The 72,089-nt window shown below is 39.7% G+C and overlaps 1 protein-coding gene and 2 long non-coding RNA genes across 4 annotated transcripts; 1 reads left to right on the forward strand and 2 right to left on the reverse strand.

The window, feature by feature from the left end:
• Nucleotides 1–8,341: 8,341 nt before the first annotated feature.
• Nucleotides 8,342–38,235, reverse strand: LOC108945820 (protein DETOXIFICATION 14-like). 2 transcript variants are annotated; one of them, XM_070195196.1, is made up of 5 exons: nucleotides 38,054–38,235; nucleotides 37,880–37,967; nucleotides 37,733–37,789; nucleotides 8,725–9,363; nucleotides 8,342–8,629 (listed from the first exon to the last, which is right to left on the reverse strand). In XM_070195196.1, exons 1-4 carry the CDS (start codon nucleotides 38,212–38,214, stop codon nucleotides 9,316–9,318), a joined length of 354 nt encoding a protein of 117 aa, XP_070051297.1. In that variant the 5' UTR covers nucleotides 38,215–38,235; the 3' UTR covers nucleotides 8,342–8,629; nucleotides 8,725–9,315. The 2 variants fall into 2 exon arrangements, 1 of the variants encoding a protein (XP_070051297.1); XR_011413800.1 differs by lacking the exons at nucleotides 37,733–37,789; nucleotides 37,880–37,967; nucleotides 38,054–38,235 and adding an exon at nucleotides 9,452–10,394.
• Nucleotides 13,422–37,636, reverse strand: LOC138906430 (uncharacterized). Its single transcript, XR_011413802.1, has 3 exons — nucleotides 37,412–37,636; nucleotides 13,906–14,035; nucleotides 13,422–13,515 (listed from the first exon to the last, which is right to left on the reverse strand). It is a non-coding gene; the product is annotated as an uncharacterized lncRNA (long non-coding RNA).
• Nucleotides 38,236–38,307: 72 nt separating the features above from the next.
• LOC104116658 (uncharacterized) lies at nucleotides 38,308–53,395 on the forward strand. Its single transcript, XR_011413801.1, has 2 exons — nucleotides 38,308–38,396; nucleotides 51,075–53,395. It is a non-coding gene; the product is annotated as an uncharacterized lncRNA (long non-coding RNA).
• The last annotated feature ends 18,694 nt before the right edge of the window (nucleotides 53,396–72,089 follow it).

Below are 72,089 nucleotides of genomic sequence, written 5' to 3' on the forward strand. Positions count from 1 at the left end.
TGACTATATCATTTCTAGCCCTTTTTGTGAACAAAGAGTGATCATAGGAACTTTGACTATAGCCTATATCTATTAAGGGATCAGTAAGTTTGATGTTCCATTGTCGTGAAGCTTGCTTCAAACCACATAGTGATTTGAGAAGTTTATACACCTTGTACTCCCAATATCTATGAAAATCCTGTGGTAGATCCATGTACACTTCTTCAAATAGATCTCCTTGCAAAAAGGCATCATTGACATCCATTTGTGATAATTCCCAATTTTTTGAGGCTGCAAGTGCTATCACTATCCTCACAGTTATCATTTTGGTAACTAGGAGAATGTTTTATGATAGTCCAAGCCCTCTTGTTGTGTATATCCCTTTGCCACCAACATGGCCTTGTATTTATCTACCTCTCCATTGGCTTTGTACTTAATCTTGTACACCCACTTAGAACCCACTGTTTGTCTGCCCACTGGGAGATCAACAACCTCCCAAGTATGGTTGTCTTCCAATGCGTTGATTTCCTGCTTCATGGCTTCTATCCACTTCTCATCTTGAGCTACTTCTTTGAAGCTTCTTGGTTTGGTGGAGGTTGTAACAAGTCCAACATATGTCTGGTAAGTTGTATAAAGGTGGTTATAGGACACATAGTTAGTAATAGGATATTTGCAAAATACGGAAGATATTTTTCTAGTGACATAATGTTTTAGCCATGTTAGAGGTTTTGTCTCCCTACTAGGTTTGGTTCAATCCATCTTTTGACCATCAGGATGTTCCCCTACAGTTTGGGCATCTGTGAAGGTTCCATGTTAAGTATGATCATATGAGTATTCAGGCTCTGAGTTGACATCACTTGTGTTGGAATTCTGTCCATTAGGCATTTCAGGCTCTGACTCTGAGATGATATCGTCTTCCTCTAAATGTGTTGCTTTTGAGGGAATCTCAATAGTTGTCTCTTGCTCAGCAACTGGGTTAACAGTTGTCTCCTGCTAAGTAACTGGCTATGTCGAAACTCCTTTTCTGGATTGGCTAATTGCATATCTTTATGTGCTATAGGATCTACCAGGAACATGCCATCTTCTCCAATAACTTCATGTCTCTTTTCTATCAAAGAAAAAATATCCTCACTAAAAGACACATCTCTGCTTACAAAAAAGATCTGTGACTCCAAATTATACAGCCTATACCCCTTTTGTGTTTGTGAGTATCCTATGAACACTGTCTTCTTTGTTCGTGTATCAAACTTATCTTCCCTTGGTAAGACACTAGCATAATACAAACAACCAAATACTCTTAGGTGCTCTATTTTAGGTGCCTTCCCATGAAGCATTTCATAGGGTGATTTTCCATTTAGTACTACAGTAGTAAGTTTGTTAATCAAATGGACTTCAGTTCTAATGCATTCACCTAGAATCTAATTGGGACAACACTTTGAAGTTTTAGAGCCCTTGCAACTTCCAGAATATGCATGTATTTTCTCTTTACAATCCTATTTTGTTGTGGCGTATATGGACAATTACTTTGATGAGTTACTCCAAGAGCAGAAAGTAAATCATTGCATTTAGAATTAAAAAACTCTGTGCCATTTTTTTTATCTCAATATCTTAACTGTCATAGCAAACTGATTTTTTATCATTGAGAAGAAATTTGCCAATACAACCAATACCTCACACTTAGACTGTATTAGGAAAACTTGAGTGTATCTACTAAAGTAATCAACAATTGCGACAAAGTAATGCTTCGTATCATGTGTATGCCTCTTATAGGGATCCCAAATATCTAAATGTATAAGCTGAAAAATACAACCTGATTTACTGCTACTAACAGGGAAGATTGATCTATGTTGTGTTGCTATTGGACATACTTGACACTTCTGTTGGACACACTCATTTGCTAAATTTCTCAAAACAGATATGTGTTGCATTACCTTCACGGAAGGATGTCCTAGTCTTGAGTGCCACAATTTTGTGTCATGTCTCCCTTTTATTACTGCTGCTCCTACTATTGGTTTTATATCTTCTTGGAGAATGTAGAGACCATCATATTCTCTATCAATCCGCATCACTTTACCACTGTAAAGACCCTAAAGAAGACAAAAACCAGGAAAGAATTTAACAGTACAAACAAGGTCCCTGGTTAGCTTGGCTACTAAAAGTAGATTAAACTTGAAATCTGGTACATGTAGGACATTTCTGATCCTTTGACCTCCTAAAATTGTTGCATCTCCTATATCAGTTATCTGTGACTTGTTCCCATTTGGTACCTGTATTTTTCTACCTTCTTAATTCCTTAATTTCCTAATGTTAACTAGTTCTGCTTTACAGGAAGTAATATGATGAGATGCTCTTGAATCTATAATCCATTCAATACCATATATTTTGGATAGCAGGGAGACAATACCTGCTATATTGGTTCTGCAGTCATCAGACGATGCTGATTTGTTTAACAAATTCACCAGCTGCTTATACTCCTCTTATGTAAAAAAATGTCCTTGTGATTGACCTTCAGCAGAGTTAGTTCCCTCAACTGTTGTGTTGTTCACATAGATTTTGAAACCAGTACCCTGCATTGGCTTCTTTTTGCTTTTAAAATCAGGTGGATACCCCACAATTTTGTAACAGTTTTCCTTTTGATATCCCTTATACCAACTGGGTTCGCAAATCACACCAGGCTTCTTTCCTTTCATCATTTGTCCTCTTCCAGCTAGCATGGTTAATGGTTCCTTGTTCAAGTCCATTACACCAAGAGCTCGTTGAGTCTCTTCCTATATTATTAAGGCATATGCTTGGTTTACTGTTAGTACAGGAGTTTTCAACAGAATCTGACTACGAACATGAGCATAAGTCTCATTTAATCCAACTAGAAATTGCACTAGTCGTTGTTGATAGAATATTTCAAAGAATGGTTCTGATTCTTTGCAATTATACCCACGACCCGGTATCAAGGTGTCATGTTCATCCCAAAGGTCCTTGATTCTTGTGAAATATGTAGTAAAATAATCCGTACCTTAAGTTAGGGTTCCAATTTGAGTCCAAAGATTATAGAATCTAGTCAAATTCTATTTTCCAAACCTTTACTTGAACTCAACCCACATCTTTGAAACATTTGATACATACACTATGCTCGACAGTAATTCCTGCAAAACACTCCTTCTAATCCACAAAAGTACCGCATCATTATATTGCTCCCACTGATCTTCTAATTCATCTTTATACAAGCTCTTCACACACGTTCCTTCTATGAAACCTAACTTGTTCTTCCCAATAAAGCCAAACGCATCAACCTACTCTACAATCCGTAATTCTCTAGACCTGTGAGTTTGATATCTATCAAAATTGCTCCAGGTATATTATAAGGTAGAGAAGATGACGATGGTCAATTTGAGGTGTCGAGGTATCTCCTATGGCGGATTTTTCTAGAACTTATAACTGTGAATCAGCTGAGTGAAGAAGAAGCAGTATCAATTTAGTATCAATTTCTCTAATCGTTGCTATGATACCATGTTAGAATAAGAAACCTCCATTGGAGGTCATCACACATTCTAGAAGATAGTAGAGAGAAGAGATAAGAGAGAAGGAAGAAGAGATGATGCGAAATGAAGATCTAATTCATTTCATTCAGTAATGAAACAATACATATATACACTCATCACTCAACTCACACGTGCACGTAACTAATTAACCAACTGGACATGTGACTCCTAATAGGGAGAACCCTAATTGATGAGGGAAAGCCCCTAAAATCTAAATTAACATCATTTTATTCCCATAAGAAATAATATACGTTGATCTACACTTCTTAATTATTAGTAATGTATTTTTGTATCATTGATTCCTAATTTAGCTGAAGATTTAATTTGTCTGAGGGGTTTGTTGGAGTGATTATGATATGATTAATTACTTTTACGCTTAGGCACTATGTACTAAACTTTAATGACTTTATTTGAATTTTTTATTCGTTAACACAGAGATTCTCGTGAAAAAGTCTTTTATCATATCATGCCATCCGTGTCTAAAAAAGGTTAAATGACGAGAAAAATATGGTGAAATATAATCCGTTTGTTAGATACTCCTCCCATCCCATTTTAACGGTCTCTTTAGCTCAAAAAGATTGTTCCAAAATAAGTTTCGCTTTAGGAATTCAATACTAAATTTACAAATAGTTTCCAGCTATACCTTTAATACTAAAGAAATAGTATTTCTTTTTAATACTAGCTCAATGCTCAAAAGTATTTACTAGGGAAAACTAAGTAAATTATGTCTTGTATTTATTATTTTTCTTAATATGCGTAAAAAGATCTAAAACGACAATTAGAGGGAGTACACTGGTAATTGAAGTGTTCATTAAATCTTAATGGATTGACATGATTTTGTGTTATATTTATTTTATCTATCTTATTAAGTATTCATAAAATTTTGCCGGATTAACATGAATTTAATTATTTACAAAATCCCTTGAGATTGGCATGACTTCAATTATTTATACAATCTCACAAGATTGGTATGCCTTTGTGTTATATACGTTCTACCTATCCTGTTCAATTATTCACAAATTCTATCATATTGGTATGACTTTGTATTTATTTAATTGTTCACCAAACCCTATCAAATTGGCAATGATTTTGTGTTATATGCATTCGACCTATTTGTTAAATTATTTACAAACTCTACCCGATTGACATAATTTTGTGAATGTTTAATTGTTCATCAAACTCTACCATATTGGCATGACTTTTGTGTTAACTGCATTCGACCTATTTGTTAAATTGTTCACAAGTTATATCTGATTGGCATGACTTTGTATTATACCAAACGCTATCATATTAGTATGACTTTATGTTTTCTGCATTCGACCTAATTGTTAAATTGGCATGACTTTTATGTTATCATATTGGCATGACTTTGTGATTATTCAATTGTTCATCAAACTCTACCATATTGACATGACTTTGCTCTATCAACATTTGACTTATTTGTTAAATTGTTCACAAGTTCTACCTGATTATCATGATTGCTCAAGGAAGTTGTGAACTTTAAGGAACGTATAAGCTGAAAAATACAACCTGATTTACTGCTACTAACAGGGAAGATTGATCTATGTTGTGTTGCCATTGGACATACTTGACACTTCTGTTGGACACACTCATTTGCTAAATTTCTCAAAACAGATATGTGTTGTATTACCTTCACGGAAGGATGTCCTAGTCTTGAGTGCCACAATTTTGTGTCATGTCTCCCTTTTATTACTGCTGCTCCTACTATTGGTTTTATATCTTCTTAGAGAATGTAGAGACCATCATATTCTCTATCAATCCGCATCACTTTACCACTGTAAAGACCCTGAAGAAGACAAAAACCAGGAAAGAATTTAACAGTACAAACAAGGTCCCTGGTTAGCTTGGCTACTAAAAGTAGATTAAACTTGAAATCTGGTACATGTAGGACATTTCTGATCCTTTGACCTCCTAAAATTGTTGCATCTCCTATATCAGTTATCTGTGACTTGTTCCCATTTGGTACCTATATTTTTCTACCTTCTTAATTCCTTAATTTCCTAATATTAACTAGTTCTGCTTTACAGGAAGTAATATGATGAGATGCTCCTGAATCTATAATCCATTCAATACCATATATTTTGGATAGCAGGGAGACAATACCTGCTATATTGGTTCTGCAGTCATCAGATGATGCTGATTTGTTTAACAAATTCACCAGCTGCTTATACTCCTCTTATGTAAAGAAATGTCCTTGTGATTGACCTTCAGCAGAGTTAGTTCCCTCAACTGTTGTGTTGTCACATAGGTTTTGAAATCAGTACCCTGCATTGGCTTCTTTTTACTTTTAAAATCAGGTGGATACCCCACAATTTTGTAACAGTTTTCCTTTTGATGTCCCTTATACCAACTGGGTTCGCAAATCACACCAGGCTTCTTTCCTTTCATCATTTGTCCTCTTCCAGCTAGCATGGTTAATGGTTCCTTGTTCAAGTCCATTACACCAAGAGCTCGTTGAGTCTCTTCCTATATTATTAAGGCATATGCTTGGTTTACTGTTAGTACAGGAGTTTTCAACAGAATCTGACTACGAACATGAGCATAAGTCTCATTTAATCCAACTAGAAATTGCACTAGTCGTTGTTGATAGAATATTTCAAAGAATGGTTCTGATTCTTTGCAATTATACCCATGACCCGGTATCAAGGTGTCATGTTCATCCCAAAGGTCCTTCATTCTTGTGAAATATGTAGTAAAATAATCCGTACCTTAAGTTAGGGTTCCAATTTGAGTCCAAAGATTATAGAATCTAGTCAAATTCTATTTTCCAAACCTTTACTTGAACTCAACCCACATCTTTGAAGCATTTGATGCATACACTATGCTCGACAGTAATTCCTGCAAAACACTCCTTCTAATCCACGAAAGTACCACATCATTACATTGCTCCGACTGATCTTCTAATTCATCTTTATACAAGCTCTTCACACACGTTCCTTCTATGAAACCTAACTTGTTCTTCCCAATAAAGCCAAACGCATCGACCTACTCTACAATCCGTAATTCTCTGGACCTGTGAGTTTGATATCTATCAAAATTGCTCCAGGTATATCATAAGGTAGAGAAGATGACGATGGTCAATTTGAGGTGTCGAGGTATCTCCTATGGCGGATTTTTCTAGAACTTGTAACTGTGAATCAGCTGAGTGAAGAAGAAGCAGTATCAATTTAGTATCAATTTCCCTAATCGTTGCTATGATACCATGTTAGAATAAGAAACCTCCATTGGAGGTCATCACACATTCTAGAAGATAGTAGAGAGAAGAGATAAGAGAGAAGGAAGAAGAGATGATGCGAAATGAAGATCTAATTCATTTCATTCAGTGATGAAACAATACATATATACACTCATCACTCAACTCACACGTGCACGTAACTAATTAACCAACTGGACATGTGACTCCTAATAGGGAGAACCCTAATTGATGAGGGAAAGCCCCTAAAATCTAAATTAACATCATTTTATTCCCATAAGAAATAATACACGTTGATCTACACTTCTTAATTATTAGTAATGTATTTTTGTATCATTGATTCCTAATTTAGCTGAAGATTTAATTTGTCTGAGGGGTTTGTTGGAGTGATTATGATATGATTAATTACTTTTATGCTTACGTACTATGTACTAAACTTTAATGACTTTATTTGAATTTTTTATTCGTTAACACAGAGATTCTCGTGAAAAAGTCTTTTATCATATCATGCCATCTGTGTCTAAAAAAGGTTAAATGACGAGAAAAATATGGTGAAATATAATCCGTTTGTTAGATACTCCTCCCATCCCATTTTAACGGTCTCTTTAGCTCAAAAAGATTGTTCCAAAATAAGTTTCGCTTTAGGAATTCAAGACTAAATTTACAAATAGTTTCCAGCTATACCTTTAATACTAAAGAAATAGTATTTCTTTTTAATACTAGCTCAATGCTCAAAAGTATTTACTAGGGAAAACTAAGTAAATTATGCCTTGTATTTATTATTTTTCTTAATATGCGTAAAAAGAGCTAAAACGACAATTAGAGGGAGTACACTGGTAATTGAAGTGTTCATTAAATCTTAATGGATTGACATGATTTTGTGTTATATTTATTTTATCTATCTTATTAAGTATTCACAAAATTTTGCCGGATTAACATGAATTTAATTATTTACAAAATCCCTTGAGATTGGCATGACTTCAATTATTTATACAATCTCACAAGATTGGTATGCCTTTGTGTTATATACGTTCTACCTATCCTGTTCAATTACTCACAAATTCTACCATATTGGTATGACTTTGTACTTATTTAATTGTTCACCAAACCCTATCAAATTGGCAATGATTTTGTGTTATATGCATTCGACCTATTTGTTAAATTATTTACAAACTCTACCCGATTGACATAATTTTGTGAATGTTTAATTGTTCATCAAACTCTACCATATTGACATGACTTTTGTGTTAACTGCATTCGACCTATTTGTTAAATTGTTCACAAGTTATATCTGATTGGCATGACTTTGTATTATACCAAACGCTATCATATTAGTATGACTTTATGTTTTCTGCATTCGACCTATTTGTTAAATTGGCATGACTTTTATGTTATCATATTGGCATGACTTTGTGATTATTCAATTGTTCATCAAACTCTACCATATTGACATGACTTTGCTCTATCAACATTTGACTTATTTGTTAAATTGTTCACAAGTTCTACCTGATTATCATGATTGCTCAAGGAAGTTGTGAACTTTAAGGAACGTAAATGGAAACATGATTCACAAAAAAATGATACAATAGTATTCTTAAATATTCGAACGAGCTGCAGAATGCAATCAAGCCTAATCCTACGAATAAACATACATTTTATAACAAAATTAGATCCTAAAAATAGAATCAAACATTCGAAAACAAGAAACTGGGTATATTAAACATTCGCTTCCAGATTGCTACTCGTTGTATTTGTGTGTTTATAATTTGTGAAGTGACTATAACTGATCAGTCAAGCCAAAACTAAGTATACGCTTATGGTTCCCGACGGAGAGATCGATTTCAGTCATTTATTCTGGGGGAATTTTCTTATCAAGTAACCTTTCTCTTGCTTCCTTGGCCTGCAAGTGTTAAGAAATTTTTAATATATAGATTTTTCCTAAAAGACAAGTCAAACTGCAAGTATCCATCAACTAAAGAAAGTTTGTATAGCTACCTGTTTTTCCCAATCAGAGAGACAAGTGACAATAGAAAGCAGAATTGTTTGCACAATTGACCCCATGATTATTCCACTCCACATGCCCTTTGCTCTCCAATTCAAAACGAATCCCATAAGTAAAGAGGCAGGAATTCCAACCAAGTAATATGCTCCTGAATTTACATACACCCCAATATGTTGCCAACCACTTCCTCTAGCAACTCCTGATGTAGGGAGAGGAACGCGTATTAATAACTCTTGATTTCTTAAAAGCAACCCTTATTTTGGACGGGAGGGAGTAACTAGTTAGGCAAACATTTATCTTCATACAGATGAAAAATTGAACGTTTGACATCGTTCATCTTTGGCGTTTAAAATGAGAGCTGTTTATTACCCTATCGATGAAAAGAGTGGTGAAGAACAATGACCTGATACTATGCTATTTAGGATGATGGAGAGGCAGAGAAGAGGAGTAAGTTCTTCGATAAGATTGACCACTTCTTCTTCATGTGTGAAGCCAATCCCCATACATTACGCAACCAAAAAATAATCGCACTTGCCAGAAGGAACTCTACAGTTGCTAGAGCGAAGACTACATAAATAGAAATTCTAACTGCTTTTGGATTCCCAGCTCCCAACTCGTTTGAAATCCGAGTGCTACAAAATGGTAATTACGAGGTAATTATTATATATAAGAATGTCATTCGTACAATACTAATACAAAATCCGTTGTTAGGAAGTAAACCTTGCAGCAGCACCAAAAGAATAGGATAGCTGGAAGTGTATTTGAGAGGTTGTAAGGCTGCATATCCAAAGAAATTTTAAACAATGTTATTTAAGGGTTCTGAATTTTTCTACACACAATCAAAATGGGAAGTTTAAAGATTGTAGAGTTGCACAGCAAATAGATAGAACAGAAGTCCCTAGTTGTGGATTTGGTAGCAATCCACACGTCAACGTAATTAGCTCAACTGCCCACCATCTCAAACTACAAAGAAGATATGAAAGTAGTAATATAATTTAGGCCTTACATAAAGTTTCAAACAACAGAAAGACAAGATTTCTACGGAGTAAGAAAGTTAATAATTAAATTACCAAACCATTCCTGCAGATGGGATGGCAAATTGGAAGAACTGCGGCATAATAATAAAAACATCCTTTGAGAAAAAGGGACGCGTCTTTTGACAGGTTAATGAAGACTTCAGATAAAGCACAAGCAAGATCACGTTCAACGAATATGACAAACCAATTGCCATAGCTGCACCACTGGTCCCTAACTTAAATTTGAATATCAAAGCCCAACTGAGAGGTAAATTAAAGCATAGCGACACTACTGAGCTCCATAGCATCGGAAGGATTAAACTTTGGGTCTGGAAATAGCAATTAAGCGACTGCAGAATTGCATAGGGAAAAAGAGATGAAATGAGCCAAATCGAGTATTTCCCAGCCTCAACAGAGATCGAAGGATCTTGTCCAATCCATATAAGTAATTTGTCAGTGAAGATCCATAGAAGAGAGACTGGTAAACAAAAGAATAAAAGAAATATGACTGCGGCATAAGTAATAGTGCCAACTTTTTGAAATTGCCTTGCTCCATAGGCCTGCCCACATAAAGTTTCTAATCCACTTGCCATTCCGTACTGTATTCAAAATCAAACAATTTTAGTTTAGGCATTGGTAAATTAAAAGAAAAAGACATTCACATTTGGGTAAGTAAACATTACAATTTCAAACAAAAAAGAGCTTACAAGAAGAGAGAAGCCAGTGACATTGCAAAAAGATGAGGCAATGGAGGCACTGGAAAGGGAGAGTTCACTTAATTGACCCAACATAACCATAGGTGCATAGCGCAACAGGAATTGCAAAAGCATCACTACTATCATTGGAAACGCTATGCGACTAACCTCTTTCACTTTTTTTATAAAGATCGCCCTTTTGCTCAAGTCTTTGTTCAATGGCAATTGGCAGCAAAGCCTCTTCCATTTTCTTGAACTTCGATCTTCTCGTAGATTGTTCAGGCCTCATCGACCAATCCTTAATGGTTCATAGACATGATGGTTATCACGAAAATTATTATAAGCTTGCGGAAAAGACACAGAATTAATGAAAGGGAGGACTGAATAGGCTAAAAATCTGCCTTTGGAATATTTAGCATAAAATGGCGCTAAAGAACGTCATCGGCCGTGCTCACCCAAGACAGCGAGATTAATGGCCGAGGTGTCGATATGAGCCGTGGTCGTGACATCAATAGAGATCGTGGTCAAGATGTCAACAAGGATCGAGGCCGAGATCGATTACTAGTGATAAGACTTGTAATGGCTAATTGTCAGAACAGGGTAATATTCTAGTGAATATTACTAATGCTTATACTATTATGGCTTCCTAAGAATTGAAACGAAGACTTTCTCTCTTGCAAAAAAAAAACAAAGACTACATTTTGATAAAGATTCTGGGCCATATCATTCTCTCACCCTTTATAATTTCCACCGGATCCGAAGATTGTTCATACAAATCTTGGACTTATCTGTCATTTATCATTGTTAAGAAAAATATTCGTTCAACCCACTCATTATTGGGTCAATCTTTTTCTTTATTTACTTAACTGCCATTTATTATTAGTTATACCTCCATTAATGTTCAGGCTTGAAGGATATTTTGCATTCATTGTCATCAATCATTTATGGGATATGTCTTCTCTACTATACGTTTTCAAGATTAGTATCTAGAGTTATTATCCTTAACTAGATTTAACCCCCTTGTTATATAAATTTAATAGTTTAACCGGAAGTTATATTTTTTGGTCAAATAAGGACAACGGGAAAGATTTAAAATTTGCGAAAAGATTAAGCCACGGTTGCAGAGTACTTCATAGAATTTTATAAAGTTCTGCTAATTTTTAAACACATGCAGATTCTAGCTGACTTCTGGAAAATTTAATGTGATCTCGTGGAATGGATCACAGGATACAATATTTTACTTTCACTTGAAATATATTAATTAAGCCTCATAACCTATCGCAATACACATCATGAGCAAAACTACGCTTCACCAGTTTCACACTCGCTTCTATACACAACCACGTTTCAAATTAACTATCCCATTAATGTTCCACGAAGAAGAAGAATATTGATACTTCTATTAATTAATTTTGTGGACCTTCCAAGTTTCTCTACAATATTGAAATTTGGACAGAGGAAAATAATGTATATCCGACGTAGAATAGTTTCCTTAATCCTTGATACAATAAACTTTTGGTATTTAGTTACATGGAATTGTTGAAAATATATTCTAAGTGAAGGGTGATTAAAGAATCCTTTAATTATCTATCATCTTTGAGACTACTAGCTTAGACAGACTGCCAACGCTAGTATTACTGCAATATTAATTAACGTCACATGCAAATAATGTTTCACTACTTACTGCTGCTATATTACGAAGTATAAAGTGTCGATTTAATTTATATATTATATTCGAATTAACAATTACAAATAAGTTCAATTAAAAAAAAACATCAGTAAAGTTTAAATTTGAGAGTTTAAGTGAAATTAACTTTTTTGAAAATTATGTATATATATTTTCCTGTATGTACTATAGCGGTGAGGCTCATGAGAGCCTCCATGTTGTTTTGTTTGAAAACCGTATGTTTTGCCCTCTACAAGTGACATGAATTATATAATGTTGAAAATCAAGTCAAAATATATAAATAGAGGTTCACTAACTGTCAAGTTAGGGTGTACATAGATCGGGTTGGTTAAGATTTTTCAATTACTAAACCAAATCGACGGTGTCGGATTTTTAAATCTATAAACCAAATCAAAACCAATAAAGTCGGATTTTTCAATCTCGGGTTTTCTCGTAGTTTTAGGTTTTTTCGGATTTTTTCCGGTAAAGTCTTCATAGCACAAAATATGTAACTTGTGCTCCAAATATTTCTTTAGTCCTAGTAAGATACAACTATATAATGTATTTTCCAAGAAAATAACATAATAATATGAGATAAGTCATAACATTATACCAAAATATTCAATAACAAAAATAATAAAATTACATAAAGCTAATATTGCTAATTAATAAGCCATAATAAAAATTAACATAATCTAAAAATACTATATAAGTCATGCTAAAATAAGTATAGCTAATAAGTACTATTTAATTACATAACTAAGCACTATAAAAAAGATAAACTAAGTTATGCATTTTCATTATAAACTAATGTAAAACTAAAAAATAGATATCCAACACTATCGTCATTCCTAGTGTTGAATTGAATTTATGTTGTTAGCATTAGTATTGGTTTGAACTTTGTTTGAGTTACTACATTTATGGATTATAAAATTTATTTACAATTCAAAAATGCTATGTCCAAATTTAAAATAATATGCTAAAAGATAAAACTATAAAAAAAATTAAGAAATATTTATAAATTACAATACAATAAATATTTATATGTTTCAACTATAAACGACCTACCCGATCATTATTTGAAGGAAGATTCTAGAAACCTCTTTACAGATTTATTTTTGTTAAACTAACCACCTCTCTTATGGTTTGAAATACTCTTTACATCCTTTCTTTTGATGGCTATCTTTCTGCAAGTCCATTTCTATTTAATTAAAAAGTTCATTCTCTTGGTCTTTATGAACGTCAAATTCTCAAGAACACAAAATACTACGCTTCACTCAAGCCAAATTAAGCTACATCTTATTGTTCCGTTGGAAATATCATGCGTGTGTTCTCGTGCATTGTTTGAGTCATTCAATATTCTGCTGGAAGTTTTCCATCAAACAACCTTTCTCTTACTTCCTTAGCCTGTAATGTTAACACGCACACAAATTCAGAACTGTCGTAAATTCTTGATAAAAAAGACTACATCTCCAGAACAACATCAAATAATTTGTTCAATCACTAAAGCCAAAAAGGGTTCTTTTCTTTTTAACTACAGGGATAAACATAGATGATAGACATAACAAACCAAACGAATAACATTTTTTTATTTTTTATTTTATTTTTTGACAGTTTTCATACATGTATTTTGGGTTACATAGGTTTGCCAAATTGATCCAAGCTATTGCATAGTTCAATTTAGCCACAATCCAGGTTGACCTGTATCCATTAAATAAATTCTTAACACAACCCGTCCAGATCTGGACCATATACTTTTTTTGGGCATCGCCAATAAAACGAAGTTGTAATAGCTACCTGTTTTTCCCAATCTGTGAAAGCAGTGATAAATGAAAGCAGAATTGTTTGCACTGTGGAACCTATGAGTAATATGATCCTAAATTCACATAGGCTCCTATATGTTACCATCCACCTCCTGTTGCTACTCCTGCAGGGAATTTAAAGCATACTGTATAGGGGTAAAACTGAGCTCAATATTCGATCTAGCTTCCGAAATGGTAGGCCAGGATCAATAAATCTGTAATTGGGTAAAAGTCGATGTTCGAAGCTCGATCTGACGTTCCACACGGTCAGCCAAGATCGGAATATGATATTTAAGATCGGACCCAAAGCATTATCAAAACTAGTAATCGAAACCATCAGATTGACCCTCGAGTTTATCGAAGGCATAACTGGTCCTATTTCTAACGATCTCGAAGAAACCTTTGCCAACTCATCCGACAGAGATCCTTAATTCTCGCAATTAACCGGTCATTATGGAAGAAATCACGGAACAAGTCAAAAAAGGAACTAACGGTCACCAAAATCAAGGACTTTTGCCTTTTATGGAACAATAAAATAATGCCTTAAAAGGTAGGCCTCTCTTAATATATAAAGGGGACTTGACAATTCATAAAACAGATTGTAGCATATACTGATAAGCAATACATTCTCTAAGTTCTTACTCTTTGATATTTTGGTGTCAAATAAAGTGCATTCATTTCAAGGGTGGCCTACTTTCCTAAGCCGAAATCATCCAACTCACGTGGTTTACGGTTAATCTATCATTATTTATTTCAATTGCAATCTAATTTATCGCTTTGTATCAAGTTAATCCACATGTCCTTATAACTACTAACAAATTCAATTGTTATCCGATTTTGAGGGTAAACAGTTTGATGCTCACCGTGGAGCTAAGGATAATAGTGGTTATTTGATACAAATCTTCATAACATACACTATTTTACACTTGCTCTTTGAAGTATCTTTGATTTCAGGCTAAAAATGTCAAACTCTCAATTAGCACCCTTACATATTGACAACGAATCCGGTCATCATGGTGAGAATAACAACATAGCGCCCGGTAACATAGGGCCACTCGCTGGTCCTATAGGAATTTCGTTCGCAGATTCGATTGATGTTAATTCACATATGGCTAACAACGCCAACTTGCCTACCGACCCCGAAAATAACATTCGTGGTGGGGGCCGATCGGTAGCTCGAAACACACAAAATAATGAAGAATACGGGATCAACCTACTGATGATCTTCGAAATACTGCAAGCTCAACAGGTGGCGATAACTCAGTTGCAGAGCCAAAGCCATATGCCGAGAAGGGTTGAACTTGATCCGCCCCGTGATGTCACCCGCAGAAATGAACCGGTCGTAGTAAGGTCAAATGAACAAGAATCGAGTATTAACCCCGAGATTATAAAGATGCTCTAGGAGCTGACAAAGCGGATAGAATCAGGGAAAAACAAAATTGAAGTGAATGACAAAAAGGTGGAAACCTACAATTACAGGGTAGATCAAATCCGAGGAGCACCTCCGATATTGAAAGGACTAGATTCCAGGAAGTTCATGCAAAAACCTTTTCCTCCAAGCGCGGCTCCAAAGCAAATCCCCAAGAAATTCCGTATGCCCGAAATACCTAAGTATAACAGAACGACCGATCCAAACGACCATGTAACCTCTTACACGTGTGCCATCAAAGGGAACGACTTGGAAGACGACGAGATCGAGTCTGTTCTACTGAAAATATTTGGGGAGACCCTGTCAAAGGGAGCTATGACATGGTATCACAACTTACCTCCTAATTCTATTGATTCATTTTCTATGCTTGCAGACTCCTTCGTGAAAGCACATGCTGGTGCCATCAAGGTCGAAACTAGGAAATCGGACCTTTTCAAAGTTAAACGGAAGGACAACGAGATGCTCAGAGAATTCGTGTCCCGTTTCCAAATGGAACGAATGGATCTACCGCCAGTCGCTGATGATTGGGTTGTTCAAGATTTCACTCAGGGACTCAATATTTGGAGCTCAGTGGCTTTACACCAACTGAAGCAGAATCTGATAGAATACCCTGCCGTTACCCGGGAAAATATACATAACCGGTATCAATCAAAAATCAGAGTCGAAGATGACCAACTCGGCCCCCCCTCGGAGTCTGTTTATCCTGTCAGAACCCTCGACATAGTCAAGAGAGACATCAATGGTGAACCACGATCAAACAGGGATCGATATCTACCATATAATAGAGATCAGAGGAGCAGTGAGTACAGGCGGAACCCCGTAAGAAACGAAAGGAGAAATGATCAAGGTCGAAGCAACCGGGGGCTCATGACCAAACAGCTTCGACAGGTCTATCGGGCCTAAAGAAGTGCCGAGGCTATCAGAATACAACTTTAATGTCGATGTTGCCGCCATCGTATCAGCTATCGGGCACATCAATGATACCAAATGGCCTCGACCTCTACAATCCGACCCATCTCAAAGGGACCCTAACCAGATGTGCAAATATCATGTCACTCACGGTCATAGAACGGAAGATTGTCGACAGCTGAGAGAAGAAGTAGCCCGTTTATTCAACAATGGGCACTTTCGAGAATTCTTGAGCGATCGAGCCAAGAACCACTTTAGGAACAGGGATTCTAACAAACAGACATAACAAGAAGATATCGAACCTCAACATGTCATAAATATGATCATTGGTGGAGTCGATATCCCACAAGGGCCGATGTTGAAAAGCACCAAAGTATCCATCACTAGGGAGAAACGAACTCGAGACTACGTACCGGAAGGAATTTTATCTTTTAGCGATGAGGATGCGGAAGGGATCATACAGCCTCACAATGATAGCACTAGTAATATCTGTACTCATAAATAAAACTCGAATTAAACATGTGTTGATTGATCCAGGTAGCTCAGCCAATGTCATTCGGTCGAGGGTCGTGAAACAGCTCGGTCTACGAGACAAAATCATGCCTACAACCCGAATTCTAAACGGGTTTAACATGGCATGTGAAACCACTAAGGGGGAGATAATGTTACCGGTTAATATCACCAGAACCGTACGAGAGGACAAGTTTTATGTGATCGAAGGAGACATGAGGTACAACGCCTTTCTCGGAAGGCCATGGATCCACAACATGAGGGCAGTGCCCTCAACTCTTCACCAAGTGTTAAAATTCCCAACTCCGGAGGGGATTAAGACAATCTACAGGGAACAACCGACCGCAAACGAGATGTTTGCAGTCGAAGAAGTGGTTCCAATATCAATACTCGCAACATCAAAGGAACTGAATTCGGCCACAAACCAAGGGGCCAAATAGCAGTAACCGACACCGGCCACGACCCAATCGGATAAGCAGGGGACTTATGAAGATGATGATTACGGGGTTCCGCGATCTTTTGTAATCCCCGATGACTTCGACGCAACCAAATCAACGGTCGAAGAGCTGGAACAAGTTATATTGGTCGAGCATCTGCCCGATCGAAAGGTATACTTGGGCACGTGGTTAACTCCCGAGCACAGGAAAAAACTAGTTCAATTTTTTGTAGCTAACATAGATTGTTTCTCTTGGTCCCATCTCGATATGACAGGGGTCCCACCGGGGATAACCACTCACAAGCTAAGCCTGGACCCAAAAATCAATCCGGTCAAGCAGAGGAGGAGGCCCCAGTCCGAGGTTAAACATGCTTTCATCAAGGACGAGGTATCTAAACTCCTTAAAATAGGGTCCATTCGGGAGGTTAAATACCCGGATTGGTTAGCAAACGTAGTGGTATTCCCTAAAAAGGGAATAAACTAAGAATGTGTGTAGATTACAAAAATTTGAATAAGGCATGCCCCAAAGACTCTTTTTCTTTGCCCGACATCGACCGTATGATCGATGCCACGGCTGGCCACAAGATCCTCAATTTTCTCGACGCCTATTTCAGGTACATCCAAATACGGATGGATCCGAGTGATCAGGAAAAAACCTCCTTCATCACTAAATACGCCACATACTATTATAATGTGATGCCATTCGGATTAAAAATGCCGGTGCCACCTATCAATGCCTAGTAAACCAGATGTTTAAGGAAAAAATAGGAAAATCGATGGAGGTTTACATTGACGATATGTTGGTGAAGTCCCTGCGAGCAGAAGACCATTTAAAACATTTGCAGGAAACCTTCAGCATATTGAAGAAGTATAATATGAAGCTGAACCCGGAAAAGTGCGCGTTCGGAGTTGGATCAGGTAAATTTCTCGGGTTCATGGTATCCAACCGAGGAATCGAGATCAACCCCGATAAGATCAAAGCCATCGAAGATATTACGGTCGTGGACAATGTAAAGGACGTGCAAAAGCTAACCGGGCACATAGCCACCCTCAGGTGATTTATTTCGAGATCATCTCATAAAAGCCACTGATTCTACACACTATTGAAAAAGATGAATAACTTTTCATGGACTCCGGAATGCCAACGAGCTTTGGAGGAGCTAAAAAGGTACGTATCGAGCCCGCCACTGCTTCACACACCAAAGACAGACGAACAATTGTACTTGTACTTGGAGGTATCGAAGATAGAGGTAAGTGGAGTACTAGTTCGGGAGGAACGAGGTATGCAATTTCCGATTTATTATGATAATAGGACCTTAGGTGAGGCCGAAACTAGGTACCCTCACCTAGAAAAACTGGCGCTCGCCGTGCTAAGTGCCTCCAGGAAACTAAAACCATACTTCTAATGTCACCCCATATGTATTGTAACAACTTACCCATTAAGGAACGTGATACATAAGCCCGAACTCTCGGGCCGATTGGCCAAATGGGTCGTGGAAGTAAGTGGTTACGATATTGAGTACCGACCCCAGACCGCCATTAAGTTCTAAATTTTGGCAGACTTCGTGGCCGACTTTATGCCGAACTTAATACCCGAGGCCGAAAGAGAGTTATTGATTAACTCGGGGACTTCCTCGGGAATCTGGACCCTCTTTACGGACAACACTTTAAATGCAAAAGGGTCCGGTCTTGGCATCGTACTAAAGCCACCAACAGGTAAAATAATTAGGCAATCTATTAAGACTGTGAAATTGATTAACAATGAGGCCGAATATGAGGCCTTTATTACAGGCTTTGAATTAGCCAAAAGCTTGGGGGCAGATGTGATCGAAGCCAAGTGCGACTCACTTCTAGTGGTAAACGTAGTTAATGGGACATTCGAGGTCAGAGAAGAACGAATGCATAGATACTTGGACAAGTTACAGGTGACATTACATCGGTTCAAAGAATGGACTTTGAACCATGTACCTCGGGATCAAAACCGCGAAGCTGATGCCCTCGCTAACTTGAGATCGTCGATCGAAGACAACGAGATCAACTCGAAAGACATTGTACAACATATAACATCGGTGGTGGAACAAGGCCACGCCGAGATCAACTCAAAGAGCCTAACTTGGGACTGGAGGAATAAGTACGTGGAATATCTCAAGACCGAAAAACTGTCCTTGGACCCAAAAGAATCGAGGGCCCCACGAACGAAGGCATCACGGTTTAATTTCTCTGAGGATGGAACCTTAGTCAGAAGAACGTTCGATGGCCCGATCGCGATATGTTTGGGACCGGGAGATACCAAATACGTTTAGAGGGATATCCACGAAGGTACCTGTGGAAATCATTCGGGCGTCGAACCACTAGTTCAAAAAATAATCAGAGTCGGTTACTACTGGATCGATATGGAAAAATATGCAAAGGCGTTCATTCGAAAATGCGATGGATTCCAAAGGCATGCTCCGATGATTCATCGAGAAGGAGAGTCGTTACATTCGGTCTTGTCACCATGGCCGTTTATGAAATGGGAGATGGACATCGTTGGCCCCCTTCCAAGGGCACCCGGTAAGGCTCAATTTATTTTATTTATGACTGACTATTTTTCTAAATTGGTGGAAGCACAAGCATATGAAAAGTTCAGAGAAAAAGAAGTCATTGATTTTATCTGGGACAATATTATATGTCGATCCGGAATATCGGCCGAGATTGTGAGCGACAATAGAAAACAGTTTATTGGTAGCAAAGTAAGCAAGTTTCTCGAAGATCATAAGATCAAAAGGATCTTATCCACTCCTTACCACCCTAGTGGGAACGGATAAGCAGAATCCACCAATAAAACCATAATCTAAAACCTCAGAAAGAGGTTGATGGATGCCAAAGGAAAATGGGAAAAAATGCTACCTGAGGTCCTAAGGGCGTACCGTACAACCTCGTAGTCCAGTACTGGGTCCACACCATTTTCTTTGGTTTATGGCACCGAAGATTTAATACCGGTCGAGGTCAGAGAATCGAGCATCAGATTTCGACATGCAACAAAGGAATCGAACGATGAGGCTATGAGTACGAACCTGGAACAATAAGATAAAAGGCGCGAATCCGCCCTTGTCCGATTGGCCGCCCAAAAATAGCGGATCGAGAAATATTATAATCGAAGGGCCAACCTTTGATATTTCAATATTGGGGACTTAGCACTAAGAAAAGTTACACTGAACACCCGAAACCCGAATGAAGGTGATTTCATTTAAGGGTCCACCAAACTATGGAGAACCAAGTTCTCTATAAGTTCTCACAGAAACCACGCACACTGCAGTAAGTAAATAACAGAAGGAATTTTACGTGAAAAATTCCCAGCTCAACGGGATTAAAAACCACAACCTACCCTTGTAGGATTTCAACTTCACTACTGAGCAACTTTCAGATTACAACCTAAGTAACCTAGGAATTAACCTCTTAATCCCTCACTAACTTGTAACACTCTATTACAAGCCACTTTGTAATAACTCAATTACAAAGACTTTACAACTCGACTAGTTCTAGCCAAGACACAAACACAAGGGTTAATAATTTACAAAGGGTTTCCTACACAATGCTTCTAAATAAGCTAAGTAGGAATTACAATTGAGAACTTTAACAAAGTTACAACTCAACTAAGGACATACAATCACTTGATATAGGAACTGGTCTGTAGCCATGTTATTCTTTTTTCTTGATGCACTTGAGATTTGTTGACTGGAGACTTGATCACAGTTGAAGTGCTTGAGTGAATTCTCTAAGTGTTCAAGTAATGTTTTGTCTTTGGTTTAATATTGATATAACATTGATGACATCACTTGAATGATGTAAGCAACTTTGGTGCAAGGTCCTTCCCAATGGAGGTGAATGCTGCACTGCGTTGTACTGTTGCGTGTGCAGTGAGTTACTTTCCAGCTGTGGAGAGTTGACTTGGTACAATCACCAGGGGAACTGAAGACCATATGTTCCCCTTGTTGATTCTTTAACTTCTGAGGTACTGGCGAACATCTCCAGCTTAAGTCCGGTTATTTTCATGCGCTTGGGAATGTGGACCACTGTGGATCAGGTTCCTTATCTGGTTCTTGACATTAAGTTTGTTAGATAATCAAAACATAAAATAAAGGTACTTATAACCTATCAATTTTCCCCTTTTTGATGATGACAAACTTATAATTGAAAATCCTACGAAGAGCCACAAAAACCAGAAACAGGATGGCCATTTAGTTCCCCATGAATCTGTATTCCCCCTTAATCAGAAAACACATCATTATTCAATTATGCAAAAATCTTCCCCCTTTTGGCATCATAAAAAGAAGAACACTAAGTAAGTAGCAAAAATAAGTCTAGTGTAATTAACTCATGCCACTTGTGAGCATACAAACATGATAGAAAACAGAGACAAAGAAACAATATCATGCATGGAAAAAGGGGAAAAGTTTCCATAAAACAATTTGGATTTTACAAACAGGAGCAGATTCAATGTTACCATCCACAATTCCAAAACAAAAACAAAAACAAGTACCAACAACAAAAAGGCATCATCAGAGACATTCATAAGAGACGGACACTGGAAACTAGACACTGAAGGTGACACTGCTTAGAGAGCACTGGAGGAAGAGGGCTTCGAGGAAGGGGAAAGGGTTTTAAGGAAAAGATCCATGCGAGCATTCGCGGACATTTGCTTATTGAGCAGTCTTTCTTTTAGGTTCTCCACCTGTTTTCTGAGCTCAGCATTCTCCTGCGTCAGGCGGGCAACTTGTGAGTTGGGAGAACTACCGGAACCTGGTGCCTTTTGTAGTTAACTGAGCTAAATCTCAAGAATCGTGTTCCTTGCCTTCAACTTTCGGATCTCCTCTGTGGCACTATTCTGAGCAGTTATCAGTTGAGAGATGTTAGAGGTACTTCCAACTCCTCCGTCCTTGTCAATACACTCACACTCCTCAAGAGTGGTCTTGTAGAAAGTTTGCTTTTTAGTGCCCACTTTGGCCTGTCCCAGAGGCACTTTGAAGAACTCGAAGACCTTTGTGAGAAGAAACCCATAATGTAGCCCATGGTTGCTATCCTTAAAGTCTGCCACTTTTTGCATATGCTCAATCATTATCCCAGGCAGATTGATAGTGGTAAAACCATCCAAGGCTTCCATAAGGACCAGGTCAGCTTTGGACGTAATAGATCTCCTCTCAGCGTGGGAAAGCAGCACTTTGTTAACCATATAAAAAAGCAACTGATATACTAGAAGAAGTGTCTTCTTATGCACATGTTCCCCCTGCTGGATTGCCTTGTCCTTGACAATGGCATTTCTGAAATTGGACGAGCAGGCACCCTGAACACACGACAACCCCTCAACAGGAACACCCAAAATTGACCCTAACACGGCAGATTCCATCACTATATCCACCCCATTTACCAACACACAGATGTGATCATCTTCAACTGTGAAGAGGTCGGCATAAAAACTCCGCACCTCCTCCTCATATACTTTTGGAACATCATTTGTAAACAGATGAGTCAACTGTTAGAAATCACAAATCTCTACTAACTGTCTCATCCCAGCAAGCTCCACAATGTCAGGGGCAAATGTGCGGCCCCACAACACCTTCTGATTTCTCAATTTCTCTTTCCCAAAACTCAGACACTTACCAACTTTTGGTTTCTTAGAGGAACCGGGTTCCTCATCATCATCCACTTTTCTTTTCACTGACTTGCGAATAGACTTTCCCTTCTCCATTGACTTTTCATGCATATTTTCACTAGAATTTTCCACCTCTTCACCATCAGACTTTCCACCACTCTCTTTCACTGTCTTATTACTAGATTTCTGCACAAAATTTTCACTAAGAACATCATCAACACTCTTGACTGGACTCTCAACACTTGTAGAAGTGTTTCTTTTGGATTGAGAGAGAGAGAGAGAGTGCTTCTGCCTCGAGGGCTTGAGGCTCAAGGAACTAGGTTCCTCTTCTGCTTCCTCATCTACATTAATAACAGGAACGGCCTTTTCATGTACAGCTTTTCTATGCTTTACCAACTTTCTCCTTTTTTGACTCCTTTGACTTTTCTTGAGAGTAGACTCTAGAGCCTCCTTTTTCTTCAACCGTGTAGTGGGTCGCTTAGGAGTTGGATATGGAGTTACAACTGTCTTACTCCTAGCCCTAAAAAAACTAGCAATCACCATATCATGCAAATCTTCTTCACTATCAGACCACATCTCAGGCACCACCATAGACAGGGGTTCAGCATAGAAATGGGGAGAAGGAGCAAGATCAATACTGACCTGGGGAGATGACCCCTGACCTCGATCCTCCATGGAGGGATCAGGTCCATCATTAGGGACCCCAGTAGTATCATCCTGTGCCAAAGTTTAAAACGGCACAAGCTCTCTCCCATCTATTTTGGCCTGAGGCTCTTCCCTCTGAGGCTCAGACCCCTCTACATCTTCCTCAACAAAAACCCCTTCACCAGCTATGGAGAGCATATTTTCTATTGCCTCATTTTCTTGTGGTTCCATGGAAATCTCAACAGAAGGAGGAGTGTTACTTGTAGACTCACGACCTGTCATGGTTGAGTCAGCATTGTCATGACTAGCCTCTTGGTTTGCACTTGAGTTTTCTTCCATAGTGAGATTCGATGTTTCCTGATTTTCCTCTTGGACTAGGTTACCGTGTTCACCCTGTTCACTCTGTTTTACCGACGAGATTGGAGGAGAGCTGGTAGCCACAAATATTTTTCAGAGTCGAAGTTTTGCGACTCCGATGAGAACTAGAACCTGAGTGTGTAGGTGAGGAGACTAAGTATGGGGGAGACTCCACTCTAGGGTTTGGACTGGTGGTGGTGTTTGTTGAGGAGTCTACTATTAGAGTTTCAACTGGTGTGGACTCGATGGGGTATTGTTGAGAGCATCAGAGTTTTCTTGATTCTCAGTCATCATGGAGTTTACTGGAGAGATTAGTGGTTTGAGAAGAGAGAAGGGGAAGTGAAGAGTTTGTAGTTTGATGTGAGGAGTTGTGACCTTGATAGATGCATTTATGAGAGATGAGGGACCGGTTAAGAAAAGGCGGCAGTTTTATTTGGGGAGTCGGCTCGTTCAATAACAGGTGAGGCATTTTGGTTCAAAAGATGCAAAGTAAAGGGACTGACACACTGATGATGTGGCATTATTTTTATTCGTTCTAAATTGTGTATGAGAAAATAAAGAAGCTACTAACCTGTTGTCAGGTGAACCAGGTTCCCTGACAGGTCTTGCAAATGGAAGCTTAACCCCTTTTACCAGCATGCACTGCATCAGTTGCTCTGTAATCATCATGCGTGTCTACCTGTAACGGTATAGAAATGAGTTAGACTTTTCTAGAAAACACTTTTAGCTAATTTTACATGTACATTTCTTTCATAACCAGTCATTGGGGAACCAGGTTCATCAGTTAGGTTTATCAACCACAGTGCCAGGCGATTTCTTTCAAAATATTCTCTGCTCAAGGCTTTGGTGAAGATGTCTGCAATCTGATCCTAAGTGCTGCAAAGCTTCATACAGATGAGCCCTTTTTCAACATTGTCTCTGAGGAAGTGATGTCGTACATCAATGTGCTTGGTCCTCTTATGTTGGGCTGGATTTTTGGCCATGTTAAGTGCACTTGTATTGTCACACAAGAGAGGTACACAATCTGAGTACACTCCAAAGTCCTCCAACTGCTGCTTGATCCACAGCAATTGAGCACAGCAAGAAGCAGCTGCTACATATTCTGCTTCAGCAGTTGAGATTGCCACTGAGTTTTGCTTCCTCGTACCCCATGAGATGAGACAGGAACCTAGAAAATGTGCCATTCCAGGCGTGTTTTTCCTGTCCACCATATATCCTGCATAATCAGCATTAGCATACCCAATGAGATCAAAGTTGTCACCTGAGGGATAGTAGAGAACCAGGTCCTGTGTTCCTTTAAGATATCTCAATATTCTTTTAGCAGCCTTCAGGTGAGACTCCTTTGGATTTGATTGGAACCTTGCACAGAGACCCACGCTGAACACAATGTCTGGTCTGCTTGCAGTGAGATACATGAGTGATCCTATGATGCCTCTATACATGGTCTGATTTACAAGGGAACCAGGTTTATCCATGTCTAGACGCATAGCTATGGCAATGGGAGTGTCAATAACTTTAGATGCTTCCATGTCAAACCTTTTCAGCAGCTCCATGATGTACTTCTGCTGACTTATTAATGTTCCCCTTTCAGATTACTTCACTTGAAGTCCCAGGAAGAAATTTAATTCTCCCATCATACTCATCTCGAACTCGCTCCCTATGAGTTTTGCAAACTCTTCACAAAGAGAGTCAGTTGTGGCTCCAAAAATGATATCATCAATATATACTTGAACAATGAGGAGGCTCCTCCCTCGTTTCTTCAGAAAAAGAGTGTTGTCAATTTTCCCTCTTGTGAAGCCATTTTCTAGAAGGAACTTTGATAACCTTTCATACCAAGTACGGGGATCCTACTTTAGTCCATACAATGCCTTGTCCAGCTTATACACATGCTCAGGATGCTCATGACACTCAAATCCAGGAGGCTGCTTGACATAAACTTCTTCTTTCGAAAAACCATTCAAAAATGCACTTTTGACATCCATTTGGAACAATGTGAATTCCATATGAGATGCAAAGGCAATAAGAATTCTAATAGTTTCCATTCGAACAACTAGAGTAAATGTTTCATCATAATCAAACCCTTCTTCCTGATTGTAGCTTTGAACTACAACCCTTGCCTTGTTTCTTGTTGTATTTCCAAACTCATCAAGTTTGTTCCTAAATACCCATCTGGTCCCTATGATAGTTCGATTTGCGGGCCGAGGAACAAGGTGTCATATCTTGTTTCTTTCAAATTGATGAAGCTCCTCTTGGATGGTTGTGATCCAGTACGCATCCTTCAATGCTTCCTTGATGTTTTTGGGCTCTATTTGGGAAATAAAGGCTGGAAAGGCAAGTGAATTTCTAGCTTTTGATCTGGTTTGAACAACTGAGTCAAGAGGGGTAATTATTTTGTCAAGAGGATGTGAGCTTTTGTGTTTCCAATTTGGTACTTGAATCTCATTTGTAGAGGACCCAAATATATTTGACTGAGGTTCTTGGCCGCTTCTTACTTCAGCAAGTGGAGTACCTTGGACTGAAACAGCAACTCTATTTTCAGCTTCAGTTGTTGTGATCGTGGGACCAGATTCCTCTCCAATGGATGGAGATGTATTTGCATCATCTTCACTAGATTCCTTGACATGACTCATCATGTCTGCCTTTCCATTTTCCATGTCAATAACTTCACCTGGAACAGATAAAGGTTCTCCATCTTGGTCAACATGTTTGTCCTTCTCACAGGAGAGGTGAGATTCATCAAAGATCACATGTATACTCTTTTCAACACATTGAGTCTTTTTGTTGTATACTTTGTAAGCTTTGCTTTGGGATGAGTATCCCAGAAAGATTCCTTCATCACTTTTGGCATCGAATTTTCCAAAAGTCCTTAAATGGTAAGCTTGGGCTTCCTTCATTCAGCAGTTCATATGGAGTCTTGTTCAGAAGGGACCTGATCATGCACCTGTTCACCAAGTAGCAAGCAATATTGATAGCTTCTGCCCAGAAATTCTTTGCGATCCCACTGTCAATCAACATTGTCCTTTCCATGTCTTCAAGAGTTCTATTCTTCCTCTCCACAACACCATTTTGTTGAGGTGTTCTTGGAGCTAAAAAATTGTGAGTGATGCCATTTTCAGTACAGAACTCATCAAATTTGGCATTGTCGAACTCTGTCCCATGATCAGACCTAATGCAAGCTACATTATTACCCATATTCACTTAAATCCTTTTGACGAAGGCAACAAACACTTCAAAGGTTTCATCCTTGGTTCTGAGAAACAGAGTCCAGGTGAATCTGGAGTAATCGCCAACAACAACGAAGATATATTTCTTTCCTCCCCTGCTTGCCACCCTCATGGGTTTGCATAGATCCATGTGAAGAAGATCAAGTGGCCTTGAGGTACTGACTTCCTTTTTGGGCTTGAATGAGGATCTGACTTGATTGCCTTTTACATATGCATCACACACTTTGTTATCCTTGAAACTTGACTTGGGCAGACCATGAACCAGGTCCTTCCTGACCAATTTATTCAGCAACGTGAAGCTTGCATGACCCAGCCTCCTATGCCGTAATTCAGCATCATCATCAATAGCACTTAGACAGTTGAGATCACCATTATGCAGAGACTCAAAATCAGCAACATAGATATTTTTGTATCTTTTTGCTACTAGCACCACCTCACCAGTCACTAGATTTGTGACTGTACATATTTTTGACACAAATTCCACCTTGTTTCCCTTGTCACAGATCTTGGAAACACTTAGCAAGCTGTACTTCAACTCGTTCATGTAGTACATATTTTTTTTATTGAGTGTGAGAGAGACTTCCCAATCCTTCCAACTCCCAGAATGTATCCTTTCTTGCCATTTCCAAATGATACACTCCCTCCTTGCAGGGATTTAAGTGAGAGGAAATCATTTGTACTTCCAGTCATATGCTTTGCGTAGCCACTATCCATGTACCATTGTAGGCTGCTTCCTTTCACTGTTCCTTGCACAAGAAAATCAGGAGTTAGACTTAGGAACCCAAATAAGTTAGGGTCCCTTGTAATGAGGAAAGGGGTGAATGAGGGATCTTCTGGTCCAAGCAGGCATCATGCATTTTTTATATGAGGGACCAGGTTCTCTACTAGTAGTTACTTTTTCAGCGAAAACTTTGTTTTTCTGTTGTGACTGAAATATGGCCTTACAATTTTCTTTAAAGTGCTCAGTGTTGTCACAGTGAGTGCAAAGCCAATTATCAGGTACAGTAACGTACTTGCTATGAGGGTTGTAGGGAATCTTTTCCCTTTGGAACCCAATCCCCTGCATGTTTCCCCCATTGTTGGTGTACATGGCAATGATAGCATCAGAGGACCAGGTTCACTCGAGTGATTTTTCAAGGTCACTCTTCACTCTTCCTAGTTCTTCATGAAGTTGTTTGTTTTTCTCATGCTCAGCACACAGACTAGACTTCACTGAATTTAACTCACTTTCAAGCTTAATATGTGCCTCACTTGCAACTTCCTTTCCCTTTTGAGAATTTTCAAGCCTACTCTCTATTTTAGGTTCCCCAATTATTTCCTTCAAGTCTACTACTACCACTAATATGTCATCTCTCTCATGCTTAATGTTAGCAACTCTCTCAGCTAAGACTTCTTTTTCCTTTCTTACATACTCAAAGGTCTCTTTTAGATCTACCACATCGACCATTAGATCATCTCTTTCATGTTCTATATCTGTAATTTTTTCATCTAAGGCATTCTTCTCTTCCTTCAGGTTCTCAATTGTTTCCTTTAAATCAACAACAATGATTACTAAGTCATCTCTGGTTTGTTCTGCTTCTCCTAACTCCACAGTTAAAGCTTCTTTATCATTTATACGACTGTGATAAGCATCAATCAACACATTTGCCAAAGATATGAGTTTATTTAGGAGAATAAGATTTTAGATTTCTCCGAACATCCAAAAAATTTACCTCATCATCGTCGTCATCTTTATCATCATCAGACTGAGCCATCAAGGCAAAAGATTGAGTCATACTTAGTTGCTTCACTTTACACTGCCATCATTGAACTATCACCATGATCATTTTCTTCTTCAGATTCGCTGGAGGAGTCTCCCCATGCTGGAAGAGCTTGCTTTACAACATTGTCAGCGACATTCTTTCTCTTGAAGCGTTTATCAGGAACCGAGTTCCTCTTGGCTGCTTTGTCAAAGTTGTTTTTGTGCTGATCTTGCTTTAGGATAGGGCACTCCTTGATGAAGTGTCCTGGCTTGCCACATTTATGACAGAGGTCATAATATTTTGGCTTGCTAGAACTTCCCCTTTTTAGAATGCCTCCATTCCTGCGAACCATCTTCTGGAATCTTCTTGTCAAGTAAGCCATATTACCATCCTCACCACTTGAATCATTGTTGTCTATCTTAAGAACCAGGTTCTTCTCCCTTTTGGGTTTTCTTCTTTCATTGTTCTTCTTCTTCTTCTTCTTCATTTCATATGTTTTTAGATTGCCAACAAGTTCATCTATGGTTAGTGTCTACAAGTCCTTCGCCTCTGTAATGCGTTCACTTTGCTTTCCTAAGAACTGGGCAGTACACTAAGGATTTTCCTGTCAAGCTTATTTCTTGAAATAGTTTCACCAAGAGAGTGATGCTCATTAATGATGGAGGTGAATCGAGTATGCATATCTTGGATGGATTCATCATCTTTCATCCTGAAGAGCTCGTATTTAGTTGTGAGCATGTCGATCTTGGATTTCTTAACCTGTGTTGTTCCTTCGTGAGCTGTCTGAAGAGCTTCCCAGATTTCCTTGGTTGACTGACATGCCGATATCCTGTTGTATTCATCAGGACCAATGCCACAAATAAGAATTTTCTTCGCAAGAAAATTCTTTTCTACGGCCTTTCGATCAGCGTCATTGAATTCCTTCCTCGTCTTGGGAATGGCTATAGTTGGGTCGCCAAGATTTTTGGTAGGAACAAAGGGTCCATCACAGATAACATCCCATAGCTCTGAATCTTCAACCATGATGAAGTCGTGCATCCTAGTCTTCCACCATCCATAGTGCTGGCCATTGAACCTTGGTGGTCTGTAGGTAGACTGACCTTCTTCAAAGTTTGGTGGAGCAGCCATGAGGATCCTTTCTAGGTGTTAGCCTGATAAAAAGAACCCGCTCTGATACCAATTGATATAATTTAAGGGTCCACCAAACTATATAGAGAATCAGGTTCTCTATAAGTTCCCACAGAAACCACGCACACTGTAGTAAGTAAATGATAGAAGGAATTTTACCTGGAAAATTTCCAGCTCAACGGGATTAAAAACCACGACCTACCCTTGTAGGATTTCAACTTCACTACTGAGACCCTTTCAGATTACAACCTAAGTAACCTAGGAATTAACCTCACTAACTTCTAATACTCTATTACAAGCCACTTTGTAATAACTCTATTACAAAGACTTTACAACTCGACTAGCTCTAGCCAAGACACAAACACAAGAGTTTATGATTTACAAAGGGTTTCCTACACAATGCTTCTAAACAAGCTAAGTAGGAATTACAATTGAGAACTTTAACAAAGTTACAACTCAACTAAGGACATACAATCACTTGATATAGGAACTTGTCCGTAGCAGTGTTGTTCTTTGTTCTTGATGCACTTGAGAATTGTTGACTAGAGACTTGATCACAGTTGAAGTGCTTGAGTGAATTCTCTAAGTGTTCAAGTAGGGCTGCTTATCGGGCGGATTGGGCAGTTAATTACTCTTAACGGTTATCGGCTTTTAAATGTATTAATCCGCTAGCCACCCGATAAGATATCGGGCGGATTGGTATCAGTTTGGCTCTTATCGGGCGGTTTATCGGCCTAACGTAATCTATATTGCGTGCATTAATTATTTGCTGACCGCCTAGCATACAAATTTAGAATAGGAAATTACACATTGAGTCCAGACATACATGTCTGTTAACGCCTACATAAGAATGATGTAGTGTGTCATGTATTGTAGAGTGAAAAAGCAGAACACATTGTAGGCTACATTACATCCCAAAGCAGACTACATATGAGTCCAGACATACATGTCTGTTAACGCCTACCATTAAATCCCAAAGCAGACTACATTACATGAGTCGAGACATACATATGTCTGTTAACGCCTAGCATATTAATTCAAAATAGGAAATTCCAGTCTATATTCAAAGTGAGTCCAGAATACATATTTAAAAATGATTAATCCATAAGTGAGCAGTCTACACAGAAATATTTGGCCTGCAACTAACGCCTAACAGTGCTTGAATTTCTGTAGCTTCAAAGTTCAAACAACAGCTTCAAATTTCTAACTTAAACTCTCAACCAGGCATTTCATGCTATATCATTAACCATACAAATAGCACCGAGCAAAAGGCAGTTATGTATAGAAATAGGGATGGATTATAAGCAGTAAACAATTTACAGGAAACGCAAATGCGCTCTTTCCCCAGAACATAATTCAAGACAGTACTATCGTCAATATTGTGGGATAAAAGTTGTGGCACAACACTATTGTTCTTCTATTAAACATAGACAACATGCATTAGTTTAAAAAATAAAAGCAGAGGTGAACCATAAATAGCAGCTTAAACAATCTTATTGTAGGGTGGGAGAATAAGCTAAGCTAATAGCTGGAAGAAATGGAAGAAGTGGAAGGGTTTTTGATATATATATATATATATATATATTCTTAACGGGTTAACGGATTATCCGTTAAAAAAATTGAATAATCTGCCCCCAAATCAATAAGCCGTTAATAAAAAAAATTAATCTGTTCCCCGTCCGTTAAACCGTTAACCCGATACCAATAAGCCATTAAGCTTTGATTTCGGTTCGGTTTTCGGTTTAGGTTCAGTTTTGAACACCCCTATATTCAAGTAATGTTTTGTCTTTGGTTTAATGTTGATATAACATTGATGACATCACTTGAATAATGTAAGAAACTTTGGTACAAGGTCCTTCCCAATGGAGGTGATTGTTGCACTGTGTTGTACTGTTACGTGTGCTGTCAGTCACTTTCCAGCTATGGAGAGTTGACTTGTTACAATCACCAGGGGAACTGAAGACCATATGTTCCCCTTGTTCATTCTTTAACTTCTGAGGTACTGACGAACATCTCCAGCTTAAGTCTGGTTGTTTTCATTCGCTTGAGAATATGGACCAATGTGGATCAGGTTCCTTATATGGTTCTTGACATTAAGTTTGTTAGATCATCAAAACATAAAACAAAGGTACTTATAACCTATCAAAAGTAAAATTGGGGCCAAACAGGGAAAAATCGTACCGAATTATTAAGATCACCGAAAAAGGATCCTACAAGCTCGAAATAATGAACGGCGAACAATTGCCGAGCATTTGGAATATAACTCACTTAAAACGATATTACTGCTAAGGTACAACACCGTTCTTTTTTTTATTTTACATTTCAAACTAACACTTGCAGGTGACCAACAAGGGATGATACGAGATCCTAGGTCTGAATGCATGCGTTGCACTCTTTTTTTCTTAAACCAGCTTTGTCCCAAATGGGATTTCAGGTTTTTAATGAGGCAACAAGTAAATCGTGCTAACTTAGAATTGAAGGCCGGCTACGAACCGGTGACAATAATCACAGCAGCATTGGGGGCCACTCTTCAGTAAACCCCAAATATTGGGGGGCAATACCCTCGGTTATCGACTCTAACAAGGAAAGAAACTTTATGATTGAAGGGCCTCAATCAATAGGATTTATTCTAAGGGCCAAACGGTCAAATAAACCGTGCCCACATAGACCGCTCGAGCCCTGGCACAAAATATGTATACATGTACAACTATTGTGCACAAGAATATAAAAGAAGATTCTTCCTTGCACATAAACATCTTGTCCTTTGAAATATTTCTTACATCTTTCAAGAAGCTAAATCTATCGAGCCCAAGGGCCACCTTAATACGAGTTAACAAAACCTGAGGGCATGAAGCTTATTTGGCATTGCTCGAATTAAAAGGCTAAGGCCGTTCCGAGTTAATAACACTCGAGGGCATGAAGCTTATTTGTCATTGCCCGAATTAAAAGGCTAAGCCCATTCCGAGTTAATAACACTCGAGGGCGTGAAGCTTATTTGGCATTGCCCGAATTAAAAGGCTAAGGTCGTTCCGAGTTAAAAACACTCGAGGGAGTGAAGCTTATTTGGCATTGCCCGAATTAAAATGCTAAGACCGTTCTGAGTTAATAACACTCGAGGGCATGAAGCTTATTTGGCTTTGCCCGAATTTAAAGGCTAACGCTGTTCCGAGTTAATAAAACTCAAAGGCATGAAGCTTATTAGGCACTGCCTGAATTAAAAGGCAAAGGTCGTTCCGAGTTAATAACACTAGAGGGCATGAAGCTTGTTTGGCATTGCCCGAACTAAAAAGGCTACGACCATATTAACACGGTCAGACACGTCTGAGACTCGTAACAAAAATAAGGCCTTCAAAATATTCTTATAACCGGTTCTAAAGGCTACCCCTGGCAAGCTATAAACCTAAATTATTTTGGGGAAACATTTCGGTAATACCGAATCCCTACAATTCCTTAACACAAAGTAACATTAAAGGCAAGGTTTGTTCAAACCTCCGAACATAACCTATTTATTTCATGCTAAGGCATTTCGACTTTTGCGAAGACAAATAAAAAAGCAAAGGAAAAATTCAAAAGTGATGAAACGGAAAAGCCTTATATATATCGAAATTTCTTTACAAGAGCTGAATAGCCCCGATACATATTTTTTACAAAGGCCGAACGGCCTCAACAAAAAGACAATACAAAAAGCAAAAAGATCCTAAATGGCCTAATCTTCATCGGGGGCTACATCATTGCCTACGTGGTCTTCACCACCATCGGACCCACCAAACTCTTCAGACCCCTCGGAATCCTCCTCGGGATAAGAAACTTCCAGGCCTTGGCTTCGCATATCTTGGCATTCTCAATTTCAGCCAATATGTCAAAATTCTAAGCATGGACTCCCTCGAGGGCCTACCTTTGGGATTGCCACCTCGCATGCTTAACCATGTTTCTCGCTTGTTCCCGAATGGCCTCAACATCGGCCTTGAACTGGGCCACTTTATCATCGGCCTCGGTCTAGGCCACGATGACCTCTAACTTGGCCGCCTCAAGCTCCTTGGCCAGGTTCTCTTGACCAGAAACAACCGAGTTCAACTGAGATTGGAGTCCCTCGATCGTATTGAACTGCATAGAGTATTTCTCCTTTATAGCCCGAAGTTGAACCTCAGCCGAAGCCAATTGCGCCCGGGCAGTCTCTTTTTTGAGGTCAGGCGGTCCATATTCTTCTTTCATTCTTCGACCTCAGCCTTCACCGTGTCCACCTCCACCTGGAGCTGCTCGATCTAGTCAAGTCTCTTTTGAACCTGTGGGTTCGGATCGTTAGCCAATGTGTCTGAATCATCATCACTAAGTTCGAATATTCGTCTTACCTGCTAGACCGGATAGGCATGCTCCTTCAGAGCCGCTTCTAACTTGGCCTGAAGCTTCTCGCTAAGAAGTTTGTAAGCATCCTTCTTCTCAGCAAGCTCCCGAGTCTCGACCCAGTGACGCTTGAACTCCTTCCGATATCGAAGAAAGGCCTCGTGATGAAGCACCGAGGCCTGCAAGCACAAAGGAAAATATTACGATTATTCATGATTAAATTTAAGTACATAATGAAGGGACATTCAAAATTACCCCATTCATCGCCTATTGAGCTTCGTTGAACAGGCAGGGAGCTTCCACGGTTCCACCTTGTTCATTCTAGATAGATCTTCTTTGGTCACCAAGCACTGAAGGTAACTGGCAATCCCCACCGGGGAAGAGAGAACTCGGGCGTCCTCCAGAATGGGCATAAAAATTGCTCATCTCCGAGTAGGATCAACACTTAGAGCTGGGAACTGATTCACTAATTTTGGGCTTGAAGAAGACCCGCCAGCTCCCGGGGACGGTATCTTCTTTGGTACCGGTAAGTTGCCCAACCCGGTGACATCCTCCGAAGCAGTAGAATCCAGGCCATCGAAGAAATTATGGAAAGAATCGGCTGCTCCTTGGGCCTCTTCGCCGAGTTTACCTTTCAATGTCTAATCCTCGTTTATCATAGAATCGGTAAATGAAGGCGACCCAGAGAGATCGATCACCCCAAGTGCCTCCTTAGGCACATTATCTTCTGACCGAGAAGTACTGGTCACAATCTCTTTTTCGATCTCCCTAGCTTGGGGCAAAATGGTCTTGACCCTCCCTGGTTCGGAGACTTCAGCCACTGCTTCTTATACGGCCTCCATGGCTTGAGGCAGTTCGGAACCGCTTCTCACGCGGGCCACCAATTCAGAATCTTCTTCTTCTTCTTCGGACTCATCCCTCAACCGATGGAGTGAGTTCGATAAAAGTTCCCGGGTGCTGGCATTCTTAGGTTTGCGCGCCAGCCGCTTCCTTGGTCTCTTCTTTTCGGGGCTCGAGGAACTCAGAGCTTTTCTTCTTTTCTTCTCTTTATCCTGCTTCGGAGCAGGGGGATCAACGTATAAGTCGTCATCAGCTGATGGAGGCCTCATTTTGACATCTTTTGGTAAACCTGCAAAAATAAAGTAAAACGATTCAGAGATCGAAGAAGTGAAATAAGATCAAATATAACCTAGAGAAAACATTTTTACCATGGCTACGGGCCTCCCATCGGCCCTTCGAGAGCTCATGCCATAAGCTCTTGGAATAAGGTCTCTGTGTCGCAATGCCCTCGACCCACTCCTTGAGTTGAGAAATGGCATCTGGCATCTGGGCAACAGCTGTATCATCACATAACATCGATGGGAAGGGAGGGAAAAGAAAAGCAATAAAAGAAATCTTGGAGGCGAGCTTGATTAATCCCCCTCGGTAAAGTCGAGGGCTATACAGGCGCATGAGGTGGTTGATGGTAAATGGACACCCCTCGAGCTTGCTCACAAAGAAATGAATCAGAATAACAATCCTCCAAATGAAGGATGGATCTGCCCGAGCGTCACTTCATATCTTTAGCAAAAGGCTATGATAACTGGGTCTAAAGGACCCAACGTGAAAGGGTCAGTGTAAACACTTAAAAAACCCTCCACGTAGGTGTGATCGATTCCTCGGGGGTAGGACCACTACTAGTTTATCTTCCTAGTTGTAGTCCTCTTTGACCTTATCGAGGATGCTGGCAGTAATAGTACATATGTACCTCGAGACCGGCTCGCACCGACTTGGTACCAAGGGGGTTTTCTCGATCTTGAAGTCGGCCCCGGTTGGGCACCCCGAAGGGACATACGACTTTAGAGTGGGTTCCGGTGTTGGTTCCTCAGTAGTAGCAGGCAAAACATTTTCAGATGGTTTCAAGGAAGAAGGGGTTTCTTTTTTAAGAACAAATTTTGAAGTCTTTGCCATTTCTTCTAAATAGAGAAGAGAAGAAGATATTGGTAAAGGAGGAGTTGTAACTAGCAGGAAACTTATGAAGAAATTTCAAAGAACTAACAAGGAAGGAAGTTCTTAAACTTAAAGCCAGAAAACCAGAATATGAGGATGAATAAGTTTTCTTGAAACGCAAGAGCAAGAGTTGGAATGGAAAAGGTTCTAATGAATGGATTGAAGGGTATTTATAGTTTTTCCAAACAACGTTTCACATCACGGCGGTTCACATCCCAAGATGGCCGACTGTTAATTGACACACATTTAATGCCTTGAAGACTGGACCGAGGGACGTTCAATTACTTTTTGTCGCTTACGTTTTGTCGCTTACGTCATGATTGATCGAAGTAAGAATCGAGAGCTCATATCATTTCTCGTCACCGAGTCTCCAAAAAATGAGGGGACTATCTGTATAGGGGTAAAACTGAGCTCGATGTTCGATCTAGCTTCCGAAATGATATGCCAGGATCGATAAATCTGTAATTGGGTAAAAGTTGATGTTCGAAGCTCGATCTAACGTTTCACACAGTCAGCCAAGATCGGAATATGATATTTAAGATCGGACCCAAAGCATTGTCAAAACTAGCCATCGAAACCATCAGATTGGCCCTCGAGTTTATCGAAGGCATAACCGGTCTTATTTCTAACGGTCTCGAAGAAAGCTTTGTCAATCCATCCGGCAGAGATCCTTAATTCTCGCCATTAACCGGTCATTATGGCAGAAATCACGAAACAAGTCAAAAAAGGAACCAACGGTCATCAAAATCAAGGACATTTGCCTTTTATGGAACAATAAAATAATGCCTTAAAAGGTAGGCCTCCCTTAATATATAAAGAGGACTTGACAATTCATAAAACAGATTGTAATATATACTGATAAGCAATACATTTTTTAAGTTCTTACTCTTTGATATTTTGGTGTCAAATAAAGTGCATTCATTTCAAGGATGGCCTACTTTCCTAAGCCGAAATCATCCAACTCACGCGGTTTACAATTAATCTATCATTATTTATTTCAATTGCAATCTAATTTATCGCTTTGTATCAAGTTAATCCACATGTCCTTATAACCACTAACAAATTCAATTGTTATCCAATTTTGAGTGTAAACACATATTAAAAAAAAAAAACTAATAACTTACTACAGTTAGAAATTAAGATTAATGAAATTAATAACCTGATAATACTGTTTGTATGCTATCCATGACGATGGAAAGGCAGAGAAGAGGAGTCAGTTCCGTGATAAGAGTGATGACTTCTTTTTCATTTGTGAAAGCATATCCCCATACACTACGGCAGCTAAAAAGAATTGCACTTGCTAGCAGGAATTCTGCAGTTGCTAGAACGAAGACTGCAAAGATCGAAAGTCTAGCTGCTTTTGGATTTCCAGCTCCTAATTCGTAACAAAATGGTAATGAGTAAATTTAAGAATGCCACTTGTACCATACTAATCTGTACATCAAAAAGTCATTGTTAGGAAGTATGTTGAAGAGATAACCTTGCAGCAGCACCGAGAGAAAACGGAAAATGGAAATGTATTTGAGAGGTTGTAAGGCTGCACCAGAAGAAATTTAAACAATAGTATAAGTTATGAATTGTCTAGTTATGTGTGGATCAAGAGTGAATGGTTCCATGATTTGCGTACCAAATAGATAGGACAGAAGTCTCTAGCATGTGGATTTGGCAGCAAACCACTGAGCAATGTAATCAGCTCAACTGCCCACCATCTCAAACTATACAAAGAAGATTATAAGTACTTAATAAATCAGACCTTAGATGTGATAAACAAAGCGAAGATAAAAGCTAACAGTTAAATTACCAAACCATTCCAGCAGATGGAACAGTAAATTGGAAGAATTCTGGCAAAATAAGGAATACATCCTTTGAGAAATAGGGACGTATCTTTTGACATGCTGTCGAATACTTTAAGTAAATCACGAGTAAAATCACGTTCAACCAATATGATGAACCAATCGCCATAGCTGCTCCATTGGCCCCTAACTCAAAGCCCAACTGAGTGGTATGTTAAAGAGTAGAGACGCTACCGATCGAGGTCCATACCATTGGAATGATCAAACTCTGAGTCTGGAAATAGCAAACAAGTGACTGAAGAATAGCATAGGGAAATAGAGTTAAGATGAGACAAATCGAGTATTTTTCATGTCACGACCCCAAATTTTCTTCCGTAGGATGTTGTGATGGCACATAGTCTCTAAGACTAGGTAAGCCTATCAATGCGGAATAACAATAGAAATATAAAATAAATAAACTTTAATTCAAATAATTACAACTCCCAAAACCCGGTAGAAATAAGTCACAAGCTTCTAAGAATTTATTCTCTATGTCTCTATACATCAGAGTCTAAAGCAAATAAGGAAGATACCATAATAAGATAGAAGGGGACTCCGGATTCTGCGGACGCTGGCAGATATACCTCGAAGTCTCCTCGTACAGCTACGTTACTGATGCTTGATCTGATAAGATGTACCTAGATCTGCACAAAAAGATGTGCAGAAGCGTAGTATGAGTACACCATAGCGGTATCCAGTAAATGCCAAGCCTAACCTTGGTAGAGTAGTGATGAGGTCAAGTCAGGCCCTACTGGAATAATAAAAGACAAGGTGAAATATTTAACAATATAATAAAAATGAAATGACAATGGAAATGAATCAAGTAAGTAGTATGTCACCAATTAACTACGCAAAAATAATGGCAAATAATACCTCGTGGAAACAAAAAAGAATTCTTTTCAACTTTAAGAAAATCATAACAATAATCAAAGGCAACTGCGGCCATAAATCAATATCAACAAGGGCACTCCCGAGGTACCGCCTCGTAGTCCCAAATCATAAATAAATTCAAAATATCTCATTTTCTTATATCACTACGGGAGCCTTCACATTTAATTTTAAAGAAAAATATTTTTCTCGAAATAGCATCACGCGTTTTAGCCACCCTTATCACACCGTATGACTTCTAGTAGTTCCCCTACTAGCCACGCGTATCAAGCCACTCTTATCTCATTGCATGCGTTTCAACACCCAGACCTTATACCACCGCATGCGTATCAATATCACAATATATCACAATTTGCACTTTAAGTGTTCAAAATATTTCAATTTGCTAAAATAAACAACATCAACAATATTTTCCACAATAGGGAGCTCACGACTCAATCACAATGAGTACAAAAAATCTCACAAAATATTCAGGAATTAAATAATTCAGCAAAAATAATATTTAAAAAAATTTAATACGTTGCCTCAGTTCCAAATTTAAAATATCAAATACTTCATATTAATAATATTTAAATTAAATAAATTCCACCTTCAAATAATGCACAGAATAAAAGAAATCAAGTTTCAGCTAAACATGTAAAAACAATTAGCAGGAGAAAGTCAAGCAAATTTAAAGTATATAAATCAGATCAATGATGGAGAATATAACAAGATTTAATAATTTAATTAATATGCAACATTGATCTACATAATTTAAAACATAATCTTTTACATTTAGCCCGTGTACACGCTCGTCACCTCGTATACACGACTTTCATCACATTACAATTATCACATCAATACCAATCCTAGGAAAATTTTTCCCCACAAAAGGTTAGACAAGTCACTTACCTCGACTTGCTCCAATTTAATCAAGTAGTATGCCTTTTCGTTGATTTTTCGACTCCAGTCGACTCGAATCTAGTCATAATAATTTGATACAGTCAACAAAAATTATAGGAATCAATTTCATAAGAAAATACTATATTTTTTTAATAAAAATCCAAAATTAACTCAAACATACACGACTCAAAATTCGGTGAAACTCACAAAATCCGACAACTCATTCAATTACGAGTCTAACTATACCAGTTTCACTCAAGTCCAACTCTCAATCGATACCAAAATCTCAAAAATTCGTTTCTATGAGATTTTTAATTTTTTTTCCAAATTTCCATCTCAATACACTAATTAAATGGTGGAAACAATGATATATTCGTGTATATTGACCAAATCCGAGTTAGAATCACTTACACAAATATTTTTCCTTGAACATTTATCAAAAATCGTCTCTCCTCAAGGTCCAATTCGTCAAAAATGGCAAATGAGACGAAGTCTCCCATTTTATAATTCTGTCCAGGCAGCCCTCGGTGCTGCATCGATCCTGGGCCTCGATCATGGCCCTCGATTATGGAATTTGATCATGGCCCTCGATCCTGAGCCTTCGATCATAGCCCTCGATCCTGAGCCTGGATCATGGCCCTCGATCCTGAGCCTTCGGTCATGGCCCTTGATCCTGAGCCTTCGATCATGGCCCTCGATCCTGAGCCTTGACCCTGGCTTCGATCCTGGCCATCGACCCTGGCCCTCGACCCTGGCCTTCGACCCTAGGCTCGATTTCTGGGCTTCGATCCTGGGCTCAATTTTTGGGCTTCGATTTCTGCATTTCCAGCAGAAGAAAATTGCAGCAACTTTTTAAGTCCAACTTTTGATCCGTTAACCATCTGAAACTCACCCGAGGCCCTCAGGATCTCAGCCAAATATATCAACAAGTCCTAAAATATCATACGAACTTATTTAAAACATCAAATCACATCAAACAATGCTAAAATCGCAATTCACACCCCAATTCAAGCTTAATGAAACTTAAGAATTTTTAATTTCTACATTCAATGCCGAAACCTATCAAATCAAGTCCGATTGGCCTCAAATTTTGCACAAAAGTCAGAAATGACATAATGGAGCTATGAAAATTTTCAGAACTGGATTACAATCCTGATATCAAAAAGTCAACTCCCCGGTCAAACTTCCAAACTTAAATTTCCTATTTTAGCCATTTCAAGCCTAATTTAACTAGGGACTTCCAAATAAAAATTCGAACACACTCTTAAGTCCAAAATCACCATACGGAGCTGTTAGAATCATCAAAATTTTATTCCAGGGTTGTTTGTACATAAGTCAGAATTCGGTCACTATTTGAACTTAAGCTTTAAAATTTGGAACTAAGTATTCCAATTCATTCCAAAACCTCTCCAGACCTAAACCAATTACTCCGGCAAGTCATATATCATTTATAAAGTACAGAATGAGCAGTAAATAGAGGAATGGGGCTACAACTTTTAAAACGACTGGTCGGGTCGTTACATCACCCCCTCTTAAAACAATCGTTCGTCCTCGAACGAGCATAGAGACATACCTGAAGTGGTGAAAAGATGAGGATAATGGTTGCGCATATCCTGTTCGGTCTCCCAAGTCTCCTCCTCGACCGGATGACCCCTCCACCGAACCTTCACGGAAGCAATGTTCTTTAACCTCAACTTTCGAACCTGCCTGTCCAAAATAGCTACTGCTTCCTCAACATAAGATAGATCCTTATCCAACCGAACTAAACTGAAGTCTAACATATGATACGGATCGCCGTGATAATTCCGGAGCATAGAAATATGGAATACCAGATGAACTGCAGAGAGACTAGGTGGTAGTGCAAGTCTGTAAGCCACCTCTCCAACTCTCTCAAGAATATCAAAAGGTCCGATATACCTTGGGCTCAACTTGCCCTTCTTTCCGAACCTCATAACACCCTTCATAGGCGAAACCCGGAGCAAGACTCGCTCACCAACCATGAGTGCAACATCACGAACCTTCTGATCCGCATAACTCCTCTGTCTAGTTTGGGATATACGAAGTCGATCCTGAATCAATTCAACCTTTTCCAAGGCATCCTGAACCAAGTCTGTACCCAATAGTCTAGCTTCGCCCAGTTCGAACCAACCCACTGGAGACCGGCACCGCCTACCATATAAGGCCTCATACGAAGCCATCTGAATACTCGACTGGTAACTGTTGTTGTAAACAAACTCTGCAAGTGGTAAGAACTGATCCCAAGCACCCCCAAAATCTATCACACACACACACGAAGCATATCCTCCAATATCTGAATAGTGCGTTCGGACTGCCCGTCTGTCTGAGGGTGAAATGTTGTACTCAACTCCACATGAGTACCCAACTCTCACTGTACAGCCCTCCAAAACCATGAGGTAAACTGTGTACCCCGGTCAGAGATGTTAGATACCGGTACGCCATGAAGTCTAACAATCTCGCGAATATAGACTTGAGCCAACTGCTCGAAAGAATAGGTAGTCATCACAGGAATGAAATGAGCTGACTTGGTCAGCCTATCCACAATCACCCAAATTGCATCAAACTTTCGCTGAGTCCGTGTAAGCCCAACAACGAAATCGATAGTGATCTGCTCCCATTTCCACTCCAGAATTTCTAACTTATGAAGCAATCTACCTAGCCGCTGATGCTCATATTTTACCTGCTGACAATTGAGACACCGAGCTGCATACTCCACTATGAATTTCTTCATCCGCCTCCACCAATGGTGTTGTCTCAGGTCCTGATACATCTTTATAGCACCCGATTGAATGGAGTACCGCGAACTGTGAGCCTCTTAGAGAATCAACTTACGCAAACCATCTACATTAGGCACGCATAGCCTGCCCTGCATCCGTAATACACTGTCATCTCCAATAGTGACTTCCTTGGCATCATCGTGCTGAACTGTGTCCTTAAGGACAATCAGATGGGGGTCATCTTACTGACGCTCTCTAATACGATCATACAGAGAAGACTAAGAAACCACACAAGCCAAAACTCGGCTCGGCTCGAAAATATCCAACCTGACAAACTAGTTGGCTAAGGCCTGAACATCCAAGGCTAAAGGCCTCTATGCTACCGATAAATATGCTAAGCTGCCCAAACGCTCCGCCTTACGACTCAAGGCATCGGCCACTACATTGGCCTTCCCAGGATGATAGAGAATGGTGATATCATAATCCTTAAGCAACTCCAACCATCTCCGCTGCCGCAAATTAAGATCCTTTTATTTAAACAGATATTGTAGACTCCGGTGATCGGTGTAGACCTCACAATGGACAGCGTACAAATAATGCCGCCAAATCTTCAAGGCATGAACAATAGTTGCTAACTCAAGGTTGTGGACCGGATAATTCTTCTCATGTACCTTTAATTGTCTGGACGCGTAGGAAATCACCCTACCATCTTGCATCAACACTGCACCTAGACCAATACGCGATGCGTCATAATACACAGTATAAGACCCTGAACCTGCAGGTAATACCAATACTGGGTTGTAGTCAAAGCTGTCTTGAGCTTTTGGAAGCTCTCCTCACATTCCTCGGTCCACCTGAACGGAGCACCCTTTTGGGTCAATTTGGTCATAGGTGCAGCAATAGAAGAGAAACCCTCTACAAATCGGCGAAAATACCCTGCCAAACCCAGGAAACTCCGGATCTCCGTGGAGGTGCACCCCTCCTAAGTCTGGGGCAATCCTTCATGATGTGATGAGTGTCACCACACTCAAAACAAGCCCTCGGAGGACGTGGCTGCTGGAACTGGCTCGGGCCTGATCGACTAGACTGCCCGCTGAAGGCACCCCGTATATGAGGTACAGAAGACACTGGCGATGCATAATATGGAACCTGAGGTCTGGGAGTAGCCGGAATACCACTGGAAGTTGGAAGTGCTGAATGAATAGGATGGCTCACATAACCTCAACTATGACGGGCTGTAGCTTGGGCACGAGAATTATTATATATGCCAGAATCTCGGGGTCTCTTAGCTTCCCTCTCTTTCCTCACTCGGATCCGCATACCTTCCAATATCCTAGCAATTGACACCACCTGTTGGTATGTGATGTCCATCTCTAGCTCCCGAGCCATAATGAATCTGATACTAGGGTGGAGACCTTCAATAAATCTGCTAACCCATTCTCGAACAGTAGCAACTAAGGCTGGTGCATGCCTAGCCAAATCACTGAATCTGACTGCATATTCTGACACGGTCATAGAGCCCTGGAACAGCTACTCAAACTCTGCGCGCCATGCATCTCTAAGACTCTGAGGAACGGACTCCTTTAAGAACATATCTGAAAATTGAGTCCAAGTAAGTGAAGCTGTCTCAGCGGGACTATCCAACTTATATGCCCGCCACCACTGGTAGGCTGCTCCTCTAAGCTGAAATATCGTGAAGGAAACCTCACTGGAATCCACAATACGCATAGTAAGGAGGATATAGTGACATTCCTCCAGAAAACCCTAAGCATCCTCTAAATCTAAACTGCTGAAAGTGGGAGGGTGGTACTTTTTGTACCTCTCGAGCATGAGCTGCTCCCCCTATGAAACTGTTGCCCTAGCCTCAGGCCGAACTGGGACAACTGACTGCACTGGTATAATCTCTGGTGCATGGTCAACCTGGTCCCATGGCTCTGGGGTACGGGAGGCGGGAGTCTGTGCTCCTCCCCCGGCCTGAGATGTGGCAGGAGCAAGTGGAATTAACCCTGCCTGAGCTAGAGTGCCAAACATGCTCAAAAATCGGGCAAGAGTCTCCTGAAGTGCAGGAGTGGTAACAGGTGTCTCAGATGCCTGTACTCCAACTGGAGCTACTGGTGGTTCCTCTGCAGCAGCTCGTGCGGGTGCTCTGGCTGCACCACGTGGTCTTCCTCGGCCTCTGGCACGGCCTCTGCCCCGGCCCCGGCCTCTTGCGGCTCCAACAGGGGACGCGGGTGTCTGATCATCGGATCCAGTTGTGCGTGTCCTCACCATCTGTGAGAGAATAGAAAGACAATGGTTTAGAACTTTGAAGTCAACAGTGCGCACGATAAAGAATCAAAGAAGTGAATATTTTCCTAACAGTTCCATAACCTCCCGAAGATAAGTACAGACGTCTCTGTACCGATCCGTAGGACTCTACTAAACCTGCTTGTGACTCATAACACCTATGAACCTAGAGCTCTGATACCAACTTGTCACGACTCCAAATTTTCCTTCGTAGGATGTCGTGATGGCACCTAGTCTCTAAGACTAGGTAAGCCTATAAATACGGAATAACAATAGAAATATGAAATAAATAAACTATAATTCAAATAATTACAACTCCCAAAACCCGGTAGAAATAAGTCACAAGCTTCTAAGAATTTATTCTCTATGTCTCTATACATCAGAGTCTAAAGCAAATAAGGAAGATACCATAATAAGATAGAAGGGGACTCCGGAGTCTGTAGACGCTGGCAGATATACCTCAAAGTCTCCTCGTACAGCTAGATTACTGATGCTTGGTCTGATAAGATGTACCTGGATCTGCACAAAAAATGTGCAGAAGCGTAATATGAGTACACCACAGCAATACCCAGTAAGTGCCAAGCCTAACCTCGGTAGAGTAGTGACGAGGTCAAGTCAGGCCCTACTGGAATAATAAAAGACAAGGTGTAATGTTTAACAATATAATAAAAATGAAATGACAATGGAAATGAATCAAGTAAGTAGTATGTCACCAATTAACTACGCAAAAATAATGGCAAATAATATCTCGTGGAAACAAAACAGAATTCTTTTCAACTTTAAGAAAATCACAACAATAATCAAAGGAAACTGCAGCCATAAATCAATATCAACAAGGACACTCCCGATGTACCGCCTCGTAGTCCCAAATCATAAATAAATTCAAAATATCTCATTTCCTTTTATCACCGCGGGAGCCTTCACATTTAATTTTAAAGAAAAATATTTTTTCTGAAATAGCATCTCGCGTTTTAGCCACTCTTATCACACCGCATGACTTCTAGTAGTTCCCCTACTAGCCGCGCGTAACAAGCCACCCTTATCTCACCGCATGTGTTTCAACACTCAGACCTTATACCACCGCATGCGTACCAATATCACAATATATCATAATTTGCACATCAAGTGCCCAAAATATTTTAATTTGCCAAAATAAATAACATCAACAATATTTTCCACAATAGGGAGCTCACGACTCAATCACAATGAGTACAAAAAATCTCACAAAATATTCGGGAATTAAATAACTCAGCAAAAATAATATTTAAATTTTTTTAATTCATTGCCTCAGTTCCAAATTTAAAATACCAATTACTTCATATTAATAATATTATAAATTAAAAAAATTCCACCTTCAAATAATGCACAGAATAAAAGAAACCAAGTTTCAGCTAAACATGTAAAAACAATTAGCAGGAGAAGGTCAAGCAAATTTAAAGTATATAAATCAGATCAATGATGGAGAATATAACAAGATTTAATAATTTAATTAATATGCAACAGTGATTTACACAATTTAAAACATAATCTTTCACATTTAGCCCATTTACACACTTGTCATCTCATGTACACGACTTTCATCACATTACAATTATCACATTAATACCAATCCTTGGGGAAATTTCCCTCACACAAGGTTAGAGTTTTAGACAAGTCATTTACCTCCACTTGCTCCAATTTAATCAAGTAATATGCCTTTTCCTCTATTTTTCAACTCCGATCGACTCGAATCTAATCATAATAATTTGATACAGTCAATAAAAATTATAGAAATCAATTTCATAAGAAAATACTATATTTTTCAATAAAAACCCGAAATTAACTCAAATATCACCAGTGGGGCCCACATCTCGGAATCCGGCGAAACTCACAAAATCCGATAACTCATTCAATTACAAGTCCAACCATACCAGTTTCACTCAAATCCGACTCCTAATCGACACCGAAATCTCAAAAATTCGTTTCTATGAGATTTCTAAAATATTTCCAAATTTCCATCTCAATACACTAATTAAATGGTGAAAACAATAATATATTCATGTATATTGACCAAATCCGAGTTAGAATCACTTACCCAAATATTTTTCCTTGAAAATCTGTCAAAAATCGTCTCTCCTCAAGCTCCAATTCGTCAAAAATGGCAAATGGGACGAAGTCCACCGTTTTATAATTCTGTCCAGGCAGGCCTCGGTCCTGCCTCGATCCTGGGCCTAAGGGTGGCATGTGGGTCGGGCCCGATCCTAAGTGGGCTTTGCGGGCCCGGTCCTAAGCGGTCCCGGGCTTCGCATGCTTCTTGTTGGAACCGGCCCGGGACCGGGACCATGAACTAACGGTCCCGGGCCTAAGTGGGCCTAACAGATACTTTCTATTTTTTAAATTATTTTTATAGAAGTTAGAGAAAAAAATAGTAATAAAAATATCTAAGGCAATTCCTTGTAAATTATATTATAGAATTGTGACCTAAATTTTTAATTCAAATTTAAAGACAAAAATATTGTAAAGAGATATTCAAAGCAATGCGTTAAATATATATATATACATATATATATATATATATATATATATATATATATATATATATATATAGTATATAAAGATGTATATATAGTATAGTACAGTATATATATAGATATACATCTTAAGATATATAAGCTATATTCGATATATATATATAAGCTTATATATATATATATATATACTACATTATATATACATCTTAAGATATATAAGCTATATTCGATTTACTATATATACATCTTAAGATATATAAGCTATATTCGATTTATATACTATATATACATCTTAAGATATATATATATATATATATATATATATATATATATATATATATATATATATATATATATATATATAGAGAGAGAGAGAGAGAGAGAGAGAGAGAGAGAGAGAGAGAGAGAGAGAGAGAGTATAGTATAGTATAGTATAGTATAGTATAGTATAGTATAGTATAGTATAGTATAGTATATATTATACTATATATATATATATATATATATATATATATATTTTTTAAGATATATATATATACTATACTATACTATATATTCGATATATATACATATCTTAAGATGTATATATAGTATATATATATATATAAGCTATATTCGATATATATAGATATATACTATACTATATATACATCTTAAGATATATGCTATACACTTAGTATATATATCGAATATAAGTGTATAGTATACAATCTATATTTGATATATATATAAAGTGTATAGTATAGTATATTTTTTATATACTATATATATATATATATATATTTATATATACAAAAGCTATATTCGATATATATACATATCTTAAGATGTATATATAGTATATTATAGTATATATATAAGCTATATTCGATATATATACATATCTTAAGATGTATATATAGTATATTATAGTATATATATATATATATATAAGCTATATATATAAGAAAAAGTATAATTATTAAAATATTGGGGTTAAAATAAAGTTGCGGGGTTAAATGCCTATTTATAAATAGCCAACGGCTATTTTGGTAGTAAAACGGCCATATTTGTTATGTGAATTGCATGTGAACGACGTATAGGCGAGGTGACGAGTGTCTATACGTCGTCAAATTAATTGTTTGCCTGCTTACTTGAAAAATCATAAACTATTTTTTTATCATAAATTAATTACTATAATAATTGTTTCTCTCTTATTCCTTGTCAAAATATTAATTCTTGAATTCCTGCATTAATTGTTACATGTTATTTGAATTATGTGCCTTAATTGTTATTTGACATTTAGCATATTAAATATTAAACTGCCTATCTGCTCCCTGATTTCCATAATAATTTGCTATTTGTCATTGTTTGCTTCGTAATTAAATCATAATTATTGTATGCTTGTTGTCTTATGATTTTATATTAATTGTTGCGTTTATTGGGGAATTTCTTCTATAAGAATTGATTGGTAAATGAATATGTTGGAGGAGCGGGTTGCACGCCGCAACAGAACTTATCAAAAAGTCCATATTGGAGGATCGGGTTGCACGCCGTAACAGACTTATTAAAAATCAATATTGGAGGATCGGGTTGCACGCCGCAACAGACTTATTAAAAGTCCATATTGGAGGATCGGGTTGCGGCGCCGCAACAGACTTATTAAAAGTAAATATTGGAGGATCGGGTTGCACGCCACAACAGACTTATTAAAAAGTCCATATTGGAGGATCGGGTTGCACGCCGCAACAGACTTATTAAAAGTCAATATTGGAGGATCGGGTTGCACGCAACAACAGGCTTATTAAAAGTCAATATTGAAGGATCGGGTTGCATGCCGCAACAGACTTGATTAAAATGAATATATTGTGAGAGCGGGTTGCACGCTACAACAGACTTAATTGAATGTGAATATATTGTGAGAGCGGGTTGCACGCTGTAACTGAATTGATGGAAATGATAATTGGTTATGACTGTTGAGTTGGCTTCGATTATTATAAATGAGTTACTTGATTTATTTCTATTATTGTTGTTGTTTCTAATATTGCGTATAGGTAATGTAAGTGACCCGCCTTAGCCTCGTCACTACTTCGTCGAGGTTAGGCTCAGCACTTACTAGTAGATGGGGTCGGTTGTACTGATACTATACTCTGCACTTCTTGTGCAGATTTTGGAGTTGGTCCCAGCGGCGTACCACAGTTTTGCTTGGATTTCAGTTATTCAGAGGAGACTTGAGGTATAACTGCATGGCGTCCGCAGTTCTGAAGTCCCCGTCTATTTTACTTTGGCTGTGTGTTTATTTTCAGACAGCTTTATTTTATTCAGACCTTTATTTGTATTTATTCTTGAAGCTCGTGCACTTGTGACACCAATTATGGGATGGTATTTAGACACCGTTGTTTGATGGATTATTTCACTATATTTCAAACTTTGCTTCCGCATTTGTTTTCTTGTTATTAATAAATTTAAAATTGTTTTTAAAATAGATAATATTATTCTAACATTGGCTTGCCTAGCAAGTAAAATGTTAGGTGCCATCACGGTCCGAAGGTGAAAATTTCGGGTCGTGACACTCGCCTATGGGACCGGCCCACTACCCAGCCCACCTCCCCATGGTCCCGGTCCTATCCGGTTAGAACCGTTTAGGGCCACTGCCCATTTATGCTTGCGGTCCTGGATCGGGCCCGATCATAACCGGCCCACATGCCACCCTTACCTGGGCCTCGATCATGGCCCTCGATCCTGAGCCTTCGATCATAGCCCTCGATCCTGAGCCTTCAATCATGGCCCTCGATCTTAGGCCTTCGATCATGGCACTCGATCCTGAGCCTCGATCATAGCCCTCGATCATGGCCCTCGATCCTGAGCCTTCGATCATGGCCCTCGATCCTGAGCCTCGACCCTAGCTTCGATCCTGGTCATCGACCCTGGCCCTCGACCCTGGCCTTCAACCCTGAGCTCGATTTCTGAGCTTCGATCCTGGGCTCGATTTCTGGGCTTCGATTTCTGCATTTCCAGCAGAAGAAAATTGCAACAACTTTTTAAGTCCAACTTTTGATCGTTAATCATCCGAAACTCACCCGAGGCCCTCAGGACCTCAACCAAATACACCAACAAGTCCTAAAATATCATACGAACTTATTTGAAACCTCAAATCACATCAAACAATGCTAAAATCGCAATTCACACCCCAATTCAAACTTAATGAAACTTAAGAATTTTCAACTTCTACATTCGATGCCGAAACCGATCAAATCAAGTCCGATTGGCCTCAAATTTTGCACACAAGTCATAAATGACATAACAGAGCTATGAAAATTTCTGAACTGGATTACGATCCCGATATCAAAAAGTCAACTCCCCGGTCAAAATTTCAAACTTAAATTTCCAATTTTAGCCATTTCAAGCCTAATTTAACTACGGACTTTCAAATAAAAATCCGAACACACACCTAAGCCCAAAATTACCATACGGAGCTGTTGGAATCATCAAAATTTTATTCCGGGATCGTTTGCACATAAGTCGGCATCCGGTCACTACGTGAACTTAAGCTTTAAAACTTGGAACTAAGTGTTCCAATTCATTCTAAAACCTCACCGGACCTAAACCAATTACTCCGGCAAGTCATATATCAGTTATAAAGTACATAATGCACAGTAAATAAAAGAATGGGGCTACAACTTTTAAAACGATTGGCCGGAACATTCCAGCTTCTATAGAGATTGAAGGGTCTTGGCCAATCCATAAAAGCAATTTGCAAGTGAAGATCCACATAATAGAAACTGGCACGCACGCGAATAAAAGAAATACTATAATGGCAGCACAAGTAATAGTGCCAAATTCTTTATACTGTCGTGCTCCATAGGCCTGCCTACATAAAGTTTCCAATCCAGCTGCCATTCCATACTGCACGCAAGATTCAGATTCAAATAGCTTTAGTACCCCGGCAACACTGCAGGAAATATGAGCTATGACTGATATTTAATTAGTGACATTTATAATAAATATAGGGAGAAGGTTCATTTCGTGACATTTGTTAACAAAATATGGCAAAAATACTAACGTTTGATGACAATTGACTGAAATACTGTGACATTTAATAGAAATGTCACATAATTAAGAATAAAATGACATTTAATTAGTGATATGTACAGCAAATGTCAAAAAAATTACTAGTTTCAAAAAAGAAAGAGAATTTTTTTTCCCAAATCTCCCTCTCAAATCTCTAAAAAACCCTACTCTCTTAGAACAATTGAAGTTCATTTTTCCCCTCCCCAGTTTCTCTATCCCGTCCGAATCCTTACACCCCTACCATGAATCTCAAAATCCTTCAGGAATAGCAGTATGAAATGTATTCTCTTCTTGTTTAATTCCCTATTTCCTTCTCTTTGTCTACTGCGCATTGGAATAACTCTAGGTTAGCATTTTTCTTTATCTCTTGATTGGATTCGAATTCTTCCTTATTTCTTGTGAGTGTTTTGATTTCTCAGAGGAATTCAATCATATTTATTGCATTTGCCTGTGTCCTATGTATTTACAGCAGAGGAATTGAGAGTTTAGGGTTTTGAAGCTTAATCTATGTTCTGATTTTATTTTGTGGTTGTGATCGTGTGGTGATTTGGAGATATGTTTGTTTGAATGGAAGTTGTGTGGGGTATTATTACACAATATGCTAATGGTGATATTACATTCACAGATTTATGCCCTACGGCTGTTTGACAAAATGCCTGATAGAGCATCTTAAACACTATGATCTTCCCTATTGTTTATTTATTTCAAAATATGAACTAAATTTATGAGTTTTCCTTAATTCTTAATTGATTCAATGATGTGCAAGTCAGCAACAAAGGATTTTTCAAATTCTCTAAGACTTCCTTTTAAGTTAAATTGTCAAAGATATGACGTTAAGATTTTTCGCGTCCCTTAAATGTCTTATGTTTCTCTTTGGGTTTGCGTTGCACTACAAAGAGCTGAACTTAGAGATGTGCTAGCTTTGGGGCTTAATGTTACCAGGTATTTATTCTTGTACACTTAATAAACTAGTTAGTTGCATGATCATATTAAGCAGTCATCAGATATCATGAAAATATTATTTTGCACAGAAGGAGAAATGGAGAATGCTAGTAAGTAAACATCACATCCATATGTATCATTAGCTTTATATACTAAGGGCTTGTTTAGTTAGTACAGTATGGTAATTAACTCTTGGCTTTCAAAGGAGAAATGCTATAATGATAAGTCTGCTATATCTACATATAGGGTGCTATCTACTTTGCTAATTATTTTTGTCCCTACGGAAATTATGCAATTGGTCAAATATCTTTAGAATTTACTAGGTTGAAATGTACCGATGGCTATGCTGGTTGATTAGGTGAAAAATAAGGTAGCACACATATACTGGCCTTTGTGTGTATGATATGGAGTTGCAGTGAGAAAGTCCAGAGTGTGGCAACTTATGGTAAGGTCCTTGTAAATTTGATGGCCATATGACATCTTTCTTTCTTAAAATTATGTGTTTTTACTAAGGGAATTTGTTCGTTGGTGGCAAATAGCTTGTGGAATACTTCAATTAGTAATCTTATAAGGATACTCGTGACAATCGCTGCACTATATAAATTCATTTTATTAAATCGTTCTTCTATGTAGATTATGCGATCTTCTTTTGACTTTCAATCACTTGCTAATTTATTTCCTAGTTTATGAAATCATAGGTTGACTACCTCACACAACCTTGTTGTCTCAATTCAATAGAGTGTCAAATGGGTGGAAGCGCAAGGAAATTGGAGCTGAAGGGATGTAGCAGAAAAAGTGGAAGAAAGAGTTGAGGAAGTGAAACAATCTATTGCAGAATTTGCTACAATTTGCTTTTATCCAGCCTAATAGTTTCTTTCTACCATTGTTTAATTGTAAGGATGTGCTGCTATTCACAAATACATTCTTGTAATTAGTTACAGAGATTTTTTGTTAACTCATTTTATTACAGTTCAAATTATATATATTTATTGACATTTATAGGTATTTATTTTAGAAATTTGATGTTTATACTTTCATGTATAGCAACGTATAATATTAGTTTTATATTTATATTATAATTGTCCTCTCAAATGTCAATTGAGTAATTTTGACATTAGCAATATGCATTGTACAAGTGTCGCTAATAACTCAAGAATTTCCCGACACTTCTAAATATAAGTTAGAAACCAGTATTAGCTTATCGACATTATGGGAGATGTCACAAATTTTAAAGTGACATTTTGATAAAAGTCAATAAATAAATGTCGTAAATCTTTTCCTGACATTAAAATAAATGTCAGAAAATTACCGACATTGAAGTTTACGACATTTGGACTAAGTGTCAAATAAATGTCAGAAAGTGATTTTGTGACATTTATGTAACTTATTACGACATTATAGATCATATTTCCTGTAGTGCAATCTCGAGATAAATAGTGATAAAATGCATTCACGTTGAGGAAGTACAAGTAAGTCTAAATAGAAATTAATGACAGTGCGAACAAAGCCAACATTGATAGCTGAAAAGATTGTAAACGTATATATAATAGTGAGAACTATATAATAGTGATAAAATGCATTCACGTTAGGATCTTTTCGTCGAATTTTATAAGCTTTATCTTTCTCATGGAACAATTTTTAATCCCAACTGTGCAGAATTAAGAGCTGACTTCCGAAAATTTTTAATTAGCGACTACGCAGAATGAATCGCGGATAGAGTTTTCTATTCGATCTTTATTTGTGTGTACAGTCAAAACCGATTCTCAGTCATAAAGACCGGTCGAGACAATGACGTTTCAATCGAAGGGTATCCACATGGCGAGCTCGGACGAATTCCGAAGTAGAGACGTCGAGCTTCGAGCTATAAGACCAATCAACGGCAAAACTCGATATCATTATCGAGCCCGTGTCTGAATCGGACTACGGGGCAACGCCGATCGACACAGGCCCCGAATATCGATGCTCCAAGGCAGAACCGAGCTCGAACTAAGACTTGGGATTCGATCTAACACCAAGCTCGAGTCAGTGCCAAGCTCGCAAACAATAGCCGTTACAACCGCACCAAGGGAGAGAATCTTGGCGAGAATCAAGGGAGAGACAAACCATCATGGGTTTTTTACTATATGTATTATTTTATTATGTTGTTATAGATAAAGTAGTGACCCTCTACTATAAAAAGGGAGACAGACTGCAATAGACAAGGGTCCTCCAAGATACATTAAGATTTCACATTAAGATTTCATTGTGCTTGTTCTTCTAATATTTTTCAATCTTCCCGTCCATCATTCCCATTTCATAGCAAACAATACCTCTATTGTCATTTTGTATCAAAGAAATGTGCATACCCTTAGAACCATATCTAAATTTAACGTTATCCGATTTTTCGGGTAAACAGTTTGGCGCCCACCGTGGGGCTAAGGGTAACGGTGATTGTTTGATATAAATCTACAGTACACTCCAGCTTACAACTTCGAATCAGCCATGGCTCTACCTATCGACCTCGAAGCCGGCTTTCAAGATGAAACCAACAACTTGGTGCCCAGGCCGGAAGGCTACCTGACAACGGCAACGAGGCTCGAATCAAAGAACCCGAAATTCGAGTCGAAGTACCACTGGATATCAATTCGCAAACAGCTCTAGAAGCGAATCAGCGTTCTGAACCGGAGAGAAGCGTTCAGGGCGGTGCTCGATCCATAGCCCGAGACACCTACAGCACGGGGAAAATTGGGGTCAGCTTGCGTATGATTTTCGAAATGTTACAAGCCCAACAAGCAGCGATAGCTCAGTTGCAGAGCCGAACTCATACGCAAAGCGGGCCGAACTCCAATCCACTTCTTCGAGAAGTCACCCCAGAACGGAACCCGCCGTAGTGAAATCAAACGAGCAAGAATCGAGGACCGCTCCTGAAATTACTAAATTGCTCGAGGAACTCACAAAGCGAGTCGAAGCCAACGACAAAAAAGTGGAAACGTATAACGCTAGGTTCGATCAAATTCTGGGGGCTCCGCCAATGATAAAAGGGCTCGATTAAAAAAAATTCATACAAAAGCCTTTTCCCTCGAGCGCGGCCCCAAAACCAATCCCCAAAAAATTTCGTATGCCCGAAATTCCCAAATATAACGGTACGACCGACCCTAACGAACACGTCACCTCCTACACATGTGCCATCAAAGGCAACGATTTGGAGGATGATGAAATCGAATCCGTGTTGTTGAAAAAGTTCGGACAGACCCTTGCAAAGGGAGCAATGATCTGGTATCACAACTTACCACCAAATTCCATTGATTCTTTCGCCATGTTAGCATACTCGTTCGTAAAAGCACATGCTGGTGCCATAAAGGTTACAACAAGGAAATCGGACCTCTTCAAAGTAAAACAAAGGGGTAACGAAATGCTGAGGGAATTTGTATCCCGATTTCAAATAGAGCGTATGGACTTGCCACCGGTCACAGACGATTGGGCCCTACAAGCTTTCACCCAAGGACTGAACGGGTTAAGTTCGACAGCATCACGTCGGCTGAAACAAAATTTGATCGAGTACCCAGCAATAACTTGGGCAGATGTACACAACCGGTACCAATAAAAAATCAGGGTCGAAGATGATCAATTGGGAGCTCCGTATGGGCCCGTACGTCAGAACCACACAACCACTAAAAATCAAAGGGAAACCAACAGAGAACAAAGGTCGAACTGAGATCGATACCAACTGTACGACACAGATCGGATGAATAACGGTTCAGCATGTGATACGGTTCGGAACAACCGAAGGATTGATCGGGGGAAAAATTCTCGGGGACTTATGAGCAAGAGAGGCTTTGATAAATATACAGATCCTATAGAAGTCCCTCGACTATCGGAGTATAACTTCAACATTGGTACATCCGCCATCGTATCGGCCATCGAACACATCAAAGACACCAGATGGCCTCGACCCATACAAACCGATCCTGCCCAAAGGAATCCCAATCAAATGTGCGAATATCATGGCACCCATAGTCACAAAACGGAAGATTGCAGGCAACTAAGAGAGGAAGTGGCCCGCTTATTTAACAAAGGGCACCTTCGGGAATTTCTGAGCGATAGGGCGAAGAACCATTTTAGAGACAAGGAATTCGGCAAGCAAAATGAGCCAGAAGAACCGCAACACGTCATTCACATGATCGTCGGCGGCGTCGATGCCCCCCAGGGACCGATGCTTAAACACACTAAAACGTCGATTGTGAAGCGATCTCGAACTCAAGATTATACACCCACAGGGACTTTATCCTTCAGTGATGAAGATACAGAGGGAATCATCCAACCCCATAACGATGCACTGGTAATATCCGTACTCATGAATAAAACTAAGATTAAGCGTGTGTTAATTGATCCAGGTAGCTCGGCCAATATCATCAGATCGAGGGTCGTAGAACAGCTCGGCCTGCAAGATCAGGTCGTACCCGCAACTCTGGTTCTAAACGGATTCAATATGGCATGTGAAACCACTAAAGGCGAGATTACCCTACCGATAAACGTGGCCGGAACCATCCAGCAAACAAAGTTTCACGTGATCGAAGGTGATATGAGATATAACGCCCTCTTCGGAAGGCCATGGATCCACAGCATGAGAGCCGTACCCTCGACCCTACACTAGGTCCTCAAATTCCCAACATCGGGAGGTGTCAAAATAGTGTACGGGGAACAACCGGCCGCAAAGGAAATGTTCTCCGTCGAAGAAGCAAAATCAATATCCTCGCCTTCACCAATAAAAGGATCAGGTTCAAAGCAGAGCGCCAAATAGCAATCACAGACATCGGCTTCGACCCGGCCAGGTAAGCAGAACGTTGAAGAAGACTATGATGATCGATGGATCCCTCGATCCTTCGTAACCCCTGATGATTTCGATGCCACCAAATTAACAAATGAGGAACTGGAGCAAATCGTACTGATCGAACACTGGCCCGAACGAAAGGTATAACTGGGAACAGGTTTGAGTCCCGAACTCAGGAAGAAACTCATTCAATTTCTTATAAATAACATCGACTGTTTTGCCTGGTCCCATCTAGATATAACAGGGATCCTGCAGAACATAACGGCGCACCAGTTAAGCTTGAACCCTATGTTCAGACCGGTGAAGCAAAAAAGAAGGCCCCAGTCCGAGGAAAAGCACGCATTCATAAAGGACGAGGTAACCAAACTTCTCAAGATAGGGTCTATTCGCGAAGTAAAATACCCCGAATGGTTAGCCAATGTGGTTGTTGTACCTAAAAAAGGAAACAAACTTAGAATGTGTGTGGACTATAAGGATTTGAACAAAGAATGCCCCAAAGATTCCTTTCCACTGCCCAACATCGATCGTATGATCGATGCCACGGCCGGCCACGAGATTCTCACCTTTCTCGACGCCTATTCCGGGTATAATCAAATTCATATGAACCCGGACGACCGGGAAAAGAATTCATTTATGACCCGATATGGAACATATTGTTATAACGTAATGCCCTTCGGGCTAAAAATGTAGGAGCTACTTATCAACGCCTAGTAAACAGAATGTTCGAAGAACAAAGAGGTAAAACGATGGAAGTCTATATTAATGACATGCTAGTTAAGTCCCTGCGCGCAGAGGACCATTTGGCCCATTTGCAGGAAACGTTCAAGATTCTGAGGAAATTCAACATGAAGCTCAACCCCGAAAAATGTGCTTTCGGGGTCGGTTCGGGCAAGTTCCTCGGCTTCATGGTCTCAAATCGGGGAATTGAGATCAACCCCGACAAAATCAAGGCCATCGAAGACATCACCATCATGGACAGCATGAAAGCTATACAAAGGTTAACGGGAAGAATTGCATCCTTAGGCCGGTTCATTTCAAGATCATCGGATCGAAGTCACAAATTTTTCTCCCTACTCAAAAAGAAGAACGACTTTGCCTGGACATCGGAATGCCAACAAGCGTTACAGGAATTGAAACGATACCTCTCGAGCCCGCCACGGCTTCATACTCCGAAAGCGGACGAGCAACTCTACCTGTACTTGGCGGTATCGGAAGTCGTCGTAAGCAGCGTCCTAGTTCGAGAAGAGCAAGGTACGCAATTTCCCGTTTATTATGTAAGTCGGACCTTAGGAGAAGCGGAAACTAGGTATCTGCACTTAGAAAAATTGGCACTTGCCTTGGTAAGCGCATCTAGAAAGTTAAGGCCGTAATTTCAATGTCACTCCATAAGCGTATTAACCACCTGCCCACTCCGTAATATTTTACATAGGCCCGAACTATCAGGCCGATTGGCCAAATGGGCCATCGAACTCAGTGGGTACCATATCGAATATCAACCCCGCACGGCCATCAAGTCTCAAATTTTGGCAGACTTCGTGGCCGACTTCACGCCAACCCTCATACCCGAAGTCGAAAAGGAACTCCTTTTGAAATCAGGTATATCGTCCGGGGTATGGATCCTTTTTACGGACGGTGCTTCGAATATAAAGGGGTCCGAGTTAGGCATAGTTTTGAAACCCCCCACGGGTAACATTATTAGGCAAGCTATTAAAACTATCAGGTTAACTAACAACGAGGCCGAGTATGAAGCCATGATTGTAGGTCTCGAACTAGCTAGAAACTTGGGAGCAGAAGTCATTGAGGCGCACTGTGACTCTTTGCTGGTGGTGAGTCAAGTAAACAAAACCTTCGAAGTCCGAGAAGGTAGGATGCAAAGGTATCTGGACAAACTGCTTATCACCTTACACCATTTCAAACAATGGACCCTACGACATGTTCCACGAGAACGGAACAATGAGGCTGATGCTCTCGCAAATTTGGGATCGTCGGTCGAGGTAGGTGATTTGAGCTCGGGGACTGTCGTCCAACTTTCAAGATCGGTAATCGAAGATGGGCACGCCAAAATAAATTCTACTAGCTTAACCTGGGATTGGAGAAACAAGTATATTGAATACTTAAAAAACGGAAAGCTCCCTTCAGACCCTAAAGATTCTAGGGCCCTACGGACTAAAGCTGCTCGATTTATGTTGGCTGCGGACGGAACACTATATCGAAGAACATTCGATGGACCGATGGCGGTATGCGTGGGTCCGGGAGATACCAATTACATCCTTCGGAAAGTACATGAGGGCACTTGTGGCAACACATTAGTCCGAAAAGTGATCAGAGCGGGGTATTATTGGATCGATATGGGCAAAGATGCGAAAGAATTTGTTCGTAAATGTGATAAATGTCAGAGGTTTGCACCAATGATCCATCAAGCCGGGGAGCAACTTCACTCGGTCCTATCCCCGTGGCCATTCATGAAATGGGGGTTGGACATCGCCGGCCCTCTGCCGTCGACCCCAGGTAAAGCCAAATTTATTTTATTTATGACTGACTATTTTTCTAAATGGGTTGAAGCGCAGGCGTTCGAGAAAATAAGAGAGAAAGAAGTCATAGACTTTATTTGGGATCATATCATATGCCGATTCGGGATACCCGCCGAAATAGTATGCGACAATGGGAAGCAATTCGTTGGCAGCAAAATCACAAAATTCCTCGAAGATCACAAAATAAGAAGGATATTATCAACACCATACCACCCCAGTGGGAACGGTCAAGCCGAATCAATGAACAAGACTATTCTTCAAAACCTGAAGAAGAGATTGAACGACGCGAAGGGAAAATAGAGAGAAATCCTGCCCGAAGTCCTTTGGGCATACTGAACAACGTCAAAATCCAGTACGGGGGCGACCCCATTCTCCTTAGTATATGGTTCTGAAGCATTGATACCAGTCGAAGTCGGTGAACCTAGTCCCAGATTTCGATTCATGACGGAAGAATCAAATAACGAGGCTATGAACACCAGCCTTGAATTATCGAACGAAGGACGAGAAGCTGCCCTCATCCGATTGGCCGCCCAAAAGCAACGAATCGAAAGGTACTATAATCGAAGAACTAAACTCCGCCATTTCAAGCCCGGGGACTTAGTGTTAAGAAAAGTCACCATCAATACTCGGAATCCAAACGAAGGAAAATTAGGACCAAATTGGAAAGGACCATACCAGGTGCTCGAGAACGTTGGAAAAGGATCAAACAGGCTCGGCATCATAAACGGCAAACAGCTATCAAGCAGTTGGAATGTATCACATCTAAAACAGTACTACTGCTAAGGTATGACCCTTCCATATTCATCTAATTAACCCATGCAGAAGTCCGAACAAGAGCTGAAGAAGATCTTTCGATCAAGAGCACGCATTGCACTCTTTTTCCCTTAGACCGGTTTTCTCCCAAATGGGTTTTTCGGCAAGATTTTTAATGAGGCAACCATCGATCGTGCTGCACTTTCAACAATATCCGAGGCCTCTTTCCGACGGACCTCGAATACCGGGAGAGCATCAGGGCCCTCAAATACATCGAGTTCAGATGCAAGAAAGTCATCTCACAACAAGGTTCCAACAGGAAAAATTGTAAGAGCCAAATGGTCAAAATGAACCATGCTCATATAGATCGGCCCAAACATAAACACATGTGCAATGACTTGAGATTTATTGTGGAACCAGAATTAAGATTCACTCGACTATTAAGCCTACGGGCTACTGTTATTCCGAGTTCGAACAGAGCACTCACTCTACAAAGCCTACGGGCTACTTAAATTTCGAGTTCGAAACATTCACTCGACTATTAAGCCTACGGGCTACTGTTATTCCGAGTTCGAGCAAAGCACTCACTCTACCATTTAAGCCTACGGGCTACTTAAATTTCGAGTTCGAAACATTCACTCGACTATTAAGCCTACGGGCTACTGTTATTCCGAGTCCGAGCAAAGCACTCACTCTACCATTTAAGCCTACGGGCTACTTAAATTTCGAGTTTGAAACATTCACTCGACTATTAAGCCTACGGGCTACTGTTATTCCGAGTTCGAGCAAAGCACTCACTCTACCATTTAAGCCTACGGGCTACTTAAATTTCGAGTTCGAAACATTCACTCGACTATTAAGCCTACAGGCTACTGTTATTTCGAGTTCGAGCAAAGCACTCACTCTACCATTTAAGCCTACGGGCTACTTAAATTTCGAGTTCGAAACATTCACTCGACTATTAAGCCTACGGGCTACTGTTATTCCGAGTTCGAGCAAAGCACTCACTCTACCATTTAAGCCTACGGGCTACTTAAATTTCGAGTTCGAAACATTCACTCGACTATTAAGCCTACGGGCTACTGTTATTCCGAGTTCGAACAGAGCACTCACTCTACAATGCCTACGGGCTACTTACATTTCGAGTTCGAAACATTCACTCGACTATTAAAGCCTACGGGCTACTGTTATTCCGAGTTCGAGCAAGCACTCACTCGACCATTAAGCCTACGGGCTACTTACATTCCGAGTTCGAAATAATCACTCGAATATTAAGCCTACGGGCTACCTTTATCTCAAGTTCGAGCAAGCACGCACTCGACCATTACGCCTACGGGCTACAATATTTCAAGTTCCAAACATTCACTCGACGGCTAATAAGCTACTTTTTACATCTACGGATTATGTTCCTTCAAAGTTTGAATCATCGACTCAACAAGCAAACCCAGGGGCTACAAATCTGATCGATCAGAGAGACTACAAGGTCAACATTCGATTAAAAGTCTTCACAGAACAAAAACAAGTCGACCTGATTATACATATATATATACGAAAAATTACCTACAAGATTAATGTACAAACATGAAGAATTCGAAACTAAGCTTCCTGGTCGAGCTCTTCCCCGTCCTCGGATCCGCTTTCGCTACCATCATCATCATCATCATCAGAAGCCAAGGCTTCAGCTTCCGCTTCGAGCTCTTTTGCCCTTTTTACCTCTTCGGTAAGGTCGAAACCTCGAGCGTGTATCTCCTCGAGGGTCTCCCTCCGAGACCTACACTTAGCAAGTTCGGCAACCCAATGAGCTCGAGTATCGGCGACCTTCGCCGCTGCCCGGGCCTCCATCTGAGCAGCCTCAGCATCAGCCCGATATACAGCAATGGACTTATCCGCCAAGACTTTCGACGACTCAACCTCTGCCTTAGCCTTAGCAAGTCGTGTTTCAAGCTCCTCAATCTTCTTAGCTTGAACCGACCCCTTTTGCTTGACACTTCGAAGTTGAACGTCGGCCGATAATAATTTTGTTAAGATGGTCTCTTTTTCCGCTGCCAGGCGGTCGAGGGTCTCCTTCCACCGATTGCATTCAGCTCGGATTTGATCGACTTCTTCTCGAAGTAACCCGATCTTTTCGATCTTTTGCTGCAACTGAGACAACGAAGGGTTAACTTCCACGGTTGAGTCAGACCCATACTTTAACAGAACGAGGCTCACCTGCTTATCGAGCTCGACCCCTTCTTCACGGACCTTAGCCAAATCCGCTTGGAGGTCCTTTATAGCCTCGTCCTTTTGGCTGCAAAGAAGCCGCAGGGCATCTCTCTCACCTGAGACCTTCCGGAGCTCGGCCTCACACTGGCTAAGATCGACTCGAAACCTACTAATGGCCTGCACAGTAAGAAACACGAGTCAAGTATGGAAAAGAACAAAGAAATGAAGTATGGAAGAATCATTACTCGAGTAATGAAACGATGAGCCTCCTCTAATAAAAGAGAAGCGTCACCGATATCGGAACCATCGTCGACTCCAGTAAAACAATCCCTAAAAGGATCCCCTGCACCAGAGCCTGCGCCGATATCGGGAGTCTTCAATTCTCGAGCTTCCTTCAGCGCCTCCTCAGAAAAAGATGGAAGAGAAGGCGAATCACCCATTGTCATAGCCCCGAGCAAATCGCTCGGAGTACTCCGGTCGAGATTCTAGTCTTCGAAAACAACCCCGACAAGCACAGCCGCCATCGGCTCGGGAGCTCTGGCAACCTCGATGGCCTCCGTAGACCGGACTACCAAAGCCGAGGAGCTATTTTCTTCTTCTTCTTCTCTCAGTCGTTGGACCGAGTCAATCGAAAGGGCAATTGTTTTTCTCTTCACCCTGCGAGTTTTGGGCTTGGGGTCCTCTGACCGAGAGGAAGCTTTTCGCTTCTTATCTTCCCCCTGTTTAGGGACCAGGGACTTGTTTCCTTCTTCGCCGCTCGAAGGCCTTAAAGCGGCATCCCTGGTTACGCCTGCACAAGAGGAAATCGGTAACGAATAGAATGCAAAGAATACTTCGAAGGAAACAAGAAGCAAACCTCACCATGGTTCTTGGCCTCCCATCTGCCTTTTGCCAAATCACTCCAAGCGCGCTCGGCGTAAGAGGAGGTCGAGGCCAACTTTTGAACCCAGTCCTCGAGGTCGGGCACCGCTTGTGGCATCCAAGGGACAGCTGAACATCAGGGAAGGACATCAGAAAATATCGAAAAAGCACCTGAAAAGTGAACAAAAATTACTTACGGTCAAAATTGCATTCTTCAGGGAACGACATCTTCTCCTTCGGAATGAGATCACGGGTCCTCACTCGGATATAACGACCCATCCAACCTCGATCCTTGTCTTCATTGATGCTCGACATCAATGCCTTCGATGCCCGACGATGAAGTCTGATTAGTCCTCGAAAGATCTGAGGCCGATACAGTCGTATGAGGTGGTTCAGAGAAAAATCCAACCCCCGGCTTTGATAGAGAAGAAGCGCAATAAGATCACTATACGCCATAAAGAGGGATGGATTTGGCCAAGGGTGACTTGATACCTTTTGCAGAAATCAATAATCACCGGGTCGACGGGTCCCAGTGTGAAGGGATAAGTGTAAACACTTAAAAACCCCTCTACGTAAGTGGTAACATCCTCATCGGAAGACGGAATTTGCAACACGACCTCGGAACCCCAGTTGTAGTCTTTTCGGACGGCCTCGAGGTGATCCTCCATTATAGAGCATGTATACATCGATACGTGTTCGCATCGACCCGGAACGGAGGAAGGGTTCTCCACCTTAAAATCAATTTTCAAAATGCACGGGCCAGGAACATAGTCATGAACTGACGGCTCCACCGACGCCTTATCATCAGACGACCGTGGGGAAGAGGCTTTTTCCTTCTGAGGTACGGTTTTGGAAGTTTTCGCCATTGATATGAAAGGAAAGAGTGCAAAGGAAGAAATAGACAGCACCAAAATTCTGGTATGGACGGCCCCGTAGCAGGGAAGTAGAGAGGATAAATAGGAAAGTTTGGAAGAAGAGAAGGCGCAAAAGTGGTAAAAGTTGTGTGGAAAGACTATTTATAGACTAAGGCTTGACGATTCGGTATCAGCGGTGGCCGACCACCGTCTGACACACATTAAATGCCTCGATAAAACTGAGCTGATGGGACAACTATCACATACATCGAGATCGAGTTCGATAGAAACGTCGGCATAAATTTGATCCAGCCGCAGGGAAATCATATCGTTCCTCGCCACATCCTTTCCGAGAAACGAGGGGACTATCTGTGTACGGTCAAAATTGATTCTCAGTCATAAAGACCGGTCGAGACAATGACGTTTCAATCGAAGGGTATCCACATGGCGAGCTCGGACGAATTCCGAAGTAGAGACGTCGAGCTTCGAGTTATAAGACCAATCAACGGCAAAACTCGATATCATTATCAAGCCCGTGTCCGAATCGGACTACGGGACAACGCCGATCGACACAGGCCTTATTCGATGCTCCAAGGCAGAACCGAGCTCGAACTAATACTGGGGATTCGATCTAGCACCAAGCTCGAGTCAGTGCCAAGCTCGTAGACAAGAGCCGTTACAACCGCACCAAGAGAGAGAATCTTGGCGAGAATCAAGAGAGAGACAAACTATCATGGGTTCTCCATTATATGTATTATTTTATTATGTTGTTATAGATAAAGTAGTGACCCTCTACTATAAAAAGGGAGACAGACTGTAATAGACAAGGGTCCTCCAAGATACATTAAGATTTCATTGTGCTTGTTCTTCTAATATTTTTCAGTCTTCCCGTCCATCATTCCCATTTCATAGCAAACAATACCTGTATTGTCATTTTGTATCAAAGAAATTTGCATACCCTTAGAACCATATCTAAATTTAACGTTATCCAATTTTTCGGGTAAACAATTTGATTAAGTCTTTTTGGTAAATTTCTGGTAAGGGGAGGAAACAGTAGGCAATTTCTGGTAAATTTCAGTTATAACTTCCTAACTAATTTCTCTCTCAACCTATCTCTCTCTCTTCTCACCTCTAACCTCTTTCTCTTCTCCTTCTTTCAGGTTATCCATGGTGTAAATGTAGCTCTATGGTAGAAGAAACATTGTAACATTTCCAATTCTATTACATATCAATAAAGAAATTCTATTCTTTCTCATTGTCTTCTTCTCAAATTCTATTACAAATTCTAGTATATTACAATTGGTATCAGAGCAGAATCCTGGCACTATGACAGTCCCAGAAACTCGAGCAAAATCCACAGAGAAAAATGTCAAAAAACTGGAGACCCAGTTGCACAGTTACATGGCAGAAACAAATAAGAAATTAGATTCTACTGATTCCAAAATGGATGATCTAAACCACAAAATTGATATCATGATGGACAAAGTTGTTCGTGAACAAGGATGAAATCCTTGGTAGTGCTCCAACTGAGGCTCATCAATTGGATGGATCGAGCAGCAGAATGAGAATGATGGAGCCACAGGAGAATTCAACTGGAAAATTCTACTCGAACAATATTGCTGCTAAGGTGGACTGCCCTTACTTCGAAGAGGGAGATCCCAGATCTTGGCTGCGAAAATGTGAAAGGTATTTCCATTATAATCGTATAATTGACCCACAACAAAAATTAGACACTGCAGTTCTTCACTTAAATGGGAGGACTGAGTCTTGGTTTTTCTCTTATCAATTGAGTAGAGGTATGGTGAGATGGCCAGATTTTGTTGATGAAATTTGTAAAAGATTTAATGATTCTGATAATAGTCATCTAAATCTAATAGAAAATTTTAAGAGAATTGAGCAAAAAGGAACTGTGATTGAATATTTAGAGAAGTTTGAAGATTTGAAGGCTTGGGTACTAATTAAACACCCAACCATTCCGGAAGAATTCTTTCTAGGATTTTTCATTGAAGGCCTTAAGGAAGAAATCAGGCATATAGTCAAAATGCTTGATCCATTTTCCCTAAGTCAAGCTATAGAAAAGGCTAGACATAAGGAAGAATTGTTGGATTCAATAAGTAGAAAGAATAGAGGGGGTGCAGGAAGGCAGTCAACTCAGTACAATGCATACATTGGAGCAGCAGGGGGTAGAACATCTGGGAATATACAAAAAGAGAGTTATTCTAATTCCAACATCTCTGGTAATAAGTTGTTTGAAGCAAGAAAAGCCAGGGGTGAATGGTATAGATGTGGAGAGAAGTACTTCCCAGGTCATCAATGCAAGGATAAGCAGTTGAACATCTTGCATGGTACTACTGATCAGGATACAGTAGAGGAAAGTCAAAGAATAGAAGAAATAGAAGAAGTTGAAAATGATCAAGGGGAGATAATTTATGAGGCCATAAGCCTCAATGCCTTATCAGGAACTATAACCTCTAATACCATCAAGTTGAAAGGGATGTATGGCAAGCAGAAGCTGATAGTGGTAGCACTCATAGTTTTGTGGTTAGTAGTTCTGCAAAACAGTTGGGGTGTGTAATTAAGGAAGATGCACCTATGAGGGTTACTGCAGCTAATGGCAGTCATCTGATGAGTTATCATTCATGTCCTTCATTCAAATGGAAGATACATGGAATTGAATTTGAGCACAAACTCAGGTTGTTGGATGTTGGAGGGTGTGACATGGTGTTGGGAATAGACTGGATGAGGAAACACAATCCAGTCTTATTTGACTTTATTGGCTATAGACTCCAAGTGAGTGTCAATGGTAAAAGAGTGGAATTGAAGGGGTTTTCTGAAGAAGGCCAACTACAGGCCATGACTGCTTCTGGGGTTAAACAATTGTTGAAAAAGGGTCAAGTGATTTGGGCACATTTATTTTCAATCTCAGCTAAGGAAGTAAAAGTTACAGCAGAATTACCTGAAGAGATCAGATTAGTGCTCCAGGGCTTTCCCAAGGTGTTTGCAGAGCCAAAGACCTTACCACCAAGGAGGGACCATGATCACTCCATTCCCCTCAAGCCTAATGCAGCACCAGTAAGTATTAGACCCTATAGATATAACTATTTTCAAAAGAATGAAATAGAGAAGCAAGTTAATGAAATGTTGACAAATGGAATTATCCAGCCTAGTCATTCCCCCATTCTCTTCACCAGTACTTTTAGTTAAAAAGAAAGATGGTAGTTGGAGATTTTGCATTGACTACAAAGAGCTTAATAAGATGACAATTAAGGACAAATGTTCTATACCTTTGGTAGATGATTTAATGGATGAACTTAATGGATCTTGCATCTATTCAAAGATTGACTTGAGAGCTGGTTATCATCAGATCAGAATGAGTGAGGGTGATATTTTTAAAACTGCATTCAGAACTCATTTAAGACATTATGAGTTCAAGGTCATGCCCTTTGGCTTGACCAATGCACCTGCCACTTTCCAAAGCCTAATGAACCATGTTTTCAAACCTTTTCTGAGGAAGTTTGTGTTGGTGTTATTTGGTGATATATTAATCTACAGTCCTACATTAGAAACTCATGCACTTCATCTTAGACCAGTGCTAGAAGTTCTACAGAAAGAGCAGCTTTATGCCAAATTGTCCAAATGTTCATTTGGGCAGGACAAGGTGGAATATCTAGGACATATTATTTCAGGGAGAGGGGTAGCTACTGATCCTGCTAAAATTGAAGCTATGTTGTCATGGCCTGTGCCAAAATCTATCAAGGCCCTCAGAGGATTTCTAGGGCTCACATGCTACTATAGGAGGTTTGTTAAGTCCTATGGGGTAATTAGCAAACCCCTAACACACCTACTAAAAAAGAATGCATTTCAATGGAATAAAGAAGCAGAATTGGCTTTTCAGCAACTGAAGGAAGCTATGGCAACAGTTCCAGTTTTGGCTCTAGCTGACTTCACTAAACCTTTTGTAATGGAGACTGATGCATGCTCCACTGGGATAAGAGCTATATTGATGCAATTTGGCAGGCCTATAGCTTATTTTAGCAAGGCTCTTGCCCTTAAACACAGAGGACTTTCTACTTATGAGAAAGAATATATGGCTATGCTATCAGCCATAGAAAAGTGGAGACACTACTTGCAAGGAGGGCATTTCATTGTTAAGACAGACCATCAGAGTTTAAAGTACTTACTAGAGTAGAAGGTAACCACAGCATTACAACAAAAGGGATTGACAAAACTTTTGGGATTGGACTATGAGGTGCAATATAAAAAAGGGGTAGAAAATAAGGTGGCAAATGCTTTATCCAGAAGACATGAAGATGACTCTACCCTCTTAGCCCATTCCACCACTTAGGCTACATGGATTGAAGAAGTCTGTGATAGCTATGAATCTGACCCCTTAGACTTACAACTACTCAGTGAACTATCAATTTCTCTCTCCAGCAACCCAGATTATTCATTGCAGCAAGGAGTTATAAGGTATAAACATAAGATATACATTGGGAGAAGCACTACTTTGAAAACCAAGATTTTAGAGGCCTTGCACCAGTCACCTATTGGAGTGCACTCAGGTCAACAGGGAACCTATAGGAGAATACAGTATGTGTTCTATTGGCCAAACATGAAGACGGAGATTTGCAAATGGGTAAGTGGGTGTGATGTGTGTCAAAGAGTTAAATCAGAACACATTCACCCACCTGGGCTTCTACAACCCCTCCCTATACCCACATAGGCTTGGCAAGACATATCATTGGACTTTGTAGAAGGTTTACCCATTTCTGGGCACAAAAATACAGTCTTGGTAGTAGTGGACAGATTTACCAAGTATGGGCACTTCCTGGCACTCAAACACCCCTATACAGCTCAAGATGTATCAGAATTATTTCTCAGGGAAATCTACAGGTTACATGGATTACCAAAGACTATTGTATCTGATAGAGATGCTGTTTCCACCAGCCATTTCTAGCAACATCTCTTTAAAGCATTGGGCACTAAGCTCAACAAAAGCACTGCTTACCACCCTCAATCTGATGGACAGACAGAGAGACTCAATAGGTGCATGGAAACCTATTTGAGAGCTATGGTCTTCAATAATCCTAAGCAGTGGGGAAAATGGTTACACTTAGCGGTATGGTGGTATAACACCAACTAGCACAACTCCCTCAAGACTATACCTTTTCAGGCACTCTATGGGTATGCTCCTCCACAACTTCCACTGAGGTCCTTACCACATACTGGTCATCAGTCAGCACGAGAGTGCCTAGCTCAGAGACAACAGATGCTGCAATCTCTAAGAGACAACTTGACATAGGCTCAATCTAGAATGAAGTTCTATGCTGACAAGTTAAGATCTGAACGAATATTGATGGTTAGAGATCTAGTCTACCTTAAACTACAGCCATATCGACAATCTTCCATCGATGTCAGAAGAAATGTCAAGTTATGTGCTCATTTTTATGGACCTTACAAGGTCATGCAAAGAATCGGAACACTGGCTTATCGACTAGAGCTTCCTGAAAGGTCTCAGCTGCATCCTGTTTTTCATATCTCCCAGTTGAAGAAACGTGTTGGTCCATCCATTACTCCACAACTACAACCACCAATTTGTGATGGCGAAGGACGAATCTTGATTCAACCTGTTGCAATCCTTCAACGACGCATGGTGAAGGAAAATAATGGTATGGGGGTGAAAGTTCTGGTTCAATGGGCAAATTTAAGGGAAGAGGATGCTACATGGGAAGATTGGAGCTATATCAAAAGCAGATTTCCTGACTTTGTTGCTCAACAAAGACCTTGAGGACAAGGTCGTTCTTAGAGAGGTAGGGATTGTAATGTCTGAAAGGAATGAATTAGGAAAGTAGGCGGATATTCCTATAGTGGGGTCTTATTTCTATATTGAGGTCTTATATCAAAAGTGGATCAAGCTAAGTATTGGGTTCAATTTGGTCTCTATCGCTATTGGGCCAACGGAAATAGACTAGAGCAGGCCCAATTAAAAATTAGCCCACAAGTAATTCAGTCCACAAGTAGCTTAGTGAGGAGTATTAATACGCAGAGGAGGGAAGGAAACAGTAGGCAATTTCTGGTAAATTTCAGTTACAACTTCCTAACTAATTTCTCTCTCAACCTATCTCTCTCTCTCTTCTCACCTCTAACCTCTTTCTCTTCTCCTTCTTTCAGGTTATCCATGGTGTAAATGTAGCTCTATGGTAGAAGAAACATTGTAACATTTCTAATTCTATTACATATCAATAAAGAAATTCTATTCTTTCTCATTGTCTTCTTCTCAAATTCTATTACAAATTCTAGTATATTACAGATGCAAATCTATCACTAGCCAAGAAAATTGAATTATAGTATACATTTGGTCGGTTCGCCCTTGCTTGAATTAATTCGGTTCAGATCGATTTTAAAATATTTTTTCGTTCCACAAAAATTTTGGTGCATAATTAAATACACGATAATCAAATCGAAGATGTTTGGTACTTTATTTGACCTCAAGGGAAAACTCACATTAGATGATAAAAAAGAAATATGATTAAAATCATATTCAAATAAAAATTTTGAGGTATAGAAAAAGAAAATAAAAGGAAATAAATAATTTAAAAGTACAATAAAAATGGGATTGTACAAAGATGAAGAAAATAAAAGAAAATAAGAAAAATAGAAGAATTGGGAAAAATGGAAAAAGGAAGAGCGCCAAGAGGAGAAACAAAATTGAATGGCCATTAGTGCGTCTCGATCTTGGGTGTCATGGTTGAAAAAATGAGTCCGCGACCATGGCACCTCTAGTTATTTAGTTACTTCGAGTGTCACGCCTTAAATATATACTATCAACTCTATTCGTTTTTCGGGTAACCAAATTTGTATATATGCAAATTTATTTTTAAAATAGGAGAATCAACTTCTAAATTCACACAATTATTTTATTGCACGTCGATCGTAACATCTTGTTGATTGAGAAAATCTTAGCATATATTGTGACGTATGCGTCAAACGTCCCGTCGGTCCAGTTATCAAGGCATTAAATGCGCGTCAGACGATGGTCGGCCACTACCAGTTTTGAACCGTCGTTGTGAAACCAATAAATAGTTCCTTTCTTCATCATTCCAAACTTTTACGTTTAAATCTTTTTCATTCCCATGTTCATAGTTTTTTGCCTTCTCCAGAGCTCCCTATTTCCAGGTTTTGAAATTTCTTTGCTTGTTCTTTTTAAAACACAAAATACTTCAATCTCCATTCTCCTTTGTTCACAAAAACTAAATGGCAAAAATATCTAAAACCATTCCCCAAAAAGAGGTTGCTTCCTCATCTCGGCCAGCCGGCGAGAAACCAGTGGTGGAGCCACGCCTTAAGGAACTTATTCCCGGGAGGTGTGTTATTGATTCCGATTTTAAGGTCGAGAAACCCTCATCGGTTGCTGGTCGATGCGAGCTGGTATCGAGATATATATGCTCGATATCCCAAAGCCTTCTTGATCTGGTGAAGAAAGATTGCAATTGAAAAAATAAAGAGGTTGTGATACCGGCACTGGAGGAAGCGATCACTACCCACGTGGAAGGGTACCTGAGTGTTTACACTTATCCTTTCACGGTGGGTCCCCTCGATCTGGTCATCATCGATTTCTGCAAGAAATTCTAGGTGAACCTCGGCCAAATTCACCCTTCTTTCTAGAGGATCGTGATACTGCTCCATTTCTTCGTGAGTATA

This window comes from Nicotiana tomentosiformis, chromosome 2 (genome assembly GCF_000390325.3).
Source record: "Nicotiana tomentosiformis chromosome 2, ASM39032v3, whole genome shotgun sequence".
Classification (NCBI taxonomy): Eukaryota; Viridiplantae; Streptophyta; class Magnoliopsida; order Solanales; family Solanaceae; genus Nicotiana; species Nicotiana tomentosiformis.

Bases quoted from the DNA above. Each gene is read 5' to 3' on its own strand.
- LOC108945820 (XM_070195196.1), bottom strand. From the start codon at position 38,214: ATGGCGATTGGTTCATCATATTGGTTGAACGTGATTTTACTCGTGATT. The intron at 37,968-38,053 runs GTAATTTAACTG...TTCTTTGTATAG, and splicing joins CCATCTGCTGGAATGGTTTG to TTTGAGATGGTGGGCAGTTG. The intron at 37,790-37,879 runs GTACGCAAATCA...CTTCTGGTGCAG, and splicing joins ACTTCTGTCCTATCTATTTG to CCTTACAACCTCTCAAATAC.